Here is a 72,089-nt window from a genome sequence, read left to right as displayed (position 1 = left end):
TATGAAACTGACTTGTCAATAACTAAAATGATTTATCCAAATTTACATTTACATTAGTTTGTTGTCAATTACTAACACTGGGCTACATCTCCTTGGTCTAGCTTCATAGTGTGGGCCTTTGTATTAGCCTTAATAGTGCTCAAATTTATGTTACATGCATCCAAGGGTCTTGGAACCTATTCCAATGAGTCTAAAATAGTCAAATAATTTTGAAATTACTATTCTTTTACTCAATTTGGTTACCAGCTACTTCGGGAATGGCCTCCAACACCTGGTAGCCCTTGGCTTAAAAAACTTCAAGTGACCAAAAACAACTGTATATGACCTCCTCTACCTTTGAAACCTACTCCAATCAATTCCAAGCATGCCAATTAGCCAAAAAAGACTATTCCTCTTTGAAATTTGGTTGAGAATTGATAAAGTTATGGCTCAAACAGTTTTTCCTAAAAATCTCTGCTAAATCTAGAGAACTGCTAGTTAAGTCTGCCATGTTTGGTGGTAGTTTTGGATTTGGTGGCTCTGCCATAAAGGCCGCCAGCTAAATTACTGATTAATTAAATTATAAACTGATTAGTGGCACACTAATCCCGCTTAACAATTTTCCCCTAGCTCCTGGTTCAGGTGCTTGGTCACATTGGGTGGGGGCTGGCCCCGCGGGGCTTATTTTTTTACCAAACTTTCAGAAGCTCTAACTTTTTCATATGATGTTGGTTTTTGGAACCATTCATGGTGTTGGAATCGTAGAGATGAACTCTATCCAGTCATTCAAGTCTGAATCAATTCTGAGCACTTCCATTTTTTAGCTAAAATACTCATCCCCAATCAAATACATCTCACATGAAATAGATACAAAGATTCCACAGTATACATCAAGCAGGAATCAAAATGACATAATGCATCTCACATCAAGAACAAAACAAGATAGCACATCAAACATCAAACAGGGATCTATACAAGCCAATGCATCTCAAGCAAAGAGACAAAGAAGTAGATGATCACACTGCATATACCTCACATCAAGGAGTTATCTGAGGAAGAGGATGATAAACTAATGGATCTGGATGTACCATCAAACTCATGGTGTCGAATATCATGGAAATGACTGCTCAAACATTGAATGCTGACACCTACACTCCAGTTTGAAAAGTGGCCAAAAAATGGAAAACCTGATTACACCATCTGATTTGTGGCGTCGAATAGTGTAAAATTGACTGTCAAATTTTTGAATTCTGACAAAATGAAAACCTCGGGATACAGGAATCTTTTATATTCCCCATAGATTCCTCAAAGATTCCCTCCTCCGGTTCGTCTAAAGATCCGCTTCTTAGATCAAAATTTTGTCTACGCCATTAGGTTCATGTCGCTGAGAGGTGTAGGATTGACATAAAGTTTGTCCAATTTGGACACTAGAAAAAATTTTCCTTCCTGAAAGTTGGGCTCAATCATGGTTCTACGTGCCTCTCCTCCACACTCATGGTTCCTCCTAAAATTAATTAAAAAATTGTCTCGAACTCCGTGCTTTGCCTTGGCCTCCGTTTTGACTTTGTTCTGTCGTTAAGTCCTCTGTTCTTCCCGTGCAAATGAAAGTCGGGTTTATATAAAATGTGGTGAGCGGATCTTACAAGGAAGTCTGTTGGGTGCATTGGTTAAGGCGGAGCGCTTGAGGTGGGGAGGTAGGGGGATCAAATCCTGACCCCTCCAAAAATAAGTCCATTGTTTTAATTTTGGCGTGGCATGTAATGGTTAATGTTTGTTTTGGCCACGCGTTAATATATGGCGCAATTTTATTGATCGTTTGAATATTTTTGGAGCGTTGTTGTGGGTTGGGCTGTTACATAAGTTGTGTTGTTCTGTTTGGGGTGGATTCCTATGGAGCGGGCTGGCCACGTGGCTTCCCATGGGGGTGGCCTGCCCACCCTGTTACAGGGAAAAGTGTCTATACAGAACTGCTTATCCCACTAAGGTGTGGTAGCTACCTTAGAAACAAACAAAGTAAAACTACTTTCGTTTTTCCTTTATGAAATATAGATGAGAGAAGAACAAAGGATACCAACCTCTGTCTTGCGCTTGACTCCTAGTTCGATTCCTCTCTCTTTTGATAGTCCTTTGCTACTTGCTTTCTTGTACGCCCAGCTTCGCAGAGTACCTATAGAATCAGAGTAGCATGACACTATACAAGAACATGGATCTATAATCATAGACAATCTAGGATCAGATGTAAATTGACCATACAAATGCTTAAAACATAAATGACACAAGAGTATGGAGGAAAACATGAATAGCTTTTATTGATAATCAAGAAAGAGCCAAGGGAGTTACAACCAGTTGTTCTGACCCAACATCATCCTCTCAGCAAGTAAGCCCTTCTTCACCTCATACAAAGCTTAGATCACCCAACACTATGATGTTGTCTAAAGAAACCAACAACAATTCCTTACAAGATGCAAAATTCCAGCCTCCGGATCTCTGGGATGAGGGATCCATATATAGATATATGTAAGGGAGATGAGTCATCTTGTGATTTGATTAGTGTCTTCCCTCTAATAGTTCTTGCTTCCACTTGGAGATTGATGATCTCTTACTCATCCTTGGTCGAATTCAGAGAGGCAAGTGTCACAGGAGAAGTTTCTGGAAGATTCCATGCCTCTCCACCTCGTGGAATGACACTACCATTTGTCACTTCTCGCCCATCGCACCCCATAGAAGGGCTTTTTGAAATGCAACGCACCCACAGAGTGTACTTAGGTGAGATGCAATGCACTTTGCCTATGGAGCAGGTGAAATGATCCTGTTTTGACCAGTTCTGAGTGGTTTTTCATGGAGAACTTCTGGGAGAAGCTGTAATCAGTTGACCTTGTTCCTTTAGGGGTTAGAACAACACTTTTAGGGACTTAGGAGCCCTTGGTTTATGGACATTTTATGCTTGGGGTTGCAGTGCCCAAAAATATCTATAACAGTTTCCCCCTAAAGCATCAGGTCGTTAATCTTTTTTTTGATGTTGGGTGAAATGCTTTATTATGAGGATCCGAAGTTCTTTCAAGCTGGGAGGAGACCTATAATAAGATACAATACAATACATTATCTTCATAATTTTTTCATGATCTAGCTGAGGCGGGCATTACCATGCTCAGCTTTATAAATTCATTTTCATGTACATAGGACAAACAATCGTCTGAGTGAAGACTGATGATTCTGGTAGAGCCCTCATCCCTTTGATTGGATGATTATCTGTGCAGCAATGATGTACATTTGATGTCTTTATTTCCCTGAATATATATCGCAGCCCAGATGGATGAAACTAGATCTGAGGTCTTCAATCTCGTTTGATCTTCACTCAAAGTACAAGTCTATCCATGTGAGAGATGTTCTGGAGTCGAACATGGAAAGACATTGCCTAATTTCCAGCCAATGATATAAGTTGTTAAGAGGCGCGAGAGGAATCACCAATAATGATAATGACCCTCAAGGTACTGTAGTACAATTCACATGGTGTGAATAAAGGACTTGGCATCAAACACCACGCAAAATCTTTCGGTTGAAGGCCATTGATGTAAACTTGTTGCCGAAAGTGAGAAACTTGTCGTTGAGGCATGCAAGCTTCAAAGTACTGAAAGGGGTGTCCCTAGATCGACCTCTTGGATAATGAGCTGATGTTGACAAGAAGAGATCTGTCATAGGAGAGCCTTAATGAATCTCACATCAATGACATGGAATGGAGCAAAAGATTTTAATGGAGGTGAAAATGATCTGGTGATATAAGGTTCAGGGTGGCAGTCATGAAAGAATGAAGTGTAAATGTATTGCAGCGGGTGAGACACAGGTGAATTCACTGAATGACTTCTCTTGAACATATCGGCGACACTGACATGATGGATTGGTAGCATTAACCCCAAATATGGATGGTGTGATGGGACCATGGTGATGTGAGCGGTGAATGAAACAACCCAACTCGACTTGGATGCGGAGTGAAAGTGTCATGTTCAAGAGCGACTTGCTACCAACAAAGTTTCTTCAAGTTTTCTTCCCAATTTTTCCCCAGTCATTGCTGACCAGTACCTCTTTATTTTTGTCAAGCTTGAGGAGGATAACATATGCTTGTTCTATAATTTTCCCTTCAGGGAAACCCATTGCTATGTTTTAATGAGCCTAGCGATAGTGAAACTCGTTCGTGTCTGCTATGGACAAGTTTGTCGCTATTAGGTTTTAACGAGTTTAACGACAAAGATAACGCAATCCTTTTCAGTTTTAGAGAGCCCGAAAAGGGACGTAAAGGAAACTCCCAAATTCCTTTTCCGTCATCTAATCCCTTAAGTCTGAAAAAGTATAAAACAATACAGAAGGGATGAATTTTCGATACTTTTAACGAGCCGAACAAAAAAAGCGCTTGATATTTTTGTGTAATAATCACTTAGGTCCAAAAAGATTAAAATCTAAAGGAGGGATAGCACTTCCGGTCACTTTAACGAGCTGGAGAGGCCAATGGCTCATCAATATTTTCATATTTTACGAGTCAGTTGAAAAGAGCTTAAAGAAGACTCGTTTTTTGAGGAACGAGTGATAAAATTGGGTAGCAGTTGATTCAAGGTAAGGTTTGGAATTTTCCAATCACGGCAGTGTTACAAGGATGGCTAGCGAGATCACTCTTCACAGCTGTTCCTCAAAAGGGGTAAACAATCAAATGAAGGTGAATGATTGGCTAATACAGAGTGGAGGTGATGATGAGAACACGACCAAGGCTTTAAAGGCTGAAGTACTACATTCACGATGGTTATTTACCGAGAAATAGTTCATTTTTTAATGAGCTTAAATGCGGGGAGAAACATTTGCTCATGACTTATGTTTATTTTTTAACGAGCTTGAACTATGTGTTAAAACTGCTCGATTAATCTAGTCGTATAATAAGAATGTCTCATATATGAAAATGGCAATTTTTAGAGTTTTGCCCCACATCCTTTCTTTATGCAAGTTAGGAAACAACTAATCCTATGAGTTTAAAGGGTTAGAGGACCTACAAATTTAAAAAATAAATAGTCGCTCTTCGCTTGCACGCCAAAAGGTTTGCATGCCCCCAGGTATAAAATAAAGCTTCAAGGTCACCTTTTGTTCTACCGACAAAACATTTGTTTTATCATGAAAGGTCTACCTCTTTCAGGTTACCAAAGATTGTTCTATTCACAACGCAAACAAAACATTTCCTCGGCGATGTCTATCGAAATAGACAAAGGCGAGTGGTGGAGACGACTCCACTCACATAAATTTGACGAGGGAATCTTATTCCAGTCTAACCCCCTTTTCCAATCACAGACAGGAGTACAAACTAGTCACATATCTCTCCTGAAAACCTATCCTATACCCGAAGTTTTCCTGCCAAAGTAGACCAGGGTGCATGCCCCCTGGGTTTCAGTCATGTCCCCCAAATCACTCGCGCTCATCAGGTGGACAGACTGGGGATTGATGAGACATTCCTTGTGTGAAAAGACCATTCAGGGATGGTATATGACTATTTGCTATGCGTGATCCGGGAAATGAAAGCTGGTCTACGAGCTTGACCACTCTTCCTTCGTGTGGAAAACACATTATTCTAAAGAGTGATGAGACCATGGCTCCCATGCAATAAATATAGTATCTTCCAAGGAGTAGATTATTATCCAGGGGTCCTTGGACTACCATTACGTTCATGTCAATGGTTTTCCCTCTCAATGTTATGGGCACATTGGGAAGGATCCCTAACGGTCGACTGGTTCCTTTGTCAAAGCCTATTAGATTTCTCATCTCAGGCAAAAGCGATGGAAAACCAAGCACTTTCCAAGCAGTTGAGGAAAGGATACTCACAGAAGCCCCTTCATCTATGATGGTACCAGCCATAACCATTCTATATATTTGAGCAATAATTCAGAATGGTACACTAGCCGATAAACGGGGTCTGCCTAGTTGATTCCAGTCAAAGGAAACAACTAGGTTGCTTGGAGGTGGGACCGAATAGACGGTCGGGTACGACTCTAACAGACTTCCTTCCTGCAGTAAACGAATGGGTAAATTGCCCCCATGTTCATCGGAGTCTATGCTTATGAAAAGAATTTGGACGGTGTCATCCTTATTCTCTTCTGTGACTGTATCATCCGAAGATGGAACCTCTGAAGGCAAGACCGGGTCAACTACCGCCTCGACCTTTTGACTTTCATCTCGTATGGTTTCAGATGGTTTGTCTTCAATGATAGATGCTTCAGCCGACCACTTGGGCGGGTCAACGGGATTTTCAACTAGCGACGGACTCGGCAAGAGTTTTTTATATCCAGGAGGAAGTCGTAACGGTGAAACCGGACGATCATCAAAAACTCTTTTAGCCTCATCTAAGAAGGGACAATGGTGGACGGCATGATCGCCTTCGCACAGTTTACAAGGAAATCTATATTTTCCTTTTTGTCCTGGGGCTTCACTTTCACTAGTCGACGGTGTGTTTTCAACATGATCATCAGAGGTTGACAACACCGGGTTGTGTAAACAAAGAGACCAATCCCTTAAGATCCAAGGGATGCAGGGACAATCTCTATGATAGTGGTCTCCTTTGCAAATGACACATAGCAATTTAGGCCTGGTTGGTGCAGTGTGTGGATTTTCGCTAGACAATGCTTGGTTGCCCCCTTTCGCTTTTGGCTCCTTCTTCTTGGGTAGTTGATTTTTGGCTTTACCAGCCCCATCAAGCGAAGAGGAAGGAGGAGCGGAAGAATTGGAGGAAGTAGAAGGTTGGTGGGTAACTCTAGAATCGTCTAGTTGCTGACTCGATTGTTCAGGAATTGCGGTGTTCTGAATGACAGAGGTTGAGAAGAGCCATATGGGCAAGCCGATTGTCAGTCTCGGAAGCGACAATGTGGCCATATGGGGTGCACCAACATCTCCCCAAGAGGAGAAGCGACTAGGATTTCCTCCAAGGGGAATTGCTTGGTTGGTGGATTCCATTTTCTCAACCTAAGATCAATGTATGAAAGGGTGATGATTATTTCGTTTAAAATAAATTTTAGACGCTTTGACACAACTTGTTTTTTCAATTTTTAAGAGTCAAGAAAAAACAAAAGATGACTCTAGTCGCCTTCAATTTTTAATGAGCCTGAAGTGACAGGTGATCAGATGGACCTTTTCTGTTAAGGAGTCTGAAAAGGAACAAAATGAACTGCTCTACAAATCTAGGTAGAGGGATTACCAAACCAATCGAAAAACTGCAGAATACTTTTTACGGTACAGCAGTTAATCTTCCCGAATGCTGTGTTTAGTGCATTGCGATCGATAGGGCGGCAGACATAGCTTCCTATGGATAAAGGATTAAGCCTATTGTGGTCTCCCAAAATATACTCGACGGTACGTGGGAGCACAAGTCCGTACTGGTACTTATCGTCTCAAAGTGGAGGAATCACCCAACCATCAGTGAGAACAACAGTTACTAGGCTTTACAACGCCGGAATACATCTCTAGCCTTAACTTCTAGATGTTGTGAGTTAGGTTCCAAAGCATTGTTAGATTCATTAAATTTATTTTATGTTGATCTTGCTTAAGAAATTTTCCTTTCAGTTTCACCACGTGATGTAGATGTACAATTCCTAAGATGCAATCTAAGATGATACACAGTCTTTTATCTTCTTTGTGCAATGAAAATCCTAACTACTAAGGAAAGAAAGACAAAAAATTTTCAACAAAGAGCAAAGAGCACACACTATATGCACTGTCCTAAATCAAACCAATCAAATAGTCTAAATGCAAATGCACATGCATGTATTTGTTCTCGGCTTTCTTAGTATGTGAATGATAAAAAGAAAGCTAATGCGCAAATCTGAATTACTTTTCAAGTGACAATTACTAACAAGTTTCTTTTCAAAATAAAAAATGAAGACAATCACAACACTTTACGATTCAGAAATGAATACTTGCTTTCGACACTAGAAAAACTACAAATTTAGATCAAATACAATAGTAACAGGGTAACCGACTATCAAGAGCAATCAGACTCCCTTCTACGACTGAAAACAACACTTACGACACTTTCAAATCGAGAAACGACAGTAAAACTACGTTACTTTTTTGCAAAGGAGAACTGAAAATGACTCAAAAAATACACAAAAACATTTACAGCTCTTTGCACAATGGAGGCAGAATATCAGCAAGGAAAAGGGGTTTCAAACAGAGATATACTGACTAAGGTAGCAAAATTCATGAATATAACTGAAAAGAATGAACACAGAAACCAAAACTGAGGAACAATGCCTAGTCTGATCAGTGCACCTGTAACACAGTGAACTTGAAATGTAGCGCACCTACTAAACTCGGGAAGTGCGCTAAATTTCAGATTCACAGAACAGAGCATGCGCTGGGCCAGAGACGAGACTTTACTTGGGTTCCGGGTAACAGTTTGCAATTTAGTTCAGGGGTTTTGGCCGAGCAAATGGTAATCAGTAACTCAACAATCAGGGGTAGATCTAAGGAGGTTACTAGAGCTACCACTAGGGCAATCCAAGAGTTTGTAAATCAGTTGTTTAATTCATAAACAAAACCCGGAGATTGACTAAAGTGGCATTTATCTACTTTGCATTTGCATAGCAAATGCAGTTCGAAAGCTACCTGGCTCGACTTTAGGCTCCGTCTGTAAGTTTATAAAATAAACAACAAGGAAGATAAACAAACAACCTAGTCGCTCCCCAGCGGAGTCGCCATTTTGTTACAGGGAAAAGTGTCTATACAGAACTGCTTATCCCACTAAGGTGTGGTAGCTACCTTAGAAACAAACAAAGTAAAGCTACTTTCATTTTTCCTTTATGAAATATAGATGAGAGAAGAACAAAGGAGACCAACCTCTGTCTTGCGCTTGACTCCTAGTTCGATTCCTCTCTCTTCTGATAGTCCTTTGCTACTTGCTTCCTTGTACGCCCAGCTTCACAGAGTACCTGTAGAATCAGAGTAGCATGACACTATACAAGGACATGGATCTATAATCATAAACAATCTCGGATCAGATGTGAATTGACCATACAAATGCATAAAACATAAATGACACAAGAGTGTGGAGGAAAACTTGAATAGCTTTTATTGATAATCAAGAAAGAGCCGAGGGAGTTATAACCAGTTGTTCTGACCCAGCATCATCCTCTCAGCAAGTAAGCCCTTCTTCACCTCATACAAAGCTCAGATCACCCAACACTATGATGTTGTCTCAAGAAACCAACAGCAATTCCTTACAAGATGCAAAATTCCATCCTCCGGATCTTTGGGATGAGGGATCCATATATAGATATCTGTAAGGGAGATGAGTTAGCTTGTGATTTGATTAGTGTCTTCCCTCTGATAGTTCTTGCTTCCACTTGGAGATTGATGTCTCTTACTCATCCTTGGTCGAATTCAAAGAGGCAAGTGTCACAGGAGAAGTTTCTAGAAGATTCCATGCCTCTCCACCTCGTGAAATGACACTGCCATTTGTCACTTCTCGCCCATCGCACCCCATAGAAGGTATTTTTGAAATGCAACACACCCACAGAGTGTACTTAGGTGAGATGCAATGCACTTTGCCTATGGAGCAGGTGAAATGATCCTGTTTTGACCAGTTCTGAGTGGTTTTTCATGGAGAACTTCTGGGAGAAGCTGTAATCAGTTGACCTTGTTCCTTTAGGTGTTAGAACAACACTTTTAGGGGCTTATGAGCCCTTGGTTTATGGACATTTTATGCTTGGGGTTGCAGTGCCCAAAAATGTCTATAACACACCCCAACATATTCGTTGTTTAAATATTAATAGGGGTTGGGGTAGTTGGAGGGTTCAATAGGGTCATGGCCACCAACCCATTTTTTAATAAAAAAATTGTTTTGTAATTGTTTTGGGTCTAGTGGGGGTGGCGGGGATAATGACCCGCCACCTTTTTAATATTTATTTTTATATAACAATAACATTTTTTATTTTGTCTAATATAAGGGATATTAGACAAATTAAATATCCAACAAATTTTCCCACTTTCAGGATCTAGGTTCTCACACTGGTTGACGGTGAATTTCTAGACACTTAAACCTGGCCCACTGCCCAAATTTGACTAGCTCTTTCTCCCTCATACAAGCTCAGATTTGAGTTTCGTTCACACCATTGGAATCATGGTGACAAGCACTTCGATCAGGTGCTAGTTTGGGAGCAATCTGACTACTTTTAATTTTGACTTTTTCTGAGCCCTCTGGGACTTCTGCATGTTTCTAGATCCACTCGGATCAATCCCCCCAACTGAGGAGCTTTTGGTCCTCCAAAAGCATGAAAAATATTCTACCATTTCCTTGTACCTTCTTTACACTTACAAGTGTATGATAAGTCACCCTTCCTTCTCCTTTACCTTTTTCCTTCAGAGCCATAAGCGATGAGCCAACACCTACAACCTCTGCAAACTTGTAGTACAATTTTTCAAATTACATGCATGATTTACAAGACCAACTAATGACCCAAGCATCCCATACTTTCCATGATTTTATAACACATACTCAGTGGTGAAGTTTAGATCAAAATGGAAACAACACCCCAACTATGAAAACAAGGGAAAAATATAATTGTTGTTTAATGAGCGATGGAAAACACATCATCACTGTAACACACGATTTACAAAAATAAGGCCAAACACTATTTTTTTTTTTAACAAGTGATGGGAAACCTTCATCACTTTCATAGTTTAACGTGCAACACAAAATAAGACGAGACACCATTGTTGCTTAACAAGTGATGGAAAACACATCATCACTTTTACATTTTAAATTGCAACAAATGATTCACAAAAACACGACCATGACAAGCTAACATATCTAGAAACCATTTTTCACTTATGAATGGGTCATCCCCCTATGGTGGTTTTGCTTGTTGACCAACTGTTTCACCTGTTTCATGCATGAATGCTTTTCCTTTAAGGTGTTTCTCTAGATGGAGTCTCCAACACGTGGCTCTTTGATGGCCACTTCTGTTGCAATGACTGCAATATGTATTCTTCCTCCAGATCTTCTTTACCTTCTCCTTTTCTTACTGTTGAGAGGGTCTTTCACGCCTCCTCCTTTTGTGTGTTTCTATTCTTTTCCAGCACTCAACAAGTGTATGGTTATGTAATCCAGAAAAAGTACATGTTTTTCAATGCCTTGATTTATGTCCATCATTAAAAACATGATTGTAATCAAAATTAACATTTGAATAGCAAGACTAGTTATACCTTTCCTTGTTGCCTTTGGTGTCATTATGGCAATGAGAGCTTGCCTTAGCGCTTTCCATACAATGTGCACTGCCATGGGATCACGGTGATGTGTTCCCATCATTCTCTTTCCTTGACAATTTCAACAATGTCTCGGAAGCATCTGACACCTTTGAACATTCTCCTTCAATGTATCCCAAGCCTACAAATTGAGGTCTCTGCACAACCTCCAATGGTTGAGTTACGCCTTGGCTATTAACACCAAGTTCTTCTTCCTTGTACCTCCTCACGTTTTTCCCTGTAATTATCATCTACACATTTCCAACATAAATCATACTACGTGAGGATGAAACTGAAGGGAAATCAACATCTTTTATCTCCACTATCGAGTTGGAAAGAACTGATGAGGGCTCCTCATCATCTATTGTTGGTGGTTCACTGTCTGTCCTACCACATTTCCCAACTTCCTTGCCGACATACCCAAGTCTTGCATGACGGGGTAATTCCTGTACTTTGGTGGGGTTCACAATGCCTTGGCCATTAATTCCCAAGACTTTTCCTTCATACCCAATTTTCTTCAAAATTTTGGAACCAATTCCTGTGGTATGATTTTCAAGAACAACGAAATCATTATTAGTAAACATACATGAATTCGAAGAATAACATTTTACCTCACATGGGTCACGTTGCATCTTTTCCAAGGCCTCATCCTTAGCTTGCAGTTGTCGTAGAAAAATATGTTTCTCCTCTTTCTCTTCTTGTAGAAGCATCTTCAATTCAACGTTATCTACTTGGAGACTCCGGTTGTTGTGCTCCAGTTCTTCTAGGGCCTCTTCCATGGCTCGCAATTGAAGTTGCACTCGTTGCCTTTCCTCTGTTTCTTTTTGTAGAGCTTCATACATTATTTCCACCTTTTGAGAAATTCTGAGCATGGTCTTGTACATCGCTTTGTCATCCTCCATCATTGCACATTCCATTGTTCATGCTCGCAATTCACATCCACGCAAAGAGCACTTTAATACCAAACTTGATCCAAGTTGACTCAACTCTTGTATTTAACCAAGATATTTTACTCCCGTGATGTTGTGAGAATTGCATTTAAAAGAGCATAAGTGAACATATATGCATGCTTAAGCAAATGGAAACATAATGACATAAGCAAATCATAGACATGAGACGTTGATAACAGATTCCATCCAGTGTGGACTATGTCTCTAGGCCCGGTGTCAAGATGGTGTTGGCCACTTCGTTTAGTGCTGGAAATGGTGAAGATGTACATGGACTATGTTTTCTATTATACAAGGATATGTGCCCTCTATATGAGTGGCAAAGTCTCTCTACGAGACGCTCCATTACAGGAACTATCACTCACCATAGACCTCCTATCAGTATGACATAAACTTACACATGGTGACAATGAGTATCCCGACATCATGGCATCAAAGGGATCTCAACCAAAACACCCATGGTGACAATGAGTATCTCGCTGGCCCATAAATATAATGGCTACATTTGTTGTTCGGGGCATGCGTTAGGTCCACTGGAGGTGGCCCTCTCACCCCCAACATATTCGTTGTTTAAATATTAATATGGGTTGGGTAGTTGGAGGATTTGATAGGGTCATGGCCACCGGCCCATTTTTTAATAATAAAAAAATTATTTTATAACAGTTTTGGGTTTAGTGGGGGTGGCGGGGTTCATGGCCCACCACCTCTTTAATATTTATTTTTTTGGATTTTTGTATAACAATAACATTTTTTTTATTTTGTATAATATAAGGGATATTAGACAAATTAAGTATCCAACAAATTCGCCCGCTTTTGCGATCTAGGTTCTCACTTCAGTTGACAGTGAATTTGTAGGGCAATTAACCCAGGCCCATTGCTTGATTTTGACCAAAACTTTGACTGGCTCTTTCTCCCTGATACAAGCTCGGATTTGAGTGTGTGTTTGCACTTTTCGAATCAGGGCAATGAGCACTTTGATATGGTGCTGGCTTGGGAGAAATCTAACCACTTTGAATTTTGACCCTTTTTGAGTCCTTTGGGACTTCTACGTGTGTCTTGAACCACCTGGATCAATAATGCATAGTAATATGCAACCCTCCCTTTCACTAACCATCTTGGTACCTGTTGACTATGTTGGACCCTCCAACATGTCATGGGACCTCCCCGGTAAGAAGTCCCAATTAGACCTTAGACCATTTGGTGTAGGAGTCCCAACAGTGGGTCATACGGTATCGCCTTGACTACGGTTTCACACAGAGGCAAGTAAGATGTCATCACTAAACAGGATAAGCGTACTAAGACGTAGGCCCTCTTAATTGGTTCTAACCTAAGGAAATATTTCATAGAATGTCTTGTTTGTGGCTAGACCCGCCTATCGGGCTAGAGGAATTGTTTGTGTCTGAACTTAGAATTTGACTTCACCAAAGTAGTAAACCCTAAACCCTAAACCCTAAACCTTAAACCCCAAAACCTAAACCCTTAACCCTAAACCCTAAAAACTAAACCCTAAACCCCAAACCCTAAACCGTAAACCCCAAACCCTAAACCCTAAGCATTTGATAACATTTTAAAAAGTGTTTTGTAACTTTTATTTAAGTGTTTATTAAAATAATTTACTAAAGTGTTCTAAACCCTAAACCCTAAACCCTAAGCATTTTATAACATTTTAAAAAGTGTTTTGTAACTTTTATTTAAGTGTTTATTAAAAGCTAAAGTGGTATAAACCCTAAACCTTAAAACCTAAACCCCAAATCCTAAACCCTAAACCCTAAACCCCAAACCCTAAACCCAAAACCCTAACCCCTAAGCACTTTATAACATTTTAAAAAGAATTTTGGAACTTTTATTTAAGTTTTTATTAAAAGCATTTACTAAAGTGTTATAAACCCTAAACGCTAAACCCTAAACCGCAAACGCTAAACCTAGAAACCTAAACCCTCAACATTTTATAAGATTTTAATAAGTGTTTTGTAACATTATTGAAGTGTTTATTCAGTCCATTTACTAAAGTGTTATAAACCCTAAACCCTAAATCCTAAACACTAAATCGTAAACCCTAAACCCTAAATCCCAAACCCTAAATCCTAATCATTTTATAACATTTTAAAAAGTGTATTTAAACTTTTATTTAAGTGTTTATTAAAAGCATTTAGTAAAGTGTTATAAACCATAAACCCTAAACCTTAAACCCCAAACCCTAAACTGTGAACCCTAAACTATAAATGTTAAGCATTTTATAACATTTTAAAAAGTTTTTTGTAACTTTTATTTAAGTGTTTATTAAAAGCATTTACTAAAGTGTTATAAACCCTAAACCCTAAACCCTAAGAATTCTATAACATTTTAAAAAGTGTTTTGTAACTTTTTTTAAGTGTTTATTAAAAGCATTTACTAAAGTGTTATAAACCCTAAACCTTAAACCCTAAACCCTAAACGCTAAACCCTAAACCCCAAACACTATACCCTAAACCGCAAACCCTAAACAATAAACCATAAACCCTAAGAATTTTATAACATTTTAAAAAGTGTTTTGTAACTTTTATTTACAGAGGCAAGTAAGTCAAGGAAGGTGCATGAACGGTTCTAACACACGGAAAGTCGGGTGAGTGCACCCCTTGGAAACCTCTGATAGCACGCGGCATGGAAGGGAACACACGAGCGGAGATGCATCACAAACTAGAAATCAAGCTAACAAGCAATCCAAAGTGATGGTTAAACCAACAACACATTTCAGTACGATTCATACATACTTATAAATAATATTCCATACATTCATGCATAACGAAACAGATAAATATATCAGTTAGAGTAAACAAGACAGCTAGAATACAATAAGGCATAGGAATGAAACATGTTGTCTCTATTATATTAAGAAGTGTAAGTCCCATTCATACAATACATCCATGTCCAACAACTAGTTCCGATAGCGGAACGTTATAGTCACAATTTCTTGCTCCTCTAAAGAGATATAGTAGCTATGCATAATGGAGAAGCCAAGGATCATTACAAAAAGGTCCAAGACCTCTCTAAGATACTCCTATTGGAAGCTTAGCTGACCAAAATCCTTTCCAATGAGTTATGACTCACTATTTATAACAAAGGGTGGGGTGACCCTTAACATTCCCCTTTATGACCGTGCATCTATCCTTATGACTCTTCAACTACTCTATGATTGTTACATTCAAATATCGACATTTGAACTTCCACTTGAAAAGACGTTACATACAATCTCCACATGTACCCATGTGAGACAAAATGGCTTGAGCAAGACATACAAGACATCACTAACACTCAAACCGTTGTGGTGAGATCAACTCTTTGACATCCTTGCGATGGTCGATGGTGGTGAAGTGATGCCAAGTTTGGTTGTCCATGATGGTGTCTGTGTGCTCAAGGGTGACATCCTACTGAAAGCGAACTCTTGCCTCCATTGAATTTGGGTACACTGATATGGCCCCTCTATCCAACGTGTTTGATAACATGTGCATCATCATCTTGACTGTGGTTAGACCAGCAACATATTGATGCACATTGTCTGTGTTGATCTCCACGTGTGTGCTGGTGACCATGCGCATCAACTTGTTGAATTACATGTTCAGCTCCAGTCGGACTTGCTTCTTGTCCTCGCCTCGGTGAGTGTGCCAAATGGGTGGGATCGGATGCATGTGGACAATGACTTGCATGCTACTGAATTCCCTTGCATGTGATTAACAACACTGCTCACATTGTCTCCTTTGTGCTAGCTGCTGGGATGGATCTATAACTTGTGTGGGTGTATTTTCATCCATCTATGCATGTTGCACCCCTTGTTGTACCTATTCTTGTTGCAACTCATCTCTCATCTTTGCAGCTCTTGCTCTTCATTGAGTTTCTGCTTCAAAACATGGAACTCCTTTGTTTCTCTTTCTACCTTTGCATGATATTCGTGCCATGTAATGACCTCATAGTCTCAATCTCCAAAGCTTCTTTCCTCGTGAGTGGATCTGCTTTGAACTTGCAGCTTTGTAGTACCTCTATGTTTTCAACAACCTTCCTCTTGCATTCATCGCGTGCAGGTGCCCTGACTTCTGCTGCTACTGATGATACTTCTTGCTATGATGTTGTTTCCATTCATCTTGATATCCTTTTCCATGAACAACTTGATGTCTTCGTGGATAGGTAAGTTCATAGACACCTGATCAACAACATCGCCAATTGCACTCTTAACGATGTCTTTGGCTCTACTCTCATGGAAGCCATTCTACTTGTGCTGTTGGGAGGCAGATGAAACCTTTGATGCTTAGAGACATAACAACACTCATGGAAATAAATTTGTCAGTTGAAAACCGAAACAAACTTGATGACTGACTTACAACATACCTGTGCAATTGATCATGAAGATTGCACAATTTATGCCCGAAGGTTAGGAGACTGACAGCCAGAACTAAATAAGGCATAGTTCGGGTTGCCAGGACACTGACCGACTACTGGAACTACATAATGCAGAGTCCATCCTGGCTTGCTGAGGACTGAAACTGCGCAATGTGCAATCTCAGACAACGGTGACATGCAACCAACAACTGCATTGCACAGATTTTGAGGCTAGCAGGACACTGCCTCCAAGAATTGTGCAACACATGCCCAAATGTTAGTGCTTGGCTAGAATTGCACAATTTCTAGAGCAAAGGCAGAGCCTTTGCTTCAATAAATGTGCAGTGCTATTTGGGCAAGGCACGGTTCAGGCCAAGGTGGCCCAAGCTGGCCGACGGGCGACTAAAAACATGAGAAGTTTGAATGCATGATGAGATGAGTGCAAACAAGGGTGAATGATCAGACATGCAAACAACAAGTGCAAGATTCAGAAAAATGGAAAGCATGCATGTGTGTGAAGCGAGTCACCGCAACGGTGATTGTTCGTACAAATATAATTTCATGCATGTGAGAACAATGAGATGCGAACGAAAATTGAAATGGTGCTTCTAGAAGCTAACGTACATCAAAATGACAAGCACTCACTGAAATCAAGCAAACAACACTCACATGAAGGGAAACATAAAAAACGACAAAAATGCAGCACAAGACATGAAAGGTCGGCTTACCCCGAAATAATTGAGTTGAATGTGCTGACGACTCCTAGATGCAATGTGGGATGTCAGATATGCAAGGTCGATGTGAGGAATCAGCTCTGTAATGTTTGGTTGATGAGTTTTGCTAAAATTGAAGTTGTTATGTGCATGCCACAAATATAGGAAAAGCGACACTTGGTGGTAGGTTTCTGAAATGATCCTTGCATGAAACTTCTAGTTGCTAAAAATATAACCCTGAATTAGGGAATTCCTTCACATGCTATCTTGGGAGAAGTAGTCCATACATGCAAATAAGCTTTTCTCGGTCTCGAAGGAATCGGTCAACCTAAAGGCACATGCATCAGTCTCTGAGCCTGGGATGAAAACCTGCGTAGCTTTTGGGCTAAGTAGAGATGCCTTTCCTAGAGGGGTTGTGCAATTTTTGAGAGGAACTAGTGATTGTCTACCAGGATTGCGCAATTTCTGGGCTGAGAAACTGTCCTGGGTCAGACAAAGCAATTTTCTCAAGGAAGCATGTGTCATAGTATTGTGCAATTTCTGAGCCTAGTAGGCTGCCCTGGGTCACAACTCACAATTTCATCAAGGAAACCTGTTTGACTTCATTATGAAATTTTTGAGCTATGCAACTATCCTAGGTCAGACCTTGAAATTTTTTCAAGGAATACTATTTGACTATATTGCGTAATTTATGGGCCCAGTAGGCTGCCTAGCTAGATTTGCGTAATTTTTAATAGCTATCGGGCTGGCTGTTCCAAAGAGTTTGCAAAATTTGTGGGAGGAACAGGTGACTATCTCGCAGGATTGCGCAATTTCTAGGCTGAGTAGTTGTCTTGGGATGAATTGTGCAACATTTTAGAGGAATACTGCCAAGAAGAATTGCATAATTTCTAGAGGGAAGTTTGGTTCCCCTCCAGAATTGCACAATTCCCAGAGGGAGCTGCTCAACCATTAACAAAAACCAAGCTCGGAAAGCAACCTATCAAGGAGGTAGAATAAACTTGCATGAACAAGATCACAAGACTCCATGAAACAGGTGAAGTTGATGTGCTTGACAGTGCAAGACATGCTGCTAAGTATGGTTGGCAGGGAGGCTTGATGCGAGCCTAAGCTGCATATACCCCAATGATGTAGCCTAAGCTGCATATACCCATAGTATGCAAATAAAATTGCATGTCACACTATGTGTCTATCATGTCCTAAGATGAACACCAGTATTACTTATGAAACCCTCTTAAACCAAATTTGAAGTCTTTTAATTGAGTATCTAAGCGGAAGCTATCAAACTTTACCATAAAACATTAATATCGCTTATTTCTATTATAATTACCATATAATAGAGATATTCATAACCCATACTTAAAAATTTACCTTTCCGCCATTCCACAAATCATTGCACATATATCGAAGCTCAACCGGTGTTTCAAATCTCCACCGTTGATCGACCAGCTATTGCGTCATCCGCTCACCAACTAGATTAGCTGATCTCTGTCGTTGATCAATCCCCCTCAATCCAACGGCTGCCACACAATCTCGCTTGAAATCTTGCACGACCATTATCAGATCAAGAGCGCGCGAGAAAAGTAGTTTTCTTGTGCTACGTGTCAGCCGTTAAGGGTAATCGCATGAAATTTTAGAATACCACTTCCCACCTTTAGGGCACGCAAGATACCACTTACCATATTTTCAAGACTGCTCTGTCATTCCGCTAACACATTAACCTACGCGTACTTTCGGAAGCGATATGCGTCCAATCACCCATTAAACGGATGGTCTGATCACTCTATACCTTAAACTCTTGACTTCATTTTGCACGACTTAATCATGGTCGTCTATCTGCCTCACTCTCGTTCATTGATCTGATTGATCCAATGGTTCATGTGCACTATTACGTTCTTTTATTTCTTAATGTATAATATCCCATTCAGTTTTCTTCCTGCTTATTTGTTCACACTTTACAATCTTCACTTGTTCTGACCTTGATCTTCACTCTGTTACTTCATTTCTTCGTGCCTTTATGCTTCCTTCATAAATCCTTAGGTTTTACGAAACCTTACAGTTATACCTTCGCTGTAACATTGAAGGTTTTATCTAATACTGTCTGTGTGTAAAACCATAACACTCTTCTCTGCACTTCTTCTCTGATTCTCTACACCTGCAGCCTATGTTACGCAGAATTACTCTAGTCCACACACAATTTATTATTCAATTACTCAATATACACAACACAAACTCAGAAGTCGAGTTACTTGTATTAATAAACAAATGTTTACACAAGGATTTCTTTCTAAGCCTAATCTTCTATATTAGTGGCCTTTCCTTTCGTTCCCATAGGCCTAAATGACTGACTGACTGACTGATTGATTGACTGAATGACTCTATGCCTTTTAGGCCTACATTTATAGAAAAGGTTTCACTAACCAATTCTGGTTCAGATCCTTAATCTTCTGAACTAAATCCTGATTATCCTCTAAGTCCACTTTTGACTCTAGTAATCCTTAGGAATCCTCCTTAATCCCCAAATCATGAAAACAATTCCTAATATAAGACTTACAATTGATCTCCAAATCTCTGAATCCCCACTAATCACTCATCATCAATCATGTTCTCCTACATTCAAGAGCATTTACAAATATCCTCACAATATATAATTAATTCTTATTCCAATCACTCAAAAAATTAATAATTACATTAATTTGATACATAGGAATCCAATTTCCTTGAAAACACAAGATCCCTAAGTTAACTAGAATATAATGAAATTGTCGAGCTGAATGCTCCTGCATTAGATTCCCAAGGTTAAAATAATCATGGTCTCCTGATCATGTGCTTCTGACCTTTGTCTTCTTGGATCCCATACTTTGTTCTATAATTTGTCTTTGGTTGTTGCCATTGTTTGTTGTTGTTCTCCAGGTTTCCACACATTATGTTGCTTTTCCCCACTAGCTTTTCTTTCACAATCTACTACTATCTTTCTCTTTTTGCTGCTTGGCCTTCTTACTGCTACTTTCTTCTGAGGTACCTTCATCATCAATCTTATTATTCTTTCAATCTCTATGTCCAATTTATCTTTTGACTGATAATTACTTTGCCATTTGTTGTTGTACTCTATCCACTCATCTTCAAACTGTTGTTTATTATCTTCTCTTTGAAGTTGTTGGATTCTTACTACCGCCCTTTCATCCTTACCCTCTTGTTGCTGTCCAAACAACCTCTGTTCAATATCTGTAAATTTAATTTCAAAAAGTAAATTGTCCTCCAATTTCCTTTGTACTTGATTCCCCTCAAATACATCACTATGTTGTTCATCAATTCCAGGATATTCTCTTTCCTCTTCTTTGACAACCCTCAGTAATTTTCCTTCACTTCCTTGACTGATTCTATCAATTAGCTTAACTTCTTCAAGCACAGTATCTTCATGCTTTTCTTTTTCCTCATCAGCATGTCTGACCTGGCAACTTCGGGTCTTCTTCAGTTCTAAAACCGAATCTTCAATTTGAAACATGTCTGCCTCATTTTCATCAAATCCTGTAATCATAAAACAACTATTAAAATTAAAAATATAAGGACTCATTACCTCTTCTTCCTTTGGCAACATTTCAGTATGGTGCTACGATTTTTCCTCCTTTATCAGCACATAAGTATGCTGAATATTCAAAGAAATTTCTAAAGGACTCTCGATACTGTGAGTAAGTCTCTCTTCCACACCATCTATTTCAATGATGTCTTTCTACTCTTTTCCATTGTGGTGAACTCCTTCCTCTACAATCACACTGTCATACTCTAAGTTTTCTAGAAAATATTCTAACAATTCAATTTCTCTTTGACACTTCATAGGTACTTCATCATCACTTATAATTCTTGTTTTTATACACAAATTATCAATTTGAAAAATGCAAGGTTCAACAGTCTCAACTGTTGCTTCACATATCAGCTCTTCAGATTGATTCTCATCTCCTTCTTTTGCAAGAAATTGTTCCTGAGTTGTAACAACTTCAAACATCAATGTATTACTAAATTCTTTCTGCTGCAATAATTCAATGCTTTTCCCATTTAAGAGACGTTCTCCATCCTTCTTTACTTCAGAGTATTCATCTTCTAAAAGATACTCTTCCATACTTTTGACAGCTTCAAAAGACTACTCATCCTCTGCAAAACCTTCCTTTGTTAGTGACCAATCATCAGATGTCCTTTCTCCCTTTGTTAAATATTTTGCATAGACTTCTTCTTTCTTAACATCTTTAGTAGATGTCCTTCTTCTTCAATACACTTTTCCTTGTTGTCTCTCTGTAAACCTTCTTCAAGAGCTATCCTTGCCCCATCATCTGCATTAATATTCTCCTACATTTGTTCTTCATCAAAATTCATTAGATTACCTCTCTGAGACAATATTCCTTCATTCTTCATCAGAATAAGATCCTAATCTTCCACCTCTATGACAACTTCAAATGACTTTCTTCTCTCATTAAGTAACTCATCCATCGACTCTTCCTGTTGTAACCAGTCAAATTCTTCCTCTTCTGAGAAATTTTCTTTGTCACCTTTCACTTCAAGATCTTCATCCATCCTGAAGACATCTTCACAAAGTTGCTTTTCTCCTGCAATACCTGCAATCATACACAATTTATCATTTTTGAAAACATAAGACCTTGTGTTCTCACTTGATGCTCCAGTCATCATATCTCCTTGTTGTTCTGCATTCTCACAAGAATTCATAAGATCTTCAACAAATCTCCAGTCCTCATCTTTAACCAGAACTTCACCCTCTTTTGCTTCACAAATGGAAATTTCCATTCTCAACTCAACTTCTTTGAGTTTTTCCACCAACCACTTCACTTGCCTCTGTTTTTTCCTTCTCTGTAACTAGGTGACTTCACTAGCTTTTTCCTCAAGACCCAACCTTGTCTTTACTTTTCCTCTAGTAGCATCGTTAATACATTGAGTTGTTATTTTAACTCTATAATCCTCTTGTCAAGCTCCTCTTGAGTCATTCTCTTCCCATTTGCCTTGGAATCCTCCTTCTTCACTTTTCTTCTATTTTGGTCTTCCTCAGAACCTCTATTATCTCTGTTATGACTATCAGTAGTCATCTTCTTCTCTATCTTCATGAGTTCCCACCTCACTTACTATGAGCTGCATTAAAGCCTCTGCAACAGCAAGTCCTCCCTACTGCCACTTACCTCACCAAGCTCTCCTATGTACTTGGTCTTTTGGCAAGCACTTTGTTCTCTATTCTCTCGAACCTTTTTGAGCAGTTCTATCTACTCCCTCTAGGCTTCAACTCATCTACCCCTTTTAAGAACACAATTGTCCTCTTGTATTTAAATCACAATGAAATACTAGGTTCTCGCCACCTCTTATTTCACTCAGAAAGTCTTACCAGCTTTCTTGATCCCTTAGCAATTCTACCCACATCCTCTGTGGAATTGCCTTTCTGTGAGCTACAACAAAACCTCTGCAGTAACAAGTCTCCTTCTTGCTACACATGCCTCACTAAGCTTCTCTCTTCTGAGCTCAGTGTTTTGGAATCTCTCTGTTTCTCTCCTCTGGAACCAATTGAGCACTCCTTTCTCTAGGTTGCTGCAATATTCTCACCTTCTTATGTCGCTGCCTTCAAGACCTTTACATGATATTGTTCTACCATTCACCTGCACTTTGAATGGAGTGTTCTCTATTTCATTTGCATCTACAAATTCTACTACACTTTATCTCTGTGTGCCTACTATTTGTCAAATTTAAAATCTGATCTCCTCTTGCCTACATACACACCTTCAAAACATAACTCTGTTCTAAGTTTTCTCAAAGAATTCCTACACGTAGAATTTCCTTGTTCTGCTTTGATACCAAATGATTCCAACCTAAGCCGCATATACCCCAATGATGCAGCCTAAGATGCATATATCCACAGTATGAAAATAAAATTGCATGTCACATTATGTGTCTATCATGTCCCAGGATCAACACCAATATCACTGGTGAAACCCTCTTAAACCAAAGTTTAAGTCTTTTAATTGAATATCTAAGTGGAAGCTATCAAAATTTACCATAAAACATTAATCCCGCTTATTTCTATTATAATTCCCATAAAATAGAAATATTCATAACCCATACTTAAAACATTAGCTTTCCCCCATTCCATAAATCATTGCACACATACCGATGCTCAACTTGCACTTCAAATCTCCACCGTTGATCTATCTCATCTCATCCAATGACTATCGTGTCATTCGTTCGCCATCTAGCTTAGCTAATCTCCACTGTTGATCAATCCTACTCGATCCAAAGGTTGTAATCTCGCGTGAAATCTTGCATGACCATTATCAGATCGAGAGCGTGCGAGAAAAGTATTTTTCTCATGCTACGTGTTAGTCGTTAAGGGTAATCACGTGAAATTTTAGAATACCGCTTACCACCTTTAAGGCGTGCGAGATACCACTTAACATATTTTCAAGACCGCTCTGTCCTTCTGCTAACACGTTAACCTACGCATACTTTTGAAAGTAGTATTCATCTGATAATCCATTAAAAGGATGGTTCGATCACTCTGTCCCTTAAAATATTGACTTCATTTTGCGCAACATAATCTGAGTCGTCTATCTCCCTCGCTCTCATTCGTTGATCTGACTGATCTAGCGGTTCTTATGCACTATTACGTTCTTTTTTTTCTTATTGTGTAATAGCCCATTCATTTTTCTGCCTGCGTATTTGTTCATGATTTACAGTCTTCACTTGTTCTAATCTCAATCTCTACTTTGTTACTTCATTTCTTTGTGCCTTTATGCTTCCTTCACAAATCCTTAGGTTTTAGTAAACCTTACAGTTATACCTTCACTGTAACATTGAAGGTTTTCTCCAATACTTTCTGTGTGTAAAACTATAACAACCTTCTCTACACTTCTTCTCTAATTCTGCACACCAACAACCTGTGTTACATAGAATTACTCTATTCCACACATAATTTATAATTTAATTACTCAATACACACCACAAAAACTCAGAAATCGAGCTATATGTATTAATAAACAAACATTTACACAGGGATTTCTTTCTCGGCCTGATCTTCTATATCAGTGGGGTTTCCTTTCATGCCCGTAGGCCTGATTGACTGACTAACTAACTCTATGCCTTTCAAGCTTACATTTATACAAAAGGTTTCGTTAACCAATTTTGGTTCAGATGCTTAATCTGCTGAACTAAATCCTGAATATCTTCTAAGTCCACTTTTGACTCTAGTAATCCCTAAGAATACTCTTTAATCCCCAAATCATGAAACCAATTCCTAATCTAAGACTTACAATTGATTTCCAAATCTCTCAATCCCCACTAATCACTCATCATCACTCATGTTCTCCTACATTCGAGAGCATTTACAAATATCCTCACAATATCTAATTAATTCCTATTCCAATCACTAAAAACATTAATAATTACATTAATTTGATACATAGGAATCCAACTTCCTTGAAAACACAAGACTCCTAAGTTAATTAGAATATAATGAAATTGTTGAGCTGAATGCTTCTGCATCAAGGCTCCAAAACGAATCTAGGGAAACATTTTGGAGGGTGGTTGTAGCCGCTACAACACTTGGCGACACACTTGTAGAACTCCAGCTCTCTGAATGGACCTTGTTTGTGAAAATAAATTCTAACACCTCAAGAAGTATTGTTCAGTTCTCTATTCGTCTTGGTTTTCACACTTTCTTCATTGTAATATGTAGCATCTACCAGGCTCTTGGTCGGTCGACACACATTCCAAGCCAAGCCAACACAGTTTTTTCAATTCGATATTAGGGGTATATTGGGGCACAAGATTTATGGTCGTCAAAGTGCTAGTTTCATCTCTCGTGTTGCTTCACTACCAGTAGGCCTAGACAACACCCCGACGGAGTCACGCAGGAACACGAGCATCATTCCACTACCAGTGAGCTTGGTCAGTACCCCGACGGAGTTAATTGCATCACCTCTCTACGCAGGGAGACTTTCTCTCCTTTTGCCTTGTTCATTTTCATTTTTCATTTTCATTTTTTCATTTTTTTCATAACTATGCATAACACTTATTCATTTCAGGGGCGGAAGAGGGATCCCAACTTATTGAGAGAAGAAGAGGTTGTTCCTTCAAAGAAGTAGTTTGTATATACCTATGACATGCTTGTTGAGGTTTTCCCCCTCACCTTACTGTACTTGAATGAACTGACAAGGATTAACCCAAAACAACCGACTAGTGTAGGTGATACTAGTTTATGTGCAAGAATTGTGTTTTCACCAAGGTTCACTTCGAATAGTATGTATTTTCCATTGATGTATCATGGACTGAAGAGAACAAGTTCCTCATACAGAGGAAGGATGATAGATAACAAAGTATTGATAGTTGTACAGGTCCTCTTGTACTTCACCCATCTTGTTTCAAGAGTCGCACATGGTCCATGCGAAACTAACTTACGGAAATAAACAAGAAAATAAACCGAAAAGCAAAGAAAGAAACAGAAGAAAATGCGTATGCAAAGCGAGTAAGCAAGCAAGAAAGCAAGAAAACACAAAAATAAAGAAGCAAACATGCATGCAAGAGAACAAATCAAAAGAAAACACTACTCCTACTCCTAAGCTAACAGTGCATGGGTTGTCTCACGTGAAGTGATACTTCCAATGCAACCACTGGCTTATTGGTTGACCCATGTTGGTGAAGGCACGATTTATGAACAAAACAATTGTGCAAACCAGTAGACATGAAAGATATAACGATGAATACAAACACGCTCTGAGCTTACATGTGCCCACAGAACAAAAATGAGTGAAAGCACACAACATGCACTCTATGGACTTGCCATGGTGCTGCGTTACACTCTGTGTAGATGTTGAGTGTATGCATTCTCTTAAATGTGACATGCAAGCAAATGTGAGAAAGGTAGAGCACTTACATTGTGCAAGTGTGCTTGTTGTGTAAGATTCCTCCAATGCATGAGCGATGGGATCATGTAGTTAAAGTGGAGGAAGCGAAATCTGTATGTTAGATTGGTCTTTAATGCAAAGCAGAGATTGATGAGGGGCCTTGATTGTTTCAACAATTTCCTGATTAGAAGCCAAACCAACCACAAGACAGCGACGACCTGACATAACCATCAACTTGGGCTAAAATGCCTCGACATTCTGCGGGGTTTCGACTTCATCGACTAATAGATCATCGTAGACCAATGTCTCAAACAGATTAATAACATTGAATCAACATTGTGATCAAATGAAGAAGTAGAGAGATCATGACAACCAAGATCAGAAAATTCAAGATGTTTGTCAACATCCTCATGATTTGATGAATCGTGCAGAGGGGTAGGTGAGAAGCAGGGATTTTTACCCTCTATGTTTTCATAAATGATAGATGACAGAATGGATGAATTTTCAAAGGTGGATGTTTCCTCTCCATAATGTAATGATAGATTAACATCCGACGTGTCCTGTGAACGATTGGAAGTAAAAACACTCGGAAATGAGTTTTCGCAGGGAAAATCAACAATGGCAGAATCATAAGGGATGTCAGGATAGAGCAGGTGAGGCGCGGATGGAAGGGAGTCATCCTTCGCATAGTTTCTTCTTTAGATTCCCACACACACTCATCATGAATTATGCCGCATGTTGGTTGCATAACACCAACTCTGTCAACAACTTGATCCTCATTCACAGCAGGTGAGGAGTTCGGAATGGAAGAACATGAGACAGTACAATCCAAAGGATCAACAGAACACGGCGACGGAGGTTGAGGGAACGAATCCACATGAAAACCAATAGGCTTGCAAGAAAAATTTGTGCATATATGGAGGATGTGACAGTTCAACAGATGTTTGTGCATGTTCTCCCACATCACCTTGTGGTGGTGGAGCTATTTGATGAGGTGAAGGTGGAGAGTCACTTGTGACAGAAATTGTGCTTTCCTGTGATTGTGCAGCTCCCTCACCAAGGTATGTTGAGTGGGATCCAGATGATTTCAATAATTATGGATTTTTGGATATGTAAAGAAGGTAATCAAATCTTCCATCAAGAAATTCCCAATCAATTTCATCTTCAGGAATCGATATGCAATATTACAAAAGCATGTGTGAAACTATTCAACGGATTCATCGAGTGCTTTTCATAGTTTTAGAATTTATTTATCGAGTGCTTTATGGTTAATGTGATTGAAATCACGGTCTATCTCTTTAACCAGATGGGCAAGAGAATGAATATATTTTCCAAGTAGCATGGAACACGAGTGCAAATGGTTCCCTCGAAGCATGTATATGAAAAACACGTAGGTCATGCATTCTTCAAATATTCCATGTCTTTCGCATGAGCCTACAATGTCAACCGTGTGCCTAACCAAGGCTACATAGCCCCCACCATCATTTGTTTTATGTGACAAGTTATCCGAGAGCTCTTCCAAGATTTCGAAGTCATTTCCATAAGACATGCACTCCAAAAGAGAAACTTTGTAGCTAGTCATGATGGATATGCAGAGATTCAAAATAGATGTGAGGACTCAACTTGTCATCTGGCCCTCCTTGTAGTGCCAAAATGTTGATGGTGCTATAACTGTCATCATGTCGGGGGATCTGCTCGGTAAGAAGTCCCAATTCGACCTCAGACCATTTGGTGTAGGAGTCCCAGCAGTGGGTCATACAGTATCGCCTTGACTACGATTTCCCACAGAGAAAAGTAAGATGTCCCTCTTGGTAGCAAGGGTTTGACAACCGCAGCAAGTTAAGGAAGGTGCATGAATGGTTCTAACACACAGAATGTGGGGTGGTTGCACCCTGTTGGAGAGGTAAATCCCCTATGCGGACAGAGGCGATCCCACTAGCCCAAAATGGGTCTAGCAACAATCAATTCACGCTACCAAGCAAGTTCCTAGCTGCAAACTGAAAGTGGATTATGAGAACCAACCTGGAGTCCAACGCTAATGTCGAAGAAGAGTTGATACTCCCGTTCCCTTGCTTCGGCAGGTCACAATCCTCACGATCTCCGTAAACGGATACCTGCACATGCAAAGAACGAAGCGAATACAAGCATAAAATCCACTAAAATACAACTATATTTCAGTCAAAAAGGAAATAGATCAAACATTATCATCATAAACAGTAAGATCAGAACCATAATGATAGTCGTTCATTAATGAATAATCAACAGAGAAAGATACAACCAAGGTTCTGACGTTGAACCTCTCCTCTGGCTGGGCGAGCAGCTATGTATGTCTTGCAATAGACCTTCTCTCTCTCAGACTTTCGGCAGCATAACCTCCCTATGCTTCAAGACTCTTACTATCACTCAAGACAAGCATAATCACAACTAGCATTACTCAAAAACTAGCTTGTCAAATGCATGAGGACAGACTTTTATAGATGGAAGAGGGGAGGAAGATACAATGCATCAGGACACCCATTATGGATTGGCATTATCTCCAAAAAGCCGTTGTGGATAGATGTCAAGGATAAATGATGACTCTCGACATCTAGAAGATAAGTTTTATCCTCAAAAGACTTCATGACTTGAAGGGAAAAAACATCTAGGCGCGCGTTTTGTCAAAAATATTTACCAAACTTGGTTGGCGCGGGTGTTGTTCTAAGACAGAGCGCCAATGGTCGCACCCTCTTTTGAGGATCTCATTGATTGGCGCGGGTAGTACATTGTGGACCCGCGCTAATGGAAAAAAGGCACTTTTCAGAGATATTTTACAGAAGGTATCTTCAGGGAACATGAAATAGATACTTAAGGGAACATGATGCAAGTGTTTTTAGGTTATGTAACTGCTCACAGGTCCCAGAATGCGTCCTCCAACGTACGGAGACAGGGGTAACAGGGACGGTGACCAATGGTGACAAATTACTGTGTAACAGATGCCCCCTAAAGCATGAGGCCCGAGAGAGAGAGAGGGGTGAAATGCTTTACAAGAACACATGTAGCTGCCGCCGAGAATCTGCATTAAGAGATACAACTGATGGCTCAAGTACATGATGTATGTGGTATGGTCGCAGCCATCCATAAGAGAATACATAATAATCTAGATCCATAGTATGGACGCAGCCATCTGGTTAGGATCAATGAATTGACTCAGGTATGGTCGTAGCCATCCAGTGAATGAGTCATGTATCAAGAATCACGCCTAGATTACAGCAGACACAATCCAGGGTCTTGCGCTCCATCTCGACCCGTAAAATGTACAAGTTCAAGCATGCAAATATATGAGCTGAAGTCGAACATGCATGAACATCGTCTGATTACCTGTCAATATTGAAAACTGTTAACAGACGCGAGAGGTACCACCAATAATGACAATGGCCCTCAAGGTACTACAGGTACAATCTACGGCGTGCGAATTAGTGATCTGATGTCGAACACCCGTAGAATCATTCGATCGGAGGCCAATGATGAAAACCTCACGTCGAATACGAAGAACCTGCCATTGAGGCATGCAGGCTCCAAGGCACCGAAAGGGAGTCTCTAGATCAGCTTCCTGGATAATGAGCTGAAGTCGACAGGAAGTGACCTTGATCGAAGGTGGGCCATAATGTTTCCCACATCATCGACACGAGACAGAGAGATAATGTTGTGAATCAAGATTATGTGAGCTATCAGAAGGTGGTTGTTTCTTTGCAGAGGTCAACTTCTCTTGAACATATCGGCGGCACGATAGTGGAATTGGCAGTATTTGACATCAATGTATCAAAGGTCATGGTGACGAGGCAATGAGCAGATGAGAGGTCAAACAGGATTACCCAAGTCCACGGAGGCAAGTGAAAAATGAGATGAGATATCCCCACCCGGACACGAAAGCAGAGAAGTGCCATGTTCAAGAGCGACATACTGCCGACACGACGATAATTATGGTTCCTCTTTTCCTTGCCATTTATGGCGAGTACCCCAGTTATTTTTAACAAGCTTGATGGGGATAGCATGTGCTTGTGGTGCGTCATTTCGACAAAATCCGATGTCATCAGGTTTTAACGAGTCTGACAAAGGAAGAACTCGGCACCTTTTCATGTTTAGAGAGTTTGAAAAGACAGCAGAAAAGGAAACTCCGGGGGTGTCCTTTTTCGTAAAGTTGTGTCTCACGAGCTCGAAAAAGTATAAAACAATGCTCGAAAGAACCGCCCGACCATTACGATCGAGGAGTACTTTTCATAAATAGTAATTCCGACCTGTAAAAAAGCGATCAAAACCACGTCGTTTCGTAACCATTAACGAGTCTGAAACGACAAAAACCCGGTAATCTTTTTATGTTTTAACGGTCGACAAAAAGAACTTAAAACGACTGCCCCTTATTAACGTTTAACGAGTCAAGAGGAGTAACTTGGCAATCTTTTCTTCTTTAAACGGTCAGAAAAGAGCTGAATGTAGACCTTAAAGTAACCTTTTCTCATGTTTTACCGAGCTTGAAAAAGTAGAAAAAGGAGCTCGTTTCATTGCTTTGAGTTGCACCAACCCCTGTCATCATACAAAAAACAGCGTAAAACCCACTTCGACATAAATATATTCCAAAAATACCCAAAAAATATTATTTTTAATGTATTTTTAGGTCAAAAATTGCTATAAATAGTGAAAATGGTAAAAAATAAATTTACTTTTCACTTTTTACCTTGTGAGTTTACCATTGGAGGGTTTTGGGTGCAAATTTGAACTGCTGATCGTTATCAATCCAGGAGAGCATTCGAGCCGCCATCTGAAGCAGGTAAGAGGCCTCATCCTTAGCTTCATTTTCATTCCATTTTTTCAATTTTTCATCCATAGATAAGTCTCCTGCCAGAGGAATTGCAAAATCTTAGGGTTGCACCATTAGCGTGAGTTTCCTGCTCGGGATTGCGCCATTAGGATTTTTTTCCCAAAGGGGGCGCGACCTTGGCGCGACTGTTTGGAAAACAGTCGCGCCAACGGTGTGACCTAAATTTGCCATGAATTTAGCCGTCGATTTTGCAAATTTCTTCCAATTTTGGTTTCACCAGTGATCTAATGATGAAAATTTCGACTTTATGGTTGTAGTGATTCATCAGAATGGCTGTAGAATGGAGAGAAAGAGAGCATGACGCCATAGATGCCATGGAATTGGAGGATGATGCATGCATGGATGCTTTGAGAGACTGTGGCTTGAAAAAATTCTTCCTCACCTCCTATTTGCGTGCACAACCTGAGTTACTATGATTTATCGTGGATGCTTGGGACACGGAGGATCAGGTATTCCGCCTGAAGGATCAGACATTGGAGCTGGATGTTTCTGATGTCTACTTTATCACTGGACTATCGCGAAGAGGTGCACGACCCATCTTGACTTGTAGCAGGCCTTCCGGGGAAAAGATGGGGGAGGTGATGGAACGGGTTTGTCCCGGGGCGCAGTTTGGATCAAACAGTGCCAAAGTAGATATTATCACAGTTCCCGACCTGGTGCTACAGGTGATTTTATTCACTATCACATGGACGGCTGGGGTACAGGCGCCCCACGAGGCCAGCAAGAATCATTTACTGCTGGCAACTGAGTGTCTCCAACCTACACTGTTTGATTGGGCCACGGCAGTGACGACAAATATCAAGAGGCAGCTTACCAAGTGTAAGCGTGATGGCAACAAACAGTTCGGATATGGATCTATCGTGGTATCTTTCTTCCTGGAGCGACTGCCGATATTCCGGATTCAGGGAGGTATAGTGGCAGATCCAGTGCCACGGGAGCCGAGGTTGACTCGATGGGCAGAACTCATGCCCAGAGGAGGAGGGGGCCAGCAGATGGCCTGGAGGCCCAAGTTATTCGTTTGGCTCCGTCACGAGATGATCGTCATAGAGGACTGGCCCTATGCGGGCACTGATTTCACTGGAGATCCAGATCTCCCATTGCCTGCGGGAGAAGATTGGGATGAGGAGCTAGGTAAGAACTCTTTGTGTTTTTGACGTTTTTTATGTATTTAAGTTTTTTTTTTTTTTTGTGTAATACATGCATGTCTCTGACAGCAGCTATATGTATGCAGATGTTGGTGTAGAACGACCAGCTGATTTGTCTCACATAGCACGGAGGGCACAACCTGCAGCCGACCCTCAGGTAGAGGGTGGTGCGGGTGACGAGCTAGTACAGAACCTTGAGGCACTCACTCGAGGGATTCCAGATTATGCCAGATTGGCAGATGTGCCCTTCGCATACCAGAGGCACACAGTGGGAGTACCTACTCGCTTTCATCGTCTACTGAGATGCTTGGTGCGAGCGGTGACATGCTATCATGAGCATCACCGTGATTAGATGCCTAGGTTTCATTTTTGCATATTTTTGAGAGACATGTTGTCTGCGGCCGTATGAGATTCGGCCATGTATTATTTTTTGGATTATGTAATGCGCGTGGCGCAAACATTATGACACACACGTATATATATATATACATATGCCTATGGTTTATTATTGTGTTTTCATGTGCTTGCTTGTATAATGTTTTGATTACAAATTACGCAAATGTCTATCTAATACATGATTGGCCAATGCATCAGATAATGTGTTTAATTGTCGTGGAATATGCTGATATGTAATAAAATCAAAGTTCCTTTCTAACAATCTCACACGTAAATACAACCTTAGAATGCGATGGTCTCTGACGGAATATTGCCCGTTGAGCTGGTGGACGACAAGTTGAGAGTCCAGGTTCACTACCAATGCACAAATGCCGAGATTAATTGCTTCAGCAAGTAGCTCGATTACAGCACAGTATTTGGCGACATTGTTAGTGGTACGACCCAAACACACACCCTGAAAATCTATCAGCTCGCCATGAGGATCATAGATCACCCACGCCGCAGAGGACAAGTTGCGAGTACTGCGGTAGGCACCATCAGTGAAACCAACATAAGGTGCATCAGACATCTGCACAAGAAGCGAAAGACACAATAAGTGGCAGTTACGCCTTTAAAACTGACACACACACACAACACACTTGCTAGAGTACATGTATGTACAAAATAAAATGTACCAGCATCATGCATAGTACTTTTTCAAATACAGCCCGTTTCGGGGCTTCCCAAGAGGGTTCCCTTCATAATCAATTAGCTCGTAGGCCCCTTTCTGCAAAACTTTCTTGACAATGTAAGGGCCTAGCCACATAGACTCGAGCTTTCCTGCTCCTAGCTTATCTTTTGCCTGATCGTAGAGCAGGACTAAATCTCCCTCAACAAAAGAACGTGGACGTACGGTCTGATCGAAGTGAGTCTTGACTCGCTTCTTTTGTGTTTTGATGGCCAAAGAGGCCAGGCAACGGGTCTCATCTAGTCGTTCCAAGTAAAGAAGGCATTCTTCTAATGGAGTGGTGTTGGGAAGTAGCTCGACAGCCAATTTTAATGAAGGGATTTCACATTTGATTGGAAGGGTAGCCTCTAGTCCATAGACTAGTTGGAATGGAGTGAAACCAGTGGCATCCTTCACAGAGGTTCGGTAGGCCCACAAGGCAGGGAACAACATCAAATGCCAGTTAGACTTATGCATACCAACGGTACGTTGAAGCATTGTAACCAAAATCTTATTGATAGCTTCAACTTAGCCATTGGACTGAGGGTAGTATGGAGTTGAACTATCGTGCTGCAAGCCTAGCTGGGTTGTTAATTCCGACATCATATGATTACGGAAATGTTTCCCGTGATCAGTAACGATGGCTTGAGGGACGCCGAACCGCGAGATAACATGATTAAATAAAAATTGCGCCGCTGTGTGACCGTCTTCAATTAATGTAGGCATCGCCTCGGCCCATTTGGTAAAGTAATTGGCGGCAACGATAATAAACCCATGCCCCCCGGCCGAGCGAGGGTTACAGGTCATATAATCAATGCCCCATTTTGCAAAAGGGCCAACGGTGACAACAGGGTGCAATGGAGCAGGAGGCGCTCGCATCTTCCGTTGGTATATCTGGCACTCATGGCAAGAGTGGACGGCAAGGATGCAATCCTTGAAGATAGAGGGCCAAAAGTAGCCAGCACGGAGGATTTTTTGGGCAGTAGCATATCCGGACATGTGACCACCACAGGCACCAAAGTGGCAGTCATTCAAGACCCACTCAGCCTCCTCGAGAGTAAGACAACAACGGAGAATAGAGTCAGCGCCGAGGCGATATAGCGTATCCCCAATGATACGGTATGGTTGAGACTGATGACGAATCCTTTGCCGAGCGTCTTTGGACACGCCAGGGCGAAAAGAGGACGTTTGCAGATATATAATGATATCTCCATACCAGGGATCGAGGGTGCTAATGAGAAATAAAGTCTCATCGGGAATTTGATCCTCTACGTGAGAGGTCGGGGAAGAAGATGGCAAAGAGCAAATTAACTCAGCAAATACAAGGGATTTCTTGGACTTGGCAGTGGTAAATACCAAGTCGAACTCTTGGAGGATAACAATCCACTTCGAGTACTTGCCCCCCAGCAACTGGCGTGACAAAATATACGTCATGGGGTTGTAATCAGAAATCACGGTAGTAGTACGCCGCAGAATATAATGACGGAAACGTTGGACAGCACAAACGACGGCCAAAGCCAACTTCTCAACATAAGAATATCGAGTTTCCATGTCTAAAAGGTTGCGGCTGAGATAATAGATAACATGCTCAGTGTCATCATCGTCAGTTTGAACAAGAACCATGTCGATAGTGGTGTCGGCGGTGGCCAAATATAGAGTGTAGTCATGATAATAATTCGGAGGACGGAGCAATGGAGCAGAAACAAGGAGGCCCTTGAGATGCTCAAAAGATTCCTGAGCAATGGTATCCCAATGAAAAGGGACATCGCACTTTAGTAATCGTGTAAAGCCTTTGGCTACCTCGGCATAGTTTGGAATGAAACGACGTAGAAAATTTGCTTTACCCTGCAAGCTCTGCAATTGCTGTAAAGAAGCAGGGAGAGAAAGATTCACTATAGCTTTGACTTTAAGGGGATCCAAACGGATGCCCTCTCGGGAAACGACAAACCCGAGAAGTCGGTCAGATTCAATGCAGAAGACACATTTGTGAGGATTAAGCCTGATTCGGTAGTATCGACAGCAAAGAAAGATTTCGCGAAGGTGCTTAGGGTGGTCCTAACGTTTGGCTGAATGAGCAGGGAGATCATCCAGGTAAGGCTGTACAATGTGTCGAATGTCATGGAACGCATAGGACATTGCACGCTGGAAGGTAGCACCGGAATTTTTAAGACCGAAAGGGAGCTTCTTATAGGCAAAGTGCCCCATGGACAGATAAAGGCAGTTTTGTGTTGATCAGCGGGAGCAATATTGATCTGGTTATAGCTAGAAAAACCGTCCATAAAAGAATACATTTCACTTCCGGCACACTCGTCAATAATTTGATCAATGAATGGTGTGGGAAAATTATCTTTAGGACAGGCTCGATTTATATCACGATAATCGACACAAACACAGATTGTACCCTATTTTTTAGTCACAGGTATGATTTTAGAAACCCAATCTATAAGCGGAATAGGATAAATAAAACCGGCTTTAAGAAGCTTCTCTACCTCGGCCTTAATAGCTGCAGCCTTTCGGGGGTGTACAGGGCGTAAACGTTGACGAACAGGCTTAGCACCTGGGTATGTGATTATCTCATGCACCACTATGCTAGGATCAATGCCGGGCATTTCTTCATAGGACCATGCAAAGACGTCACGAAATTCGCGAAAAAGACTAGAATAAAGTTGAATCTCCTCGGGAGTACAAGTGACTCCAATGTGAAGATGCTCGACAATCCCTGGTTTCACAGAGATGTCGATGGGCTGGGTTTGCGTAATATTTGCCATATTCCCTTCAGAAGACACTTGATAGATCTGAATAGGTGTTTGTAATGGGAGACAAGGAGTAAAACCGCTCAAGGCAACTGAGAATATCTTGAGGGGCAGGGAGAAACGAGGAACGATGGTGCGAATCATGCCAAGGAAGTTCCCCAAGAGACATAGTCTCAATAATGGCTTCATCGGAAGAGAATGTTTCTTGTAAAGGATCCGAAGAAGTCTCATCTACAAGCCCTGAGGATGGAGCGAATGAGTGAAGAATCTTGCTTGAAGGAGCAAGTTCAGAAGAGGGAGCCGATGCAGCGATAATTTCAACATAGTTGAGTTCGGCAGGACTCAACGGCATCTGGTCGCCCCAACAATCTACTTGGTCGGTGGGAGGAATAATCCACGGATCAGAACAAGTAGTAATCATATTAACAGAAGCGACGTTAGGAGGTGGGAGCGGAAAAACACCCATAAGGGCGGGATCTTTGAAAAGTCCGATTCCCAGACTCTCAGATAACTTCGAGGTATGCTCCACAAAAGGGATGTTGCCTTCAGAAGAGGAAGTGAAGAATGACAGCTGGTCTACGGTAACAATCTTCCCTTGATGAGGGAAACGGATGATACGAAACAAAGATGAAGCTACAACTTTCATCGCGTAGATCCAGCTACATCCAAGAAGGAGGTTGTAGGTAAGAGTAGCATCAACGACTTCAACTTCCATTTCGACTATCTTCCCTTCCAAAGAGATGGGCAAATGTTGGAGTATACCATAAGGACGAGAGGCTCTTCCATCAAAAGCTTCCAAGATTGTGGGAGACTGGCTCAGCGTAGGAGATCCAATAGCTTTCCAACAGGCGACAGACATGATGCAAGTTGAAACACCTTCATCAATGACTGTACGATGAATCGTTTTGGAATCAATAATGACCTGTATAAGGAATGCGATTTGGGGAGGCAGTCTCTGCGTATGGTGTTCTAAGTCAAAAGTAATTAAATCCGAGTCAGCCGGATCTATGCCACCAATAGCGGATAGCAAGGACTTCCTCTGAGAAGGGTAGCTCTGGAGAACTTCTAAAGCGGACATAGCCGACGGAGTCTGCACTAAGTCCTCAACGATATTGTAGTGTTGTGCAGTGCGAGCATTTAGGTTGTAAGAAGATTTCCGGAGTCGAACAGGCATTTCAGTAGTAGGTCTCTCAATGTGGAGCGGACCTAAACTGAACGGCGGAGCACTGGAGGGAATTCCAGGCTCTTTCCTCGCAGATGGCGGATAATCTTTCGTTCGGGTACTGATATTGACAGGTATCGTTCCAGCCATAAACACTTGAGAACCGAAGGAAGAGGGCGGCTGAGAGGGGTCAGCCACCATTTGAGTTTTTTGAGTTTGTTGTGGGGGAAAGGGTTCTTTGAGCACCGCAAGAGTCCCGGGAGTGCCTTTCAACAAACGAGTAACTTCGAACCACCTGGGGCAGTCCTTGGTATAGTGATCTTCATCACAGATAAGACAAGGATACTTAGGTTTGCGCTTGGCACCGTCCTCAGGCGGAGGTTTAGGGGCTTCCTGCTTAGGTTGATCTGGCTTATTCTTCGCTTTCCCTTTCTTTTTTCCTTTCGAGGCTTTGTCTGCCGTGGTGGATTGGACGGCATTGACCTCGGAAGTAACATTCGAAGTGGGTATTACCTGAGAAGTGGGTTCATTCGAAACGGGTGGTTTTTGCTTCCCAGGGTTCGCGGAATTTTTCTTTGAGGATGAACTAACAGATCCAATAATACCGTCAACAGTTGGTGTTGGCGGGGCTTTGGATGTTCCTGGTCTTGGGGCATCAGGCAGATAATCATACAATGTACTTGACTGAGAATAAACCAAGTCAAGGTACTGAGCGCGCGCGATAGCTTGCTCTTCAGTGACACACTCCCCCATGGCAATGTCCCGAGCTATTGGAGGAACGAATGAAGTCGTAAACCAATCGTTAAGCAGTTGGTCGGGAATCCAAAATTTGATCATACGTCTACGCCATCTCCATTCATGGATATGATTAGAGATATGCGTAGCCGTTGTTTGTCTTAAGGATGTGAGGAGGTGTGTACCCGTTTCATATCGAACGGGCAACTGAAAATGAGTGAGGAATGCCACATCCAGCGAGTTGAAATCCTAAAAGGATCCGTGATTGAGCTCAATATACCACTTAGCTGCAGAGCCAGTGGGAGTCCTTTGAAAAAGGAAAAGCCGAATTGAATCATCAAGCCATGAATTGGATGAACACCACAGGTGATAAGTCATGACATGAGCTTGTGGATCTTCATTAGGTTTACCATCGGATTTTGGACAGTCACCGGGAATTTTTGTTGGAACTGGAGGCCAATATGGATTATGGAGAATAGGATCATTGGTCAATTTAGACACATCCGGTAATTCTAGAGTCACTAAGAAAGGTAATTGAGGATTAAAGGACATCTGGGGCTGCTGGTGGGTTGGAGCACCAGGGTTCCAACCAACTGGCGGTTGCCCCCAAGGGCTTGGTCCGGACGGATTTGGCCCCATAGGGTTTTGTCCGTAGGGATTTGGGTTTTGCCCCCCAGCGTTCCATGGATTACCAATTGGTCCTGCAGGAGCACCATATGGTTGCAGATAATAAGGATTCGTCTGCAGTTGTTGATAATTTTGATACGGGGCAAACAAAGGTTGCCCTTGAGGTTGCTGGTAACCATAGGGTGGCTGGACTCCAAACTGAGTTTGAGGAGCAGGTGGAGGTTGATAAACTGGTTTGGATTGAACCCCAGCTTGCATTTGAAGACCAGATGGGGTCTGGGGTCCAGCTTGGGGCAAAAAACCAGGTTGAGGAGTGCTAGAAGGATGTCCTGTAGGTTGGGCTATCTGGCCGGAAGGATAACCTTGTTGATATTGAGGTTGACCTACCTGCCCAGAAGGTTGTACCTGCTGGGAGGGGAGTTGTTGTTGCACAACTGAAGGTTGTCCTAATGGACCACATGGCTGAGTGGGCTGGGCAGTTGGTTGGCCTGATTGGATTTGAGGCTGACCGACTTGCCCAGAAGTTTGGCTATACTGGACAGTGGGCTGACCATGTGGTTGAGCAGCTTGTCCAGATATTGGACCATACTGAACATTGGGTTGGTTTGGGTTAACATATGATTGACCAATTTGTCCAGTAGGATAACCTTGCTGGATACCAGGTTGAGCTTGTTGAACAGAAGATTGACCTGAGTTACCAGAAGGTTGAACATAAGAGGAGAAAAACGGACCACCAGAGGCAAAAGGGTTTCCATGGAAGGATTTCCCTTGTTGGTCTTGAGGAGGTTGTCTTGGAGATTGCGCAGACGATACTTGGCCACAATGAAAAGAGGTGGAGCCCCAATCAATTGACAACGGAACTAAAATCTCAACCATCGGTTGAGATGGCAAATATCGATCGTATGGCCCCTCCGTTGGGACATTTGACGTAGGATCAAAGACTCCGAATAAAGAAGCCGAAGGACGACTAAAAATAGGAGTCGAAGAAGCTACACATACCATTGGAGCGGTTGTGATTGAGGTGATAGATGTACTGCGACTTTGTGGAGTAAAAGGCTCCGTGGTGGGAAAAGCGAGTGGTGACCAAATAGAACCCGTGAAAGGAGTTCTAGAGGGCATAGTATCCCTTAATGCTTTATAGCCTGGTGGTAGGTTTGCAGTAGTAGGAGTGCTACTAATAGGTGTAGATTCCATTGCGGTGGGAATTTCACCGCTCGTCGCAATGAACTCGTCAGTCGTAGTAGGGGACAGGTCCTCCATGTGAGAGGAAGAAGGTGGGACTGAGACACGAGGAGAAGTATAGTCCCAAAAGGGGACACTGTCCTCAAAAGGTTCCCAAATAGGGTTCCAATGGAACTCGTAAGTCTCGTCGCCTGGAGCACGAGAACTAATCGGTTGTATGCTCGGAACAACGGGAAGACTCACAACCGGTATCTCGGAAGAAGACGAAATTGGTAATTCTGCCAGGATGAAACTTCACAAAACCTAGGGAATCTACCGAGACAAAATCCCTACTCAAACTAACGCAAACAAAATCTAACCGGGTAAATGTTATCGTGGCCGAATAAATTTTAAGACGCAAAGACACAACTTGAACTTTTCATGTTTTAAGAGTCGAGAAAAGGACAAAAGATGACTCTAGTCTCCTTCGAATATTTAATGAGCACGAAGTGACAAGACGCTCACTGGCACCTTTTCTTTTAAGGAGTCTGAAAAGGATCAAAAGTGACTACTCTGGAGACTCTAGGCAAAGGGTTTACCAAACAATCCGTAAAACTGCTTATACACCTTGGCAATCAGATGAAAACCAAGGACTTCCCGTACGGCAGTCAATCTTCCCGAATGCTGTGTTCAGTGCATTACGGCTTGTAAGGCGGCAGACACGGCTTCCTATGGATAAAGGATGATAACCTAGTGGGGTTTCCCTTATATACGCAACGGTACGTGGGAGCTCAGTCCGTGCTAGACCACTATCGAGTCACAAGAGGAGGAATCACCCAACCGTAGTGTGAAACAATAGTGACTAGGTTTAACGACGCCGGAACACGTCTCTAGCCTAGACCTCTAGAATATGTGCGTTAGGTTCCAATGCATTGTTAGATTCATTCGGTTTATTTTATAGTTGATCTTCAATTAAGTTTCAGATTTTAGGTCCTACCATATGTGATCTCTCAAAACTTCCTAAATGCAAACTATATGCCAAAATTATATCATTTCGTTCAATGAATGCTAACTGCAGGAGAGTTGAGATTTTCAAACAAACAAAATGAACAATAAACAATCAACAAAGATCCTAATGCAGCTAATAACAAGAAATGAAACTTTTTCTTTTCTTTTCTTTTTAAAAGCGACTAATTGCCAATAACAATAAATGCTAACTAATATAATGCAAAAAGATCATTTGTTTTTTCTCTTTTAAAATGACATAATGCATTTAAACAAATCTCGAGAGATATTGACAAGCATAAACAGACAAAAATTCACTCAATGCCAATAGAACCAAGTCTGAACCAAGATAAACTGTGAAAACAAAAAAACGCAAAGACCTTCAATGAACCATGTGATCTAAGCTCAAATGAAGTCAAGCAAAATCCAAACAAGCTAGAGGTGAATTGCTCGAAGCACAGAATAATAAGCTTTAACAACCACCAGAAAGGTGCGGAAAACAACCAAAGAGCTGACTGGACAATCAAAGAACTGAAAACTCCCATGGAAGGCTCGATATACAAAGCCACTAGATACTCTAGGGCTGGGATATAAAATCGATAGAAATAGGCAAACAACCAAAGGATAAAGGTAAAAAACCAGTCAAACAGAGTTCCAACACATTTCCAGAAGCTGTAAAGGATATAAAAGGACAAAACTCTGAGTTTAAAGAGCTTCCATCAAACACACTGGCAAAATTCACAGGGCTGGCGTGACTATCAGCTTGCAACTTGCGCTATTAAGGAATTGGCGCGAGTTGCTGTTGTGCAACATGCGCCAACTGGCGCGACTGTCAGGTATAAAAACGCGCCAACAAAGTTTGCTGGCCCAAAAAATAAATAAAGCAGTCCTGGGTCTGGTCAACAGTAGTCAGACAGATCCAACAGCAAGAAACAACTTTAAAACTGACCCAGAAAGCTCATTTACGCAAGCAGGCAAGAGAAAACTAACATGCAAGACAAACTCCAAGCTGTTCGGTTCATAAACCAAACCGAAGATTGACTGAAGTGGCATTGATCTACTCCGCTAATGCAAAGCAATAGCATTTCAAAGGCTGTCTGGTCGTGCTTCAGACTCCGTCCAAGGTTTATGTATCAAACAACAAATAGCTCCTCCCCAATGGAGTCGCCAAATTGTTGGAGAGGTAAATCCTCTCTGCGGACAGAGGCGATCCCGCTAGCCCAAAATGGGTCTAGCAACAATCAATTCATGCTACCAAGCAAGTTCCTAATTGCAAACTGAAAGTGGATTATGAGAACCAACCTGGAGTCCAACGCTAATGTCGAAGAAGATTTGATACTCCCGTTCCCTTGCCTCGGCAGGTCACAATCCTCACGATCTCCGCGAACGGATACCTGCACATGCAATGAACGAAGCGAATACAAGCATAAAATCCACTAAAATACAACTATATTTCAGTCAGAAAGGAAATAGATCAAACATTATCATCATAAACAGTAAGATCGGAACCATAATGATAGTCGTTCATTAATGAATAATCAACAGAGAAAGATACAACCAAGGTTCTGACGTTGAACCTCTCCTCTGGCTGGGTGAGTAGCTATGTATGTCTTGCAATAGACCTTCTCTCTCTCAAACTTCCAATAGCATAACCTCCCTATGCTTCAAGACTCTTACTATCACTCAAGACAAGCATAATCACAACTAGCATTACTCAAAAACTAGCTTGTCAAATGCATGAGGACAGACTTTTATAGATGGAAGAGGGGAGGAAGATACAATGCATCAGGACACCCATTATGGATTGGCATTATCTCCAAAAAGCCGTTGTGGATAGATGTCAAGGATAAATGATGACTCTCGACATCTAGAAGATAAGTTTTATCCTCAAAAGACTTCATGACTTGAAGGGAAAAAACATCTAGGCGCGCATTTTGTCAAAAATCTTTACCAAACTTGGTTGGCGCGGGTGTTGTTCTAAGACAGAGCGCCAATGGTCGCACCCTCTTTTGAGGATCTCATTGATTGGCGCGGGTAGTACATTGTGGACCCGCGCTAATGGAAAAAAGGCACTTTTCAGAGATATTTTGCAGAAGGTGTCTTCAGGGAACATGAAATACATACTTAAGGGAACATAATGCAAGTGTTTTTAGGTTATGTCACTGCTCACAGGTCCCGGAATGCGTCCTCCAATGTACGGAAATAGGGGTAACAGGGACGGTGACCAATGGTGACAAATTACTATGTAACACACCCCTTGGAAACCTATAATAGCATGTGGCTTGGAAGGGAACACTCAAATAGAGATGTATCCCGAACTGGAAAGAAAGTTAGCAAGCAATCCAAAATGATGGTTAAACCAACAACACATTTTAGTAAGATTCATGCATACTTATACAGAATAGTCCATACATGCATGCATAACAAAATAGATACATATATCATTTAGAGTAAATAACATAGCTGGAATACAATACGACATATGCATGAAACGTGTTGGCTCTGTTATATTAAGAAGTGTAAGTTCCAGTCATACAATACATCCATGTCCAACCACTAGTTTCGATAGTGGAACATTACAATCACAACCGCTTTCTCCTCCAAAGAGATATACTAGCTCTGCACAGTGAAGAAGCCAAGGCTCATTACAAAAAGGTCAAAGCTCTCTCTAAGATACTCCTATTGGAAGCTTGGTTGACCAAAATCCTTTCCAATGAGTTATGAGGGACTATTTATAGCAAAGGGTGGGGTGACCCTTAACATTCCCCTTTGTGACCGTTCATCTATCCTCATGACTCTTCAACTACTCTATGACTGTTACATTCAACTATCGACACTTGAACTTCCACTTGAAAATACGTTATATACAATCTACACATGTACCCATGAGAGACAAAATGGCTTAACTAAGCCACGAAAGACATCACTAACACTCAGACCATTGTGGTGAGACCAAATCTTTGACAACCTTGTGATGGTCGATGGTGGTGAACTGATGCCAAGCTTGGTTGTCCATGATGGTGTGCGTGCGCTCAATGGTGACATCCTTCTGAGGCCGAACTCCTACCTTCGTTGCATCTGGGTAAACTAATATGGCCCCTCTATCCAATGTGTTTGATATCATGTGCACCATCATCTTGAGTTTGCCTGGACCAACAATATACCGATGCACAGTTTCTGTGATGATCTACATGTGTGTGCTGGTCACCATGCACATCAACTTGTCGAAGTACATGTTTAACTCCAGTCAGACTTACTTCTAATCTTTGCCTCAGTGAGTGTGCCAAATGGGTGGGATCACATGCATGTGCACAATGACATGCATGTTGCTGAATTCCCTTGCATGCGATCAACAACACTACTCACCTTGTCTACTCTGTGCCAGCTACTGGGATGGATCTATAACTTGTGTGGGCACAGTTTCATATGTTTGTGCATGTTGCACCCCTTGTTATACCTGTTCCTGCTACAAATCATCTCTCGTCTGTGCAACTCTTGTTCTTCCTTGAGTTGTCGCTTCAGAAAATACAACTCCTTCACTATTTCTCTTTCTGCCTTTACGCAATCTTCGTGTCATGCCGTGACCTCATATCCTCAATCTCCAAAGCTTCCTTTTTCATTATTGGATCTACTTTGAACTTGCAACTTTTCTCTGCCTCTATACTGTCAACAACCTTCCTCTTGCATTCGTCGCGTGCAGGTGTGCTGCCTTCTACTGGTTTTAATGATGTTGCTCATTGTGATGCCATTTCCATTGATCTTGAAATCCTTTCCCATTAACAACTTGATGTCTTCATGGATAGGCAAGTTCATAGACACTTGATCGACTGCATCCCCAGTTGCGCTCTTAACGATGTATTTGGATTTGCTCTCTTGGAAGCCATCGTACCTATGCTACTAGAGGTGGTCGACAGTTGTGATACCTAGAGAGATATAAACACTCATGGAAAGTATTCTGTCAGTTTAAAACCAAAAAAAACTTGAGGACTAACTTGCAACATACGCGTGTGATTGATCATGAAGGTTGCACAATTTCCTCCTAGAGTTCAGGAGGTTGACTGCCAAAAATACACAAGCCATAGTTCGATCTATTAGGAGGTTGACTGATTGCTGGAACTATGCAATGCACAGTTCAACCTAGCTTTCTAAGGACTGGAACTGCACAATGCAAAATTTTAGTCAGTAGTGACATGCAACCAGCCAACTATATTGCGCAGTTTCTAAGGCCAATAGGACACTACCCTCAAGAATTGTGTAATGCAAGCCCAGAGGTTAGTGTTGGGCCAGAATTATGCAATTTCTAGTCGGAAGGCAGAGCCTTCACTTCCAGAAATGCACAATGTTAGCCGGGAAAGGCACAATCGGGCCAAGACAGCCTAGGCCAGTTGACTGGCGACTAAAAACATGAGAATTCTAAATGCATGATGAGATGAGTGTAAACAAGAGTGAATGATCATACAGGAAGACAACAAGTGTAGGATTCAAAAAACGGGAAAGTATTTGTGTGTGTGAAGCGTGTCGCCGCAATGATGACCATTCATGCAAAAACATTGTCATGCATGTGACAACAATGAGATGCAAACGAAAACTGAAATGGTGCTTCTACAAGCTAACATACATCAGAATGATAGCAAGTGCTCACTAAAATCAAGCAGACAACACTCACACGAAGCGAAACACAAAAAGTGATAGAAATGCAACACAAGACATGAAAAGCGGGCTTACCCCGAAATAGTTGAGCTAAATGTGCCAATGACTCCTAGATTCAATGTGGGATGTTAGAGCTACAAGGTCGGTGTGAGAAAAGTGACACTTGGTGGGAGGTTTCTGAAACAACCTTGCATGTAACCTCAAACTGCTAAAAATATATCCCTCAATCAAGGGATGCCTTTGCATGCTGCCTTGCGAGAAGTAGTCCATGGATGAAAATCAGTTTCTCTCGGTCCTAGAGGGAACTGGTCAACCTGAAGGCACATGCATTGGTTTGTGATCTTAGGATGAAAATCTGGGCAGTTTCTAGGCTATGTAGAGACAGTTGTCCCAGAGGGATTATGCAATTTCTGGGAGAAACAGGTGATTGTCTCCCAGGATTGTGCAATTTTTGGGCTGAGAAGTTCTCCTGGGTCAGACTGCGCAATTTTCTCAAGGAAGCATGTCTGACAGTATTGTGCAATTTCTGAGCCCAGTAGGCTACCTTGGATCAGACCTCACAATTTTCTCAAGGAAGCCTGTCTGACTAGATTATGTGATTCTTGAGCTGAGAAACTGTCCTAGGTCAGACCTCGCAATTTTCTCAAGGAAGCCTGTCTGACTGTATTGCACAATCTCTGAGCCCAATAGGCTACCTAGCTAGATTTGTGCAATTTCTACTAGCTGTTGGGCTGGCTATCCAAGAGGGATTGTGAAATTTTTGGGAGGAACAGGTGACTCTCTCACAGGATTGTGCAATTTCTGGGCTAAGCAGCTGTCCTGGGATGAATTGCACAATTTTTTAAAGGAAGATTGTCAGGAAGAATTGTGCAATTCTGGAGCCCAGCTGGGTTTACGTAATTTATGGAGGGAATTTTGGTTCCCCTCTAGAAATTCACAATTCCAAGAGGGAGCTTCTCAATTAGCAATTGAAAGCAACTCTGGAAAGCAACTTGTGAAGGAGGTAGAACAAACTTGCATGAACAGGCTGACAAGACTCTATGAAACAACTGAAGTTGATGTGCTTGACAGTACAAGACATGATGTTGAGGATGGTTGGTAGGGAGGCTCCAAAACGAAGCTAGGGAAAAATTTTGGAGGGTGGTTTTTGTCACTACAATAGTACCTAAGGTTTGTAGAAGGCCCACATCCACTATAATGTACCAAAAATGATTTATGGAAGATATTTAAGGAAAACATGTCAAACAAGAAATGATGTCACATATATTTTCCGACATATCAATCAAATATGGCAACATTTTAGATAGAGGAAAGGAATAGAGCACCAATAATTCATCATCAACTAACCAATATCACACTCCTTGCAGCCCCAAAGGAATTCTACTTTGAAAATCCTTGGTATAGACTATGATTACAAAAAATACAAACAATTGTGGTAGGATTTCTTGGGAAAATAAAACTAAACCAAAACACACTTTACTTTATTGAATTTTATATTAGTGTTTATCTTTTCTCAAGGGATGTAAATAAAATGGTTGATTTATTGATGGAACACTTTTAGCATCAACATACGAGTAATAGGCCCAAACATCATATCACAAGAGTATGAGGCTATTGGAGTGTCATTATCAAATCTTTGTGATGTTCATGAACGAGTGGTTATAGATGAAAAATCCATGCTAGGGAATTCATTTCCAATCATCACTAGTGGCTTGTAAAAAAAATATTGGTAGAGATGTTACAGGGCAAACCACTAGTTCTCTGGTAGCTCATTTCAAATATTTTGGACACTGGATATGTGACACAATTTCTTGGTATATCTATAGAATATCACTAAGAAAACAAGTTTTTCTGGTAGTATGAATGACTATTTGGAGGGGTTTGTCCTCCTGAATAATTTCTAGATTTACTTTCGATAATTTCCCAGATGAATTTATGAAACTGAAAGAAATTCTCCAACTTTTGGTGTGGTTTGACCCACATTTCAGAGAATCTATGAAAAATAGTTGAAATATGTATTTTTTAGTCACGATAATTTGTATGTCCTTCATGTCCCGAGGAGATTCTCTTTTATCTATCAAAGAACTAAAAATAAAGAGGAGTCCTTTCATTATCATCATTCGAGCCAATTTCAAGTCTTAGAGTTAGTCTATGGAGCTTTCTTATGTCTAAGATATGCGTCTTTCTAGATTCAAATGTTTGTTCGAGTTTGATAAGCCTCTGTGGGTATATGAGAGTATATATGTGAACCTTAAGTGGTAGAACTTATGCTATGTCAATAACTGTGTGATTATAAAATTAATTTGTAAACATTACCAAGTTAGGCTCTCATTAATGAAAAAAGAATCACTATGTTATTATGGCTATTATTGGTTTCTTCCAATCTATTACTTTATGAAATTCACCTGAGGTTCATCTGAAGCTCAATTGGGATTCTAGATTGTCATAGATCCTTTGTGTGTCCTTTAACCATTTAAATGTATATGCTAATTTAAGTTATTTTTATTATTTATATTGTTGAAGTCTTACCACTAAAGCGACGTACAAGGAGTCAAGGCAAATAAACGAAGGAAGGCTCGTGCAAGAGAGGCTTGGAAGAGAATCTAGACAACAAAAATTATATATATATATATATATATATATATATATATATATATATATATATATATATATATATATATATGAAGAATATTGGGTTGAAAGGTAAGTAAATGCAAAGTATATTAAACAATGGAGACAAAGGTTCAGAGGATAGAAATGTTTCTTTAAATCAAATAGAGTTTGTCATTCCTGTGATTTTGTGAATCTTCTGGGAGGTTTTAAATGGTTATCTTAGACTTAACTAGAGCACATTATGCGCTTATTTTAATGAACAACTAAGACTTTTGAGACTTGGATGATGTAAGTTATAACTCTGATAATTGATAAAAAACAATGGTGAAGAGTTAAATGCTCCTTCTAAACAATGATATCTTAAGGGAACCTATTTATGCATGTTTGTGAATTATCGCTATGTACTATGAGTTTTAGTTTTCAATTGCAACTCTATTGTAGCATTTTTCCTTTTCAATTAACTACAAGGCTACTTCACTTTTAATCTTGCATTCATTCAAGGTGTCAACTCTAAATTTTAACAATGCTCTGATTTGAGTGGTCAATGCTTCTTCCCAAATATCATACTTTCATAGTCCTCATGGCTATATGCTTCATTAGGTCTTTTATTAATAGCCTTATCATAATTCATCCCTTGGTAAAAATTCTCCCTAGTCCTAATGGCTATAGGCTTCATTAGGATTCATATTTATACCCTTATGAGAATGCATCCATGGTTCCTTGATCTGAAGGAATCAAAGTAGGTAATCGTGTTACAAGACAAACATGTCATAGCTTATGATTCAAACCTAGATGTGGAATAAGACAATATACCATCCCCACAACATGACCTACACTTTCTTGACTACCAAGCTTCAACGATCGATGGTATAGTCATCTCGCAGTTGACTATTACTGATGGGCCATAAAAAACCAAGTTGATCTACACAATGTATCTTCTCTTTCGGATTTTTATTTTTAACCCTCATGAACTAGGCCTCAAAGTCTTCACAACTATTGCTCACCAAAATATCATAATATTGCTTTAGGTAAATATTTCCTGGAAGTAGTACCATTAAAGTTAGACTTCTCTTCCTTTAAATGAATGTAGTGATTGGTGCAGTTGCCAACACTGAAGGCCTTTGGATAATTTTAGAGTGAGAGTGGATAAATGCTAAATATGTGTGCCACGATGCATTTTCCAACACTGAAGGTGTTAGGAAACTTTCATAGTGACAACTGTATAAAATTGTTCAAAATTTTGCAGCGATCATGGATCAGGTGATTTTCCCATGGATCATAGCTCAACTGCTAGAGGCATTGAACTTGCACTACATAGATGCTTAGGTGAACTAAAAACTTAAACATGTGATTCTAGGAAATAGTGTCAGAAAATTGTCCAAAAAATCTAACAAATGGCATAAGGCTTTCGAGATGTCCCTTCAATGCCTTTAAATTTAAATGCCTATTAGGATATAATTAGGAGTACTGTTAGAAATAGTAATTACTCCCTCAAGTTGTGTGATGTCAGGTTATGTGATGTAATGTTGAGTTAAGTTGAGAAAAGCAAGTCAAGCGCAGTCGTGTTTGCATAAAGTAGTTAGTAGGAGAAAAGTCAAGTCTAGTTAAAGTTTGCATTATTCCATATTTAATAAGTTTGGTGTTTTGCCCATAGTTGGGTCATTGTAATTAAGAGAAAAAGAGAGATTATTTATAGTTTCGTAATTATGAATATGAATCAAGTTTATGGTTAATAGAGTAGTTGAGTCGTAGCACACGATTTTGTATGTTCATATTTTTTATTTCCCCTATTGTTGTATTGGTATTAGAGTTGAGGTTGAATTTCAAGAGATGGGAAACTATAAAGAGGTGAGCAGCGTATAGATCCACCACTGTGTATGAAGGGAAGAGATTCAGGAGAAGGAGCAGTGATGCATCCCAAAAACTACCCTCTCGTGTTATAACACATGAGAGGAATACCAACACGTGAATTACAACTTGTGAACTTAAGCTGGATTTTGTTGATGTGGTTGCTTCTCACCACTAGGTGTGTTAACAGTAACGCGGGCCCTAATACGTAGCAAGTTGCATTAGTTTACCATGCTAATGTCGAACCGCCATATCATGAGACAAATTAGTCGCCACGTCACCAAAGTTGTGACAAAATTTATTCGCAAAGGTTTTTTCCTGGGAAAAAACTATGGGCATGTTTAGAGATTTTGAAAAAAACGTATTCGAAAAGGTCTTTCAAACATTGAAATGTTATTAAAAGGGAATTAAGTAAAGGGTATTGTCAAAGGATTAGAGCTATTAAAAAATAGTTATTTGAAGTTTTTCTTTTTTAAGTGAAAGAGTGGATCAAAAGTTATAAAACTCGATGAAGGTTTATAAATACTTTTAAAAAGGGGTATTTGGTTTTTTTTGTGGTTAAAAAAATTGTATAATTTTTTATTATTATTAAATGAGAATTAAAACAAGGGGTTGTGTTTGAATGATAGTTTACGGTTTTGGAAATGTGAATCGATACATCAAAATAAATTTCTTTCTCAAGCTTGATAGTGATTTGGATTTGGAAAAATCCCTATATATGTTAATAATATGAGTATATGGCAAAGATTGTAAGATATGTGGGTGCATATTGAAAACCATCCTTTTTGGGGGTGATATGGAAAGAAGAGTGATGCAATAAGGAAAGAAAACATAAGACAGAAGAAAAACAATGTTCATGAGTCGCAAAGAGACATGAAGAAGATCAGGAAAAGGAATCCAAATAAAGAGATGGAGTATTTCAAAGAGCTCATAGAGGTTCTTACCATACCTGAGGCATCTAAAAGACAAGCAGATGAAGCATAACAATTAAAGGATGAATGGATCATGATGCATCTAGTAACACTTCCAAAATTTATTGGTAAATGTTTATTTTTTTGGTTGTCAAAATGAAACATTTTATTTGATGTAAAGAGTTGATTGAGTATTGATCTAATAACCCATATGATGAAATATGTGATTCTTTATTATTGGATCTTATAAGACATGAATTGGATGAGAAGTTTTTTTGCAAGGTAGCAAAAACTACATCTTCCCACGAAACATGGAAAGCATTGGAAGCATAATTAGGTACAAAGGAAAGTGACATGCAACAACAAGTTGTGTCACAGTCTATTGAAGAATCAATAGAGAAGTTAGTTGTATGCCTAAGAGTAAATGAGCAAGACTTTGGGACTACAATAGAGGTTGGAGAATTCCACTCAAATGTGGATGATGTGAAGACTATGAAAGTAAAACTCCTTATGCAAATGTGCATATGGATGAAGAAGATTCAAAAAAGGTTATGTGGAGAGAAGTTGGAGCCTCTGTGTGTGAGGCAAAGAAAGAACATTTTGACATGGGCTATGAAGATCATAGTGAATCCCATTGTGACAACAATGTGTGATCTAGTTGGTAAGATTGCAACTGATGATGACCTCTTTGCATCAAAGGTTAAGACATTCCAGTTTGAGAATGAAAAAGAGAGTTCGTCATATGAAGTAATGGTTTGTGGAGCTTAGAGTGCATCTCTCATGAATTTAGCAGTAGTTAATGATTTTGGTGAAATTGAAATTATTAATGAGCACATGCATGATAATATATTCCACCATAGAGTGGATGGAAATTGCGTTGATGTTCACTTTGATGAAGAACAATTAAGTAATGATGAGTGGTTTGACATTATGCTATAGAAGGATCTTAATGATATGTTCTTATTTGGTGAGAGAATCTCACTTGTGTCTATAATCCAAATAGAAGACAACCTATTTTCAACAACAGAGTTTTGAAAAAAAGTAAAAATTAAATATTATGATGTAGTGATAGAGGTAGAAAAGGAAAACGAAGAGAAGAAAGAAAAAGTGGAGAAAAATATCACTACAAGGAATATTGAAGATGTTTTTGACATCGATTTTTTGAGTGTGCGGGTAAACGGGACAACAGATCAATTACAATTATAGCTTAAAGAGAAGATGAAGAAATACATGCAGGAAAGGACATGGAGTCTCTCAAGACAAAGAAGAAATCGTTAAAATAACATTTTAGTGATGGAGTCAAGAAGGGATCAAATTTTTCTATCAAGAAATATGGCAGAAAGAAGATCAAGAATATGAATTGCAAAGAAATAGAATGAAGTTCACAATTTGAAAATGAAGAGTTGTGGCAACACTCTATGAGTGAATAAATATTTGAAGAAGAAGCAATAGAAGACAACTCAGAAAGCTTAAATTATATTTTAGAACAAATACAAGAGAATTAAAAAAAGCATTGCAACAGTAAAAAGAAAATAAATATGGAGCTTACAACACGAAAGCACAATAGAGAATGAAGTAATTCGAAGTATATAGAATTTGAAAGAAATGAAAAAAAATCGAGCATTGTAAAAAAAATAGTCATGGCTAGCATGTTGAAGTTATGTGGAATGATGATTAAGTTAAGGTTGATGCTCATAATTAACGTGGAATGTTATAAATAGTAATTACTCCTTCTTGCAAATCCAGAAAGATCCAAGTTGAGTGATGCAGAGTTGAGTTAGCAAGAGAATCCAACTCTAGTTAGAGTTTTCTTGATTCCATATTTAATAAGTTTAGTATTTATATAGTCGCAGTTAGGTTATTGTAATTAGGAGAAGAAGACAGTATGTGAATCAAATATATTGAGCCTAGAGACTTATTCTACAACCCCCTATAAAGGTGATGTGTAAGTATGTTTGTGCTCAACTTGGAGTTAACACATGTCTCTCTTAAAAGAAAAATCTCTAAATAGAAAAGCAATGTACCCTATAATAAAAAAAATAAAAAATATGTTATACATGTTTAATTAGTTGTCCAAATGACTTAATATAATTTCATGTAAGGTAATTAGAAATTAAAAAAAAATATGTGAATAAAATGTTTAAACCTTATACTTTTCAAAAATAAAATTAACACAATGACATCAAATTCATACATATATGTGTGTGTGTTAAAAGAAATAAAATATCACTGTGTGATATGAATAAAATATTTTAATATGAACTAATATTGACATATACTTAAAAATATATTAATAAAAAAACCATTTTAATGTGCTTTGATAAAATGGATCAATGCACTTGTTATGTAATTTCTATAACATTTAAAAATACAATTTAAATCATGAAAAAATCCACATTATTTTTTACACTTTAAAATAAATTTACACCTAAAAAATTTGTATCTACACTCATATTAGATCCATGTTTAATGTTGAAAATAAATCTATATTAATATTTAATAAAGGGACCATGTCAATTACGTCAAAGAATAAACCGTTCCAACTTTATGTTATTACTCTTCGGACATGCTGTCACCAAAAGAAAGGACATATTATGAGAAACAAAATCGTCAGGTCGCATTTATCCTCACCATGTGAAATGTAAGGGGAACAGCAAAACAATAACAACAAGAACGTAAATGCTAGCTTTCGACACTTCAACAGAAGAAATTTGTCAGCCTAGGGTTTGCTACTCATGATTCGAACTCATCTCAGGCTACCGTCGGATTCAAGAGTGAAGTCAAATCGCCAAATCATGTGCTCTTTCAAGTCCGCAGCCCATAGAGGAGGACAGCACAAGGCGAAGCAATTCAATTGCTTTGATCTTTTCAGCTTAGCCGCTGCGCGATCTTGTCTGATAAAAATTGGGTATGGGAACTGCGCCTGCGGGCCGGTCAATATTCTTCTCACGCTCATTTTACCACCCACTAAACCCTATTAGGGTTCCCACAGTTGGGCCATAAACAGTAAAAATAAAAAGCCCACGAAATATTACGATTTGAATTAATAACATTATTATGTGAATAATGTATAACTGAGTGGTTAGGAGGGTTTAATGATAATGTCGATGTATAGTTTGGGTTGCTGAAACGATTTGATAATAACCAAATTCCAGTCTTGACACGATTATGTTGATTAATTCTGATAAAAAATTCTATGTACAACTATGCCGCACTTCTTTAATACTGAAAAAAATAACTAATAACATTATTCTTTTTTCTTATTCGATAACAGTGGCCTTTTCTCTCAGCATGACAACTGAATCATGCTCAGCAGGGATAGCACTTACGTCCCCTTCGCTCATATTGCTTCTTGTTTATCTCATCTGTAGCCAGCGAATCTAACTATATCCAGCAGAGTAGCCAAGAATTACGACATTTTTCCTCCAATAAGACACACGAAACCCTTGACTAGCATCAGCAAAGTATTTTTATTTTATATGAGGAACATTTTGTAGTGAAGGTAATCTTTGGCTCCTCGATTTCTTTGGTCTATTGAAACCACATTTTCTTCTTTAATAGGACATGAAGGCATCTTATGCACCACCACAGCCAAAGAAATTGATTGGGACAGTTCACGTTTAGCTTTCATTTTAAATTGTCTTTTCTTACAGCAAATAAAATTGCGCCTTACCCGGAGCAAAAGAAATGGTCTGGGACACTTCGCCCTTAGCGGCTTAACGGCAATTAGAAGAGAGTAATATCTGACGATGTGACATGTATAGTACGATACCGATAGGAAAATTAAAGATGTGATATTTTCAAACATTTAATAAAGGCGTTATCTAAGGAGGCCACAGCTTTGTTAGGAAAATCATTTTTCTGGGAATTTGGATAATATATTTTTTTTAATTATTTATAGGAGTGTTTAATTTTCTTTAGGGTGGAAATAATCCATATTTGTTGTAAAAAATATAATTATAAGAATGTTTAAATTTTTTTTATTGTAGAAATAGATTAAGCACCATCAAAAATTATTTAGTCACCCAAATTTCTTAAAAAATTTACAAAATTTTGATTAAAATCTTACCAAAATTTCCACTATTTTTTCAACAAAATTATAACCTTATTAAACTATTTTTTAATAAATTATCTAATAATATATTTATAAATTTTCTAATTAAAAAAATAACCCAAAAAAATAGTTACCCAACGTCCTATGAAATCATGGAAACACCAAAATTTCTAATTAAAAAAATAACCAAAAAAAAATAGTTACACAACGTCCTGTGAAATTATGGAAACACCGCGTCAAGCTTCATCGGCCTACTCATTTGAAATTAAATCGAGAATTTTAAAACGTTATTTATGGAACACATTTGTGTATTAAATACAATCATTAGTAAATTTTTATGTGAATTTAGTTTGGTCATTATTCTGAACACGATGTCAATGTAACGAGTGAGGCTTGTGGAGCGTCTAAATAATAAATGTATTATTTTTATGTGGTAGGTTATATATATATATATATATATATATATATATATATATATATATATATTTTAGAGGTAGAAGAGATGTTTATGTGGTATATTGTAAAGTATTTTATAATGCGAAGGTCATTTGCTTTTAATTTTATTGGTAAAAGTTTAGCAATGTTAAAGGTTAATGTTGCTTAGGCGAACTGTTTCTGTGGGTGATTTTATTGGTTTTGATAGCCTTACGTTATGGTGTCTGGGGTATGGTTAAAGCATTCCATGATGTCAAGGTCACTTTTCCCCATTTTATGGATAAAAGTCTAACAATATTAAAGACTAATATTACATAGTATAAGTGCGATCTATGTGAGTAATTTTGACTACTTTGATAGCCCTAAATCATAATGTCTCAAACCAAATATTAAAAATACAATCATCTCAAAGCTCACTCAATTTAACAAACAAAACAAAATTATTTTTATAAATTTTGTATCTATATAAAATATTATATTTAATAAAAAATAAAAATAATTATAATTTAATATTAATATTTTAATATTTTTAATATAGTTAAATAAACACATATGACATTTCATGAGCCTTGGTTTGTTTTTCATAATAATACTTTTACTTATAAATGATGGCCATATAACCACATTGTAAAACATGTTAATACATTGAAATATATAACAATATATTTTCGAATCGTTTGTTTTTCATAATAATACTTTTACTTATAAATGATGGCCATATAACCACATTGTAAAACATGTTAATACATTGAAATATATAACAATATATTTTCGAATCAAATGCTCAAGGAATACTCCATTAACACAATTTTTATTACATTAATATTATTTTTTTAATTTTCTATCCACTTTTCTTTATCCACTTTACTTGATCATTTATCTTATACATGCATTTATGTCTATGCGGAAAACAATATATTTTGAAAATTAATATGATACATCCTTAGTCATGTACAATTCTAATAAAGTTAGAACATTATTTTCTTTCCAATATTAAGCATTAGAAAATTTAGAAGCATTTTTCATGTCTTTTATCATGAAATTGAGAAACTTTCATGCCATATGAATCTTTGGGAGTGTAAAACTCACCACCTACATTTACACATAAACGTTTTCCTCAAAATTTTTGAATACATTTTTGTCAACTTGTTAGTGTGAAGCTATAAGGAAGGGGTCTTTCTTCATCTTATCAATGGCGCAAAAAAAATTATTTAGTAAGGACGGTGGCATAACCAAAAAAATATTGTATATTCTAATTTAATATAATTATTAAAATTGATCCCAAAAACAATATACATTTAATTATTTTGTCGTGATGATTAAAAAAATATTATTAAACAAAAATTATTTATTGACTAATTAAAGCAAGTTAAATTATTTCACAAGGTTTAAATTATTAATATATTCCCATAATTAAAGTCATATGAACATTTTAACAAATTACACTATACATTTCATATGAACGTTCAAGCCTAGGTTAAGAAGTATGATACATTAGAAATACTCTACATAGGAGTAGGAGAAAATGTTGTTACTTTGCCAAAACAGCAGAGTAGTTGGGTTTTAATGTATTCCATTAATGAGACAAAATTGTTATTTTAGACAATGAATTGATTCTATTTTGAATACTTAGAGAATAATTTATAGATATTTATGTTAGTGATTTTTTTGACTTATATTTAAGTATCAACCCTAGGTTAAGAAGTATCATACATTAGAAATTATCTACATAGGAGTAGGAGAAAGAGTAGGAGAAAAAGGTGTTACTTTGCCCAAACTTCCAAGTAGTTGGGTTTTAATGTATTCCACTGACCAGAGAAAATTGTTATTTCAGACCATGAATTCATTCCATTTCGAATACCTAGATAATAATTTATAGGTATTCATGTTAGTGATTACTTTTCATTTATATTTAAGTATGATATTTAAAATGATTTATATATATTTAAATAGATATTTACAATGAAATATTTGTGAGAAAATTGTATAATATTTTATTGGTTATATATAATTTTTTTATATTATTAAATTAGTGATTTGTAAAACATTTTGAACCATAAAGTGAAAATGTAAATGTGGGTAATAATTTTATTTTCTTTTTGATATTTTTTAAGTATTTTTAAATATTTTTATAATTAGTAATTATTTTTCTCCAAATATTCTTTAGATAAAAAAAAATAATAATAATAATATTACATACAAATTTTACTATAAATTTTTCTATTACTAATAATTCTCCCCACACCTATTAGCCATAAAGCTTTAATTCCAAAAAATATTTCCTATTTTCATAACTTTTCTTATTTTCATAACTTCACCGAACTACACTTTGAATTTATATTATTATTTCTATTATAATTCAAACATTCTTATATTGATATATTGTATTCAACATTTAATTAATTAAACATTTCTTTTAAATAATATATACAATAAACTATACATAACTAACCCTAATTAAGTTTTTATAAATAAATAAAATATTTAAAGTCCACATAGTTGTGAAAATTTAAAAACCATCATACACATTTAATAAAAACTACAATACACATTTAAACAAGTCAAATTATAATAGTCCTATAATTTACCATAACAATGTAAAACTATTATTTTTATAATAAATATGTCATTTTCAAATTTTAAATCATTAAAATATTCAATAGCATAGAACACTTTATTTTGATTGCATAACATAGAACACTTTATTTTTCCCAACATGTGCGAAAAGGGGTTATGTGGCACGCTTCAGATGTGCTTCCTCACTACCAAGGTTTAGATATTTACGCCATCTGATCTATGAACATATGGATGTGTTCCCTCTCAAAAATATATATATATATATATATATATATATATATATATATATATATATATATATATATATATATTTACGGAATCTATATAATGTAAAATCTCATATTCATTGTTAGAGATATGTTTTTCCCATGTTTGTCTTGTATAGTGCATTGGTTGGAGTGACTTTCCACATTTTTGGCAATGAAAGTTGTTGCCACATAATTTTTAGTAAAAAGATTGAAAACTTTTACAAAAGATGAAGAAAAGAAGAAATATGTGAAAGGAATATTACTCAGTCAATGAGTTTGTTAGGGTTGAGTATATGAATTAGAAGCGTCCATTAATTAGGGTGATTCCATTACGTCTTAAAAACAAACATTGAGCATAATTGTCATTTCTTTTGAATAAATATTAGAAAGTTTATTCCCCACATTTATAACCCCCTTGTGGCTTGGGTGTAATATTTTGTGTCTTTCACTTTGCTATGAATCATATTTAATAAAGTTGTGTATCTGCTTAAAAGTGTTTCTAGCTCACCCAAATTAGGCATGGACAACCTAATCGTATAAATTGAAGTTTCCTAGGAAAGGAATTCATTTTTTTTGGTTGACACATGTGATCTTATTAAGCATTCTAAAAAATAGTCACGGGTTTATAACATATTAAGTAGATTGAATGTATTCACTTGTCCCTTTTTGAATGTATTAACATAGTTTTTAAGGATGGGGAGCAGAAAATGAGCATACTCACATTGAAAATGTTTTTTTGTTGGTGTTGATGCTACTAAAAATGGAGATGAGAGATGTCATAGGTCTCTAGGAGATAGTTTGTACAAATGATTCCATCTCCAAACCTTATTATGCATTTTCACAAAGCATTATTGGTATCAATCTCCAACAAATGTGATAAAATATGTTGATCTACCGTAAATATGATGAAATAATGGTGCAATGGCTCGTGATATATCCCTAAATATGTTATGACATCCCTTGAGGTATATTAGTTGAATTGTCCACAATGTAAGAGAGGATTAAGCCAAATGGAAATAATAAAACAAAACAATAATAATTCAATGAAAAAACTAAGTGAAACATATTGGATACATGTATATGAGAGAGGTATTTTAGTAATAATTGGTTCCAAGGCATGGATGAAGAGCATAATATTTAAATTAATAGTTTTCATTAACTTATTGGAGTACAAAAAGATAATTATAACATTAAAGATGAACTAAAGGGACATTACAAAGAGGAGGGGATGTTATAAATATGAATAAAAATGACATCAATGCATAAGAGAACATTATGCTAGGGATTGTGGGAAAGATTACGTACAAAGAAAGTGTATGCCATGTTTGACCATCGGCCATGGGTGGAGAAAAATATACCTTAACTATTTCACCTACAAACCTCATATGTTCCTTATATCATATCTTATGGAAGCAGAGCATCACAAGTAAGTAGCATGCTTACAAACTATGCTTTAGATAAAGGGCTTGCAATATCCAAATAACCCCAACAATGCATAAATTCCCATAACCAAAAAATAAATGGTATAATAGAGTCAAACCAAATAAAAAATGGCAATGGAGGAAGCTATCTGTAAACCCCACCTAAGTACTAGAGATCCAAATGTTGTTACACATCTACAATAGGGTGAAGTTATTGAAGGAAGTTTATCCTAAGAGTAAACATAGTCATCAAGTAGGTTACGTATTGTTAAAATTGGCAACTAGGGACAAACTTCATGTGGGTCATCTTATTCATGGTTGATAATATTTTTATTAGATTCCTCTCATCGAGAGGTGTAGGATTGATCTAAAGACCATCCGATTCTGATAAGTATTCATGGAGATATGAATTTATTTTGATTATGGAATTATTATCAAGCCGACCTACAACTTATGTAGCCTCAAGAAGCCCAAACGTCATGTCTATTCAACCTCTACATTTTAATATAAATAGAAGAGGACTTCAAGTCATTTCTACACACACTTGGATCTCTTCCTCTCTCTACTTGTCTTTCGCTTTTAGTAGGAGGAGAGATCCTAAGATGATTTCGGTGAAGCCAATGATGCCGGTGAACTCGATGATGCCGGTGAGAGTGGTACATAATATGACGCTGGGATCAATGAGAGTGGTACATACTATGACGCTGACTTCAGGTTAGTTGAGATTGGTTTGGGACCAGTGGTACACTCTCTGAGACTGCGATACTGGTCTGGGACTAGTGGTAGGAATGGTACCTACTATGACGCTAACTTCGGGTTGGTTGAGACTAGTCTGGGACCAGTGGTATGCACTCTGAGACTGACTTTGAGTCAGTGGAGGATGATACTGGTCTGGGACCAGTGGTAGGAGTTGTACTCACTATGACGCTAACTTCGGGTTGGTTGAGACTGGTCTGGGACCAGTGGTACATACTCTGAGATTGACTTTGAGTCAGTATGATACATCCTCGATCATTTCTTCTTCTTCATAATTCGGACAAAAGTAGAGCAGAACAGAACAAAGCAGAGCAGAGCAGATCAGAGCAGAGCAGTAGATATCAATATAGAGCAGAACAAGACAAAGCAGAATAGGCATAATAGAGCAGAGTAGGGCAAGGGTTAGCCTATACAGGGCAGTGCATTTGATGGATGAATAGTAGTGACCGACATATAGATTGCAGATGAAGTTCTCCCTAGTTGAGAGGGAGTGTTAAAATTGGAAACTAGGGCCAAACTTCATGTGGGTCATCTTATTCATGGCTGATAATATTTTTATTAGATACCTCTCGTCGAGAGGTGTAGGAATGATCTAAAGATCATCCAATTCTGATAAGTATTCATGGAGATATGAATTTATTTTAATTATGGAATTATTATCAAGCCGACCTACAACTTATGTAGGCTCAAGAAGCCCAAACGTCATGTCTATTTAACCTCTACATTTTAGTATAAATAGAAGAGGACTTCAAGTCATTTCTACACACACTTGGATCTCTTCCTCTCTCTACCTGTCTTTGGGTTTTAGTAGGAGGAGAGATCCTAAGATGATGCCGGTGAAGCCAATGATGCCGGTGAAGCCGATAATGCCAGTGAATCCAATGATGCCGGTGAAGCTGATGATGCCGGTGAAGCCGATGATGCAGGTGCCAGTGAAGTCTATGATGTCGGTGAAGCCAATGATGCCGATGGTGATGATGCCGGTGAAGTTGATGATGCCGGTGAAGCTGATGATTCCAGTGAATCTGATGATGCTGATGATGTCAATGAAGCTGATGATGTCGGTGATGTCAATCATGTCGGTGATGCCGATGATGCTGATGACGGCAATGCCGATGATGATGATGCTAGCTGATGCCGATGATACTAATGCCGCTGATGCCAATGATGCCGATGATGTTGATGCCGCTGATCTAGGGTTTGCTACTGCTGATGTAAATTAGATTTATGTACTATTTCTCTCTGCTGAATTATTGAAGATAAAAGAAGATTTGATCAAAGGGTTTCCCCATATTGGGTTTTGTCCCTAGCTAGTCGCCACATCTTGTGTCTCTTGTCTTGGCTTGTTTTCTGTTGATTGTTTAGAGTTCTATCTGCACTTTACTTATGTACATGTGATTGCTAATCTGTGGATAATAATAAGAAAGATAAGTAAACTGCTCTAAGCATAGAACATACCATAAAATTAACACGTATGAATATGGTAGAAAAGTAGGTTGTATCAAAATACTTATAGTAGGTTGGGTATATGTGACTGAAAATTTGTAAAGTCCTTATGTGATAATCTATTTCCTTACTTAGATTTGTTATCCATGAGAAGGAAAATTAGTAAGTGAGGAGGAAGGATGAGAAAAAAAGCTAAGCTTAGAAGACAAAAAGAAGAAGAAAATGTGAATAACAAAAACTTAATGATGCATAGGAGATGGTGCTAGTAGCATCTATATTGTGAGTCATGCCATGTGATTTTGAGGAAATTATTTACTAGCTAGGCATGACTCCAACTTATTGTTTGAAGAATTGCACTATAACCGATGCAAATAAAGGCTACCAAGATCATTCTATGGAATTTTGTATCATGTAAATAGAAGGAAAATAGAAAGGAAAGAGTGAGAAGGAAATATGCATGTCAAGTAGAGAATTATGAAAAGGACAACGAAAAGAATCTCTCTACTATGCAACAACGGGGGAAACTACATTATGCAATGGGATGTAAGTAAATCTAACCACCCTGAAAATAAAATACTAAACAAATTATGAAGCAAAATAAGTGATCATTTATAATTACCATAAATGTAGAATAGGAACCAAAATATGAATATAAATGTTGAAATAGTGTGAAAGAGGATTAGAGTATGTTATACCTACACTCACCTAAAAATAGGCAACATAGAGTAAGATTCTATTTTTGGGTCTGCGATATGAGATATGCGACTCCACTTGGGAAAACTAAGTTATATGTGCACAATCTACAAAGCTATATTTCAAATAAGTGAATAAATAAAACAAACAAATTTTTTTTATAAATGTAATAATGCTACTTGTACATAATTGAGATGTCCATATTTTCTTGGGCCCTGCTAGATAAGATGACTTAGTAGGAGCCAATCATGTATTAACTAATGAACTCATAGACAGGTAACTAAGAAGAGAGGAGATATGAAAATGTAGAAGATATCATGGCCTAGGAAAGGTGGAGAGAGATGAAAATGGAGAGGAGATGATGACCTGAGAAAATTTAGGAAATGATGTGAAGGAAAACAGAGACAATGCAAAGTGTTGATGAAAAAAAAGGAATTGTTGATTTTTTTAGGTGGGAAAACACCAATTGCAGAAGATCCTCATTGGCCACATCAATTTCGTATTATGAAGTGAGGCTTCATCTAACTTGTGAAAGTATGATAAAGCATGGATACATTCCAATGGAAGTATAGACTCAACCTATAAATGATAGGTTAAGGGTAGAGGAACAATTTTCCCCGAGCTTCCAAAGAATAGGGATTCGGGAAAATTGGGTAGAAGGGTGGAGGGAAGAAAAAAAGTGGGGGCAACGACATAAGAAAAAATATAAGAACTATTTCCCCATGTTTATTAAGGGTGGGTAAAAGAGGGAGAAATTTTTTCCAATGTGGAGTAAGAAAAGACGTAGAACAAAGAGTGGATCATTTCATGGGATGAAATGGATGAAAAACCATGTACCCTATGGAAACAACGGAAAGGAAGGAGGGATATCGAATGAGGGATGATGCCACAAATGAGTTAATGCATTATGAGTAAGGTTAAACAAATAAAATATGATAGATAGGGGAAGATGAGATATCAGTGGTGAGATGACATATCAATTAATGCACATGAGATAAGGGATAATCAACATATCAAAAACAATCATAGGTGACCACGTATGAAATCCTATGAGAAAGAGAGGGATGTATTTGAGGACATTAGTCTAAATGAGGAAGGAAAATATGAGTAGGTTGGAAGATAATGAAACAAAAATTAGAAGTCAAGGGAGCCGGATGTAACAATGAATCTAAGAGAATTTCACTAAGGGATTATTTTATTTGAGAGCACATGACAACTATTTTCTTCAATGTTATTTCCCATATGAAAATTGTACCACGTATTATAGTATATATATATATATATATATATATATATATATATATAGATATGTATGAGGTGGATTATAATAGGAAGGATTGACGAAGTTAAAACCCTTTTTGAGAACACTCAAAACCGAGAGGAGTAGACAAGATGTTGTAAGAATCAAGGAATGGGATGTTGAATAAAATAGCAACATTTAATAAAGAAAGGGAGAACCTCCCTAAATTCAACTTAATAGAATAAAAATGTCTTTCATTGTTAAAAAATATCTTGTTAAAGAGCGTATATAGGGTGGCTACCAAAGCATCAATCCAAGGTTATCTAAGGAGGATGTCATACCGGAGTTAATGGTTAGAGAACATGAGAGGATAGAACACATTAATAGACTAAATATTTATGATGCCAATCTCATATAGAAATGGATTCTCCTTTGATTAGTTTCAATAGTTGAAAGTGATGGAAGTAGGATATAGGTTATAGAAATTCATTTGATGATATACTTAAAGTTAGAGATGTTTAAAGTTATATCTAGGATCAATAACTACAAGTTTAACCATAAAATAGTCTAATTGGATCTAAATAGGAATGGGAGGTTTGATCGGCCATCCACTTTGTAGGGACTAGAATATTAGAGAGATAAAGGATAAGGTAACCATGTGTGGGAGAGGTTTATAGAATCTTCATTTCCCTATTACAAGGGAATAGGGAAATGGACGAAAAGAGACTTCCCTTGAGAAGGATAAGGGTTGATTCAAGAATTCTCCATTGGGGTGATGAAAATGTATCTTGGAATTTAGAGTTAGAAACAAAACTACCACACAAAGGTAGGAGAGAGTGGAGAAACCCCTTATATTTAGTGAAAAACCCATAAACACTAGGAGGGAGGAAATATAAAGAAAACATCAGCGAAGGACAATAGGTCAATTAGTATTTTATGAATGTGACCTTGGTGCACATATTAATTAAGTTTATTCCATGAGGCTTCAATTGAAGAATTAAGATTATTTTTCAAATTTGTAGAGGAAAAAAACTACAAATGGTTAATTTACCAAACCCCTTTAGAGAGATAGTTAAGGTAATTGGTAATGATGGAAGAAAGGTGAAACTCAGGAAGGTCTTGCCTAAAAGATTTTATTTATATCTCAAACCTACTGTGGTTGAATATGGGATATTTTTTAATCCTTCAAGGGAAGCTTTATCCATTCAAAGTAACCAACACATATTGATACACTATCTTGTAAAGTAGAGCTAACTTGAATCTTCAATATCATGAATGAAAATACCTATTTTTAGAGTATATGGGTGAGAAAATAATGGAATGTTATATTTTCATATAAAGTACCATTAGATAAGTAATACCTCTATTGTATTAGCTATAATGAAATCTATTTTGAGGTGAATTAATTGAAATTTCTAAGGTGTAATTGGGAACTAGTGAAATTGACACTTCCGAGGGGAATATAATAAAAATTGAAAGGAGAAAAAAAAAGGAAAGAAAAATTTGTAGAGTAGCTAGATATGCCATGAATAAGAAATATATGAATGTGAAACAAAATAATATAAGTATGTCAAGATTTGGTACTAATCTAATAGTGCACCTATAATACAATGATAATAGTAAAGAATATTTGAAGTGACTTTACAAATAGAAGGCAATATATATAAACTAGAAACACAAAAATCTCATGCATAGGTTAAATTTGATTAGGAATTGGGTTGGAACATTTGATATCGAGGAATATATCATATATTTTGACCATGAATCACATGATAAAAATCATATACTATAAGTATTTTACTCATAAATCACATTTTCTTCTTCATATTGTGGTCCACAAGGGTGATACTACTTGAGGAAGTCATTCTACAATTGGCATCAACAAAAAGTGAACGGTCAAGGAATGTTTGATTCATTGGATCCTTAATGAAGCATTCACAAATATATTTAGATCATTATGGACCCAAAACAGAGCATCCTAATGAACAATGAGCCAAATCAAGGGCTTGCAATCTAGACAAAACACAGCCAATCTGGCAATATCTTAACGAAGAACCCCAAGTTTTCTAATATAATCAAGTTAATGACCAAATGTGACATAGAAGGGTGAGGTAATAGTTAAACCAACCTAATTTATATAAGAGACCCTAAAGTGATCATGCATCTAAGAATCTTAGTGTGACATATATATGAGTCTAATTATGTACAAAAGACACTTCATAAAATAACATGAGAAGTCTCTAATGTGTGATTGAATTTCCCATATAGAAAAAATGACATAAATATTACCATCTCATAATACAATTAGTTTTATACGAAGAAATGAGTGCTAAAGTTAAAAATCCATATACTACTCTTCATCTCTACTATTGTCATTGGACTCATCACTACTAAACATATTACTACTCTTCATCTCTACTATTGTCATTTGACTCATCACTACTAAACATATTACTACTGAAATTTAAGAGAAAACTATAAAAGTAAACCATTTAAAAACATGTTCACACTTCCAATAAAGCACTTGTCTTATGCCTCTAACCTATTGCCCCCTCTCTGTCTCTAGAATAATATTAAAAAAAATAAAATAAATATTTCTATGAACAAACTTATAATCACTGTTATCGATGATGACTTGCATTTTATTATAAACTTATAATAAACATAATTGTAACATGCATTGTATCAATTTATACACCATTTTTGTATTTGATTTTTTTCCAACATCCTATATTGCAAAAAGAAATTCACAATATAGTATATTAACAATACAATATTATTTTATAATTGGTTGTATTAAATTTTTCCACATGCAATTTTTTTTTATTATTTTTAAAATCTCTTTTCAATTATTATCAATGAATTAAAATATTTTCACAAATGTATAAACAACCATTTAAGTATATATATTCAGTTCACTTTTTCATAATTTTGAAAAACTATTATTTAATTTATAAAATGTTAATATCACTATAATTAAATATAAATTTTATATGCCAATTATATAATATATAGGAAAACCCTTTTTGATATTTGGTCAGACGCCAGAATCCCTTTCATTAGTATAAAATAGGTACTGCTATATTTTCGGAGGACATACCAAAACTATTATTTAATTTATAAAATGCTAATATCACTATAATTAAATATAAATTTTATATACCAATAATATAATATATAGGAAAACCTTTTTTAATATTTGGTCAGACGCCATAATCCCTTTCATGAGTATAAAATAGGTACTGCTATATTTTCGGAGGACATACCATGAACTCATTTGAGAATGCGAAAAATACCCCCTACATTGCATATATACTTAATCTTATAAAATATTTCACTGTTTGACTGTAAAATAGATGGCTCGAAGGGAAATTTGAGTAACATTAAATATTATATACGTTTTGATGTGGAATTTCTGAATTTTTTTTCAAGGGATACCATCCGAAAATAAATAAATTTTATTGTAAGATTAAATATTATGCGTAAAAATTGCTAAGATTAACCTATTTTGAAAAAATATAGTGATTTATTTAGAGTAGAAAAAAAAAAGATGAATTATATTAAAATGGGGAAAAGAATAATTAAAAAAAAATAATTTTGAGTTTGTCTTTTTTTAAGCTAGTTGTAGATATATTCAATAAAATTAAAAATAATATTGAAATATTATATAATACATTTAGTGTCATATGTAAAAGTTTATTATAATATAGAATTTCTAAGACAAAATATATATACATATATATATACACGTCTAAATTGGTTAAAGCTGTGTAAGATGCATTTTATTTAAAAATGGATAATTGTTTTTAAAAATGAGAAGAAAAACTATAAAATAATAGATATATTAAAAAAATACATTTAATTTCACTATAGGTTAAAAAATACCTCTAAAATTTCTAAAATCATTTTGTTACTCTTATTTATTTATTGTTGTAATTAATATCCTAAAACCTTTAAAGCACACTCTATTAAAATACATATATTCAAATTCATAAATAAATTACAATATTGGATTTTATCATATTATTCATTAATTAAAACATATAAATTATATTAAAAAATAATAATTATAAATAAATGTTTATCAATGAGAAGTGGGATATAAAATAAAAGCATAAAATGATTATAAATAAGTTTTGCTATTAAATTGAACCATGCTTCTAAATATATAACAAAGTTAAGAATAGACTAAATATGAAAACATTAATGAAGAGTAAAGTTATTAATTTAGATTAGAAAAAAATAAAAGAATTTATATAAACACTGGAATATCTTTTTTTTGGTAGGTAAACGCCCTCAGAGCATTTGAACCAGTGACTTATCGTAAGAAGTGACTTAAGAGTGCACCTATTCACTGTCAATCCAAAGCTGTGGGCTTATAAACATTGGAATATCATTTCATGCCAAAAAAATAGTTGTTTTCAATAAAATTAATAAATCTATTTAAAGATGAAAATATTACTATATAGCGAATAAATATTAATATATGTTTTGATCAATTATTTCATAATAATTGGATTAATTATTTATTAATAATTGGAGAAGTTATTGACTATTTGAATTAGTTTATAAAAATATATGTTCTAGTTATAAGGAAATAAAAAATATATATATGGAAAGGAAAGTGGAGTAAACACTAAAAAATTTATACTTTAAATCTCATAATTTACATAATATTTCATAACACTATAATAACTATCTCAAATAAACTTTATTTTCATTATAATTAATTAATAAAAAATAATTTAATTATAATAAAATAAATTTATTAATATATAAAAATTTAATTAAAAAAATATCTATAACTATCTTAAATTAATATAAAAATAATAATACATTAAATTTCTATATTAAAAAAAATAACTATAATTTTATTATTTAATTATAATATTGAATTTTATAACACTATAATCATTTAAAAATTATGAATTGTACACTTTTGTATTATTTATTTAATTTAATTTAATATAATCATTTAAAATTTATGAATCGTACAGTTTTATTTATTTATTTATTTAATTTAATATATTCAATTAAAATTTATGAATTGTACACTCTTTTATTCAAATAACTTACCCTATATGAAAATCTATTTAATGTTTATAAATAGAGAGAAAAAAGTTTATCAAAATGAAACAAAGATAAACTAAAGAAATTTGAAATAGGTTAAGATTAGTTACGCATTTGGTTTGAAACATAGAAAGGCAAAGACCTTAAGGCCTTGCTTACAATTAAGATATTTTGGAAACACATGGATTTGAATCTTAAATCATATACAACAACATAATGTTCGTTATATGTAATACATATTTACTAATTAATAAACTCAATATATCTATCTATCTATATATATATAAAAAGAGAAAACACAATTTAATTAAATAATAGTTATTTAGCAAATTTTCCACTTTTGCATATCGTGGAGTTATGCTCATAATATAGGTTTCAGTATTGTACATCAGTTTAATATCATATCGTACTTTAAGCAATGCTGGTAGCTCAGCTTTGAGTACTTAATTGGGTTGGAAATTTAATGCTTCGGTGTCCGACTACAGAATGGTCTGGTTACTTGGCACACTTGGCATCATTTTCTCAGCACGATAAGGGTTTGGAAATCCGACAGTTCTTGGTGTCCAGGGTTTACTGAGGTAACCGCTTCCCCTATGCTCTGCTATGAAGTCATTTGGGATTTTTCATGCCTCCATTTGTTTTCTCTGCAACTCGGCAAAACCTTCTCTACGGGGATGAAGGTTTTATTCCATCCAAACCTTGTTTGATGGCGAGCTGCAACAGACACCACCCTACAGGTACTCCGCATCATTTTTCTTTTCTCCTCGAGTCAGATTCTCTTCAATAATTTCCATCCCTCTCTTAAGAGTGTACACGAAGGATTTCTGATCATTTGGTCTTACTATGCGGGTAAATCTTTCTCCCGCCTGCTCGCCACCCCAGATGGAGGTGAACTCAGAGATATCTTCTCTCAGACAGGCAAGGCTTAGCGCTTAACAGGGTTCTGGTTTTATGTCCTTGTCTGGATAGTTGAGCAGCTACTAATTCTGGGTGATGGTTATTGGCACAGGTGGGCTTCACAATTCCATTACTGACCTTCAGGTACCTTTTGGTTCAGTTTGAGTTATGACTTGAAACTATTGTTAAGGGATTCATTTAACAGTGTTTAAATTTGAAATTTCAGGTATCTACTCACACCGAACCCTCCTTGCTGGTGTGTTGGTCTCAAAAGCATCTTACTTATGCATCGTTGATCCCTACTGGCTTCCAGGTTGGTTTTAATGTTGAACCCATGGCGGCTTATCTCTCGCAAATACTTTCTTTTTCTTTACTGCTTCGCATGAGATTGCTCAGCTAGGCGTTTCCTTGGCTTTTTTGGGTGAAGGTGTTTGGAAATTCTCCTGCCTGGAACCTGAATGGATGATTTGATAGAGGCTAGAAGCCGGCCATGTTTGTAATTATTTTCTTGTTGTTTAATGTATGATTTGGCTACTCGTCGAACCGAGGTGAAATACATTTCCTCAACGAACAATTTGATACATGCTTAACGCAGCTGAGGGTTTGATACTTGTCTAATTTATGATGCCTTTGCATAATTTTTGGCTTGTAAACTCTTTGAGAGTTGGATATGGTGTCTATGGAAGTGTTAGCACTTTCTTGGTTTATTATTCTTATCGTGGTTTCTGTCTGGCTTCCTTAATCAAAGTTTGTCTGTCTTGGATACATTTGAGTCTGCAGAGTCTGTGCATGAACCACTTTTATTTGAATTATGAATATATGAGGTTGCAATAACTTGCTTTACTAGATCCTCTCTGAGTATTGCTCGACTACTGAATTCAATGATGAGTTTTTCTGGCTATTATAGGTGGAAAGGATTATATTCACTCTTAACCTTCCTTACAATTTTCATGTATGTAGTTTTGTTTTTCCTTTCATGTGACTATTTGGAAAATTCGGAGCTTTTTACTCATGCTTGTCATATGTTTTATAAATGTATACTCTGTTCAGTTTAAGTTGTTGCACATGTAGAATAGTAATAACTCTTTGTTTAAGTACATAGGTTGTTTCATCCTAGGTTAAGACACAGAACAGATAACTCTGGAATACCTAACACATGCATAATCCTTACAATAATTCATCTGTTATTATTCATCAATCACTGTAAAATCATTATTCTAATACTCATCAATCATTAATAGCATCATTATTTCAATAATCATTAAGTCATGAGAGTTTGAATGATTATCTATTCACCTCCATGTAGTTCTGTAGTTCCTCTTCAGGAAGATCTCACCACCCAACCGTGAGTCTAGAAATTACATCTAGACTCTCCCTCGAGCTCTTCCTCATCCGAACAGTGATATAAATTTTGTTACAGTTAGGTATCTTGGGCATCAAGACTCATTGTCCAACCACAAGTCACATACCTCTTTAACTGTACTCAGTGTTTCCCACTGGTTTATTCCACCCAACTCAAGGAATTCTGGATAGCAATATTTTGCTCTACTGACCCATCTGGTATTTTTCTCTCTTGTCTTCTCCAGCACCCTAGGCCTTCCTTAATTCCTATTTTGAGGAGATAGGTGATTAACCACATTAACTTTCTCAGGAGTTTAACAACTGTTTCTTGCAGTTCTTGTCAAAATACGTTAAATCTTAATATTCATTAATTATAAAATAAATATGTTCTGCCTACCCATCCATAATTCTTTAATGTTCTGTGTCGAATATTTGATGACAATGTCATAAAATAAAAAGGTAAAGTAATAAGTAAAACATAGTAACCCAAGTTAAATGTCTATGTAACGTGGGGTGCTACATCTCCCCCCCTTATGAGCAATATTGTCCCTAGTGTTCTTCCTGATTTATGAAAATAGTGTTGGATAAGCTTTCTGCATAAAATCCTCTTCTTCCGAGGTGGCCTCTTCTAGGCCAAAGTGCTTCCACTATAGTTTAACCTGGGTGATGGCTCATTTCCGCAAGGTTTTTTCTCTCCGCTCAAGAATACAAAGAGGTTTATGAGAAACTCTCCTTCTGGGACGACCTGCACATTTTACAACCTGTCATAAAAAACTTTCAAATTTTTTTATACATTACTTCTTCTATTAACTCATTACCTGTACATTTTCTAAGCTAATTATATGACGAGGGTTGTACACATATTTGTTTACCAGGAGACATGGAAGACATTGTGAACCCGGATATGGCTTGGTAATGCGAACTTGTCCGCTATAGGTCCAATCTGTTCCAAAACTTGAAAAGGACCACAATATCGAGGTGCTAACTTAGCACAACCCCTCCACTGCAAGGTAATTTTCCTTATCTTTACTCGCAAATACACTTCATCCCCTACCCAGAATTCCCTATAAGTTCTTCTTTTATCCGCATAAACTTTTTGTCTGTCCTGGGCGGCTTTTAAGTTCTGACGAATTTCATTAACAATATCCCCCGTCTCAACTAACATATCAGGACCCAATATTAGTCTATTGACATGACTATTC

Source organism: Pinus tabuliformis, chromosome 6 (genome assembly GCF_031772625.1).
Source record: "Pinus tabuliformis cultivar Carrire ecotype Pingquan chromosome 6, CPIR1, whole genome shotgun sequence".
In the NCBI taxonomy this organism is placed as follows: domain Eukaryota; kingdom Viridiplantae; phylum Streptophyta; class Pinopsida; order Pinales; family Pinaceae; genus Pinus; species Pinus tabuliformis.
Note: the sequence above shows the minus strand (reverse complement) of the source record.